The following is a 58,969-nucleotide window of genomic DNA, read 5'->3' as shown; positions in this document are numbered from 1 at the left end:
CGATTCATAAAAACACTGAAAGTATCTTATTAGAATGTACAAGACCGGGTATGGTGGAGGCTCCATCAAAGTCTGTTGAAGGGAGATTGATATTTTGAGTATTACTGAGGGGCCCACGTTATCTCCAGGGTAGGGGATTTTGCACAGATGGAGCTCAAAATGTCCCGAGAATTTGGGCTCAGCTCATTTGTTTCATTCCTGAGGTGGGTGAGACACAAAGACTTTGAATAGTCCGACCAACGTTATATTATCATATCAGGGTTGATTAAGTCTAAAGACATCTTAAATATCACAATTTTCATAGTTATATTATCCATTACCAACTGCACCCACACCCTAGTACTGTGGGAAAAGTGATGTCTGTTACCTCAGAATCATCTAGAAAAATCAAAATTGTGAAGATTGCCAGGTGCACCTGGATATTCAGGTTGACTGTTTTGTGTTGGGTGCTTTTTATGTTCAGCCACGAGAATGGGCTCGGGGACACAGCCTGGAGCAGAGGAAAGGACCAGCTTTGGAGAGGTCACCTCTCCACATTGAGCTCAGGATAGTTTTTTCTTTTCTTTTCTTCCTTTTTTTTTTTTTTTTTTTAATGTTTATTTATTTTTTGAGAGCGAGAGAGACAGTGTGAGCGAGGGAAGGGCAGAGAAAGAGAGAGGGAGACACAGAATCTGAAGCAGGCTCCAGGCTCTGAGCTGTCAGCACAGAGCCCGATGTGGGGCTCGAACCCACGAGCTGTGAGATCATGCCCTGTTCTCACCCTCATCAACCAGAGAACCTCAGGAGATTCTCCAGGCTAAGAAGTACAAGCCCTTAGATCTGCGGCCCAAGAAGACACGTGCCATGCTCCGCCTGCTGAACAAGTACAAGGAAAACCTGAGGCTCAAGCAGCAGCAGCGAAGGAGCCAGCTGTACCCCCTGTGGGAGTCCCCGGTCAAGGCCTAGCACAGACATCAATTAAACAAAAAGAGAGAGAGACATTCACTTAGGTGTTTTTTGTTTTTGTTTTTGTTTTCTTGCTTGCTTGTTTTCCAAAGTTTATTTATTTACTTTGAAGGAGAAAGAGTGCATGCATAAGCAAGGGAGGGAAGATCGAGAGAAAGAGAGAGAGAGAATCCAAGCAGGCTCCGCCCTCAGCGTAGAGCCAGCAGTGGGGCTCGATCCCATAGCTGTGAGACCATGACCTGAACCGAAACCAAGAGTTCACGGCTTAACAGACTCAACAGCCCAGGGAACCCGCAGGTAGTTTTAATATTAAAATCTCTGCATATTACTGAGCACTTAGACACAGCAGGTGAAATGTGATGGTTAGAAAGACCTGTAACTGGCTCTGTCTTGATCACGTTTCTCCCCTCTTCTCAAACAACCTTTGCTTCTTTCACTAAAAAATCTTATTTTCTTTCCTGATTCCCATGGACTCCAAGTCAGAGACAAGGGTCATGCTTGGAGAGCTCAGAGTAGGTGCTTGGGCTGAGTGTGTCTTTTCCCCTGAGTAGGACAGTACCAAGTACTACGGAGAGTGGCACAAATACTCAGTCTTCTTAGTAACACTGTGCGGTAACTTCCTTGTTTTCTCTATGTATCTTTTTCCCACATGCAGATGCAGGAATGAGATGGTCTCCAGCAGAATCGCACACAACCATAGTTTCCATCAAGTCGATTGGTACTTTTATTGTGTGAAAACGTAGTCTTCTAGCTTTCATGGAAGGTTGCTGGAAGTCAACCTCATGTATCTTCACCTGGTGACAGAGAAGATAGACTTTCAATTAGGACTCTGTGTGTCCCCTTCTTTGGGGGAACCCATTTCTCTCCTGGTCAAAGGACAAGTGTGGATGCTGAGGGCCATAAAGGTGGATTCTCCAAAATCTTCTGTTTCATCCCCAGGATTGATGCTCCCCATCCTGCTCTGGGACCCCTGAGACTAACCCCTGTGGATTCCACTAATGGACATCTTTGCTCCGATTTCTATCCAATGTTGGCCAATAGAAACTGAAGTCCAAAGAACCATCACCATGTTACCTGACAAAAGCATTTCTTTCTGGGCACAAGATTTCCAATCCTGTGGATCCAGGCACTGAAAGAAAAGAAACAAATTCCTCCAGTGGGTTAATCGGAATAAAAGGGAATGGCCACTCCCACCTACACCTCTTGGGTCCTGAGCATAACTTCTGTCCTGGGGTAGAGGGCCCTGTATGTTGGCTCCAGGGGAGGATGCAGCCAACCCAAGGCCACCTGTCAGGGAGGAAGCACTGAGCTCACTCTGCTCCCACTTTCCAGCCTCCTCCTGATGCTTCCATTGACTGCTTCCAAGCAGCAACCAGAGAATAACGAAAACCATCCATGTAGTCCATTAGGGTCTGCCTCGTAATGCCCAGGACAAGGTAAAGAGAGGTAGACCATTCATCTGGAGGAGCAAAAGGAAGAAATAAAGCAGATGGTCAAATAAGTGGGTTATGTTTCCCACTAAATAACTAAAACGGGAGCAGGGGGACCATTTTATCTAGTTTGTTTCATTTCAGTTCCCACAAAGCCACCAAGGACCTGTATCTAACAGAACAGGATGTGCCCTGTTCCTGCAGTAACAAAACAGGAAACTGGACAAGTTTGCGAGATTATCATTAAATTCTGTGCTCTTCTGGTTGATGAACTAAGAAAGTAGCATGCAGATTATTTGTAATGCTTTTGTTCTTCGGTTACATAATGGATTCTGTGGTATTTGTTGACATATTGAGTAAGTCATCATCATGTAAGTAGAATAAAATGAGTAACCTAAAAGAAGTCCATGTGTAGACAAATGATTATAGGGCTTTATTCACCAATGTTATGAGGAATCCAATTCTGTGTTCCTGATGTTCTTTAATATAATACGCAAGTAGGGTAGTGAAACAACACCAGCTCTTATTAAATATCTGGGGCTAGAGAAACGCCTGCTACTTTCATAATGTCGACTAAAATATAGCCTCTCTTGCTTCATAATTGATCCGTTCTCCTGTCCTTCCTTTATCTACTTGCCTACCATCTATGAGTCAACAGTTAACTTTTCAATCACAAGCTGGTCATTCCTATGTACTGTGGTTCGGTTGCCTTTATTTTTTTAACTTCTAAGTGGAAGTTACAGAGTAATTAGCAAAAATCTGCAGTTACATTTTGGACGTGGTGGAATTAGCATTTGTATGGCTATCTTATGCTTTATTTGTATCGCACATCTGTGAGTCACCAGATTTCTTTGACTCTGCTTCTTTTCTTTGCTCAGCCAAACCAAAACGAAGAATTAACTAGTTTATGTGTACAGAGTTGAATGTGTACTCATTCTCTCAAGGCGCTCGGTTCCATATAAAAATTAATAAATATAATGTAATATTCTGATAAGAATATACAAATAGCTAGTGTTAACTGAATATTCCTTATGTACTAGGCACTGTGTTAAATACTTCACATACTTTTTGTTATGTAATTCTAATAACAATATTGTGAGATAACTATTAATTATTATCATCGTCTCAATTTCATAGATATTTTAGAAATTTGATGCCTCGATAAATTAAGTGCCTTGATAATAAGGAGCAAGTGGGACTCTGAGGCCAGATCTGTCTGATTACAAAATCTGAGCTCTTGATCCAGACTGGTGAGCAAAGCAAAGCGAAACAAAGAAAACATTTGAAGCAGGCATGTTGGACAGAAATAGAGAATTTATTTAACCATCCTTTTTATGATTATGTTCTTTTTTTCTGTAAATATAAGGTATATTCCAGCCCTGGGAGCCACACAGAGCTATTTAAATTGATCTCTGTGGTGTATATTTAGAGACAATCAGCAGAGAATTTTTTGCAGAGAATTTTATCATGCAGTCAATTTTTTTCTGACGTCTGGGTCCCCAGAATTTTTCTACGAGGAAAGATAGGCATAACAAGAACTCTTTATTGAGCAAAGAAGCATCAAGATGGAACACAAGGATGTGCTCCTTGATTTCTGCCCTTGGTGCTCCACTCCCCCACTCTCAGCCCACTGGAGAGTGCGGACATATTCCTCATGGGTGCATGGACAAGAGAGTAAAGGACCTCCAGGTCAATCACGGTGACTGAAGTTGCTTTGACCACTTTGTTTGCTGTATTTGAAATGCTCTTGGACACACTCCCAGCCCCACTGGTAACAGCCTGATTGTTGCTCAGAAACGGGATAACACTGGTGATGAGAACATGAGCATTAGACCCTATGGTGAATAGTAGGTCATTGTGCCCAAATTTGGAGAGAAGAGGTTCGTGAAGGAGGGAGGCACCATGGTAAAAATTCAAGAATGTTTGGAGACCTCTATACAGAGCGTTAATAACTTTAATCTGTAGAGTTCAGACATTCATGATGGAGTGTGCCCCTCTCTACCTTTGATGACCCTGTTCTCTAGTATGTATAGGTGCCCACACAGAACATACAGCTACCACCCAGCTCAACATTCTGAGATCCAGTCCCCCAAGGCATTTAAAGAGGTATAAGTGTTCCTACCTCAAAGGGTTGCTGGGAGGTATACTGAGTTTATATATGCAAAGAATTTAGACCCATGCCTGTCACATAGTAAGAGTTCAACAAAACTATATCACTTGTCATTATTATTTGTGGCCCTGATTAAAGAGGGTGCAGATAAGACACAACAGGAGTCCACTATGGTGAGTGTTCCTCCCAGGAGCCTCTTGGAGCTCAGATGTTTGAAAACAAAACAGCAGCCTTGACTCAAATGGCCAAGATATGCTCACTTCCTCTATGGCTGCCAGGGAGGGCCTGGCATGAAATGAGGGACAAGTAGATGTCAGGTCCTGAACTCTTTATTGCATTTACGTAGTTAAGGACACTGTTAGACCCCCAATAAGTCATGCTGATAACATGCAGAATGGGATTTAGAAGCAGTGGGGATGTCTTTGGGCTCTCTTCTACACTGCGCACTTGGCATTAGAGAAAGAAGTGTGATTTTCGGTTCCACCATGTACGATCCAAGAAGCCTTACATTACATCCTCATCGCTCTGGGAATCACTTCTTGCCTCAAGATAACATCATTTAGAGAAAACGAGCTGAAGGATGTAAGCATCTTGGAAATTGTAAATACTGTACTAAAGACTTAGCCTTTTATTTTAACAACTGTCATTTGTGTCAATTAACTGTAGAATATGAATGATCATTTAATGATAATGAATATTTAAGGAGCTCTCACTAAAGGGAAGGCACCATGCTAGATGCAGTAGGGAAATTGAACAATGACTAAAACACATGGCCGACGTAGCAAAAGTGAAACTTAGCACAGGATATATGAAAGTAACAGGTAACAGCCAGTTGAGCAAGGCAGGACCTGTATGTTAACAAAGTGATAGAGTCGTTTCCTGTTACACTCACCCAGATGAGGGAGCGAAATCCCCAAGGAAAGCACATTAATGGTGTTGTTCGTTGAGCGAATGGAACTTTTGTGGGCTGGATGTTAATGGGAGTATGATTTTGTCCCAGTCTTTGCTGGCTGAGGCCCACACTCAAAACCATAGAAATAAGGTGTGCCTGTATCCTACAAGAGGGGCCTAAACCTTGATTCTCAACCGGAGGCAATCTCCCTTCCAGAGGATATTGGCAATGTCTGAAGACGTTTCTGGTTGTCACAACAGGTTGGGGGTGCTATAGGCATCTCATGAGTAGAGGCCAGGAATGATGTTAAACATTCTACTGTGCCCAGGACATCCCACCCCCATGTCAAACAAATACTGAGCCCCCAATGGTAGCAATTTTCAGGCCGAGAAATCCTGGCCTAGCTACCTTTCCCAAACACTTATTGGGAGGTGGACAGAATTCATAATTCCAACCTTTGGCTCTTGCACTACATCCAGCCCAGCTATAAGAGGAGCCTAAATCCTTGGGGACATTGATTCTATGGAGTCTTTCTCTAAAGATACAGTTGGGAGTATCCTGGCTTCTTCCAATGAGGACATGAAGAGACAGCCCTCCCACCTTCACACAAACAAAAGGACTCCCCAGGCCCTGGGGCCACCAGAGATTCAGAGCCGAGATCTGTATAAAGGGTCATAGAAGCGTTTGACCTGAGTCCCTAGGGGCAGATGGGCAGAGGGACCAGTGATGACTGTCACCTAAAAAGTCAAAAGGGGATTTCAGGTCATCGCAGACTTGGTAACTGGGGCCAACTTTCCTACTGAAATCAGCAAAATCCTCTTGATGAAATAATAATCTTGCTAATAATCATCCTAGGGGAAACTTCCACCTTCGTAAATGGATTGCTTATTTTGGCATCATATACATATGGATAAAATTCCCATATATTGCTAGCCATTTAGAGCAATGTCAGAAATGTCCAATCTGGCATCGGGCTCCGAGTCACCCCTCTCCTGTGCTCACACTCCTGGAGGCTCCCTCTCCTCTTCCTGTTCCGGCGTCCCTGGCTCCTCCTTAGCCTTCTTTGTGGGCAGACAGCCTGAGCAGGCAGTATTCACCTGCGAATGTGAATTTGTTTCCCTACTTTTCAGATTGGTTGAGTGATACTTTTAAATTTTTAAATTTCATGTTTTATTTCTTGATAACCTTGGCTTTTCTTGAAATGCTGTTCTTTTGTTTAGATTTGCAAGTGGATATACATAATGGAAGCAACAGAAATATTTGTTTCAATAATGGAAATGATATTTTCACTACAGGGTATCCAGATTTCACTTTTCATGCACACAGGTACCGACAACACCAAATCAGGATTTATGGATCGAAAACCCTTGTTCAAGACCAATTACAAACAAAGAACCACAACCACGAGGTGCATAAAATTCTGTCCGTTCTGCTTTGGTCCTTAATATAAGACGTGCAGAAGTAGAAGAGGACACGATGACCTAGTAGAAAGGCCCCCAGAAACCTACATTACCATTACACCAAGTTAATAATCACACACACCCCTAATCATGACTGTGACCGCATCCCTCCCAACAACTCTGGCCCCAAGCCCAGACCTCAGCCCTGACTAGGCCTCAGCCTCAGCCTGCACTATGTCCTGTGACCTTCCTCGGGTCAATGCCTCAGTCTCAGAGGAAAGAGAAAAGACAGCCTGATGGTTGTCGATTGTACCCCCACAGATGCTACCAACTGTACCCCAGATGTCTGGTTTCACTTAACTTCCTATTGGGCTGGATTCCTATTTGGAGACTCGGTATGTTGAAATGGTCTGATTATCTCAGAGAGAAGCAAGGTGCAGTGTTTCATTCCCCAGAGATTTTCAGAAGTGTCAAAAGCTCAGGCTGGCAAAGAACTGCATGGAATTCATATCCATTCACTCCGCTGGCTGCCACATAATGAGCCAGATGTTGTGTGCATCCAGGAGCTCATGTGATCGTCATAAAAATCCTGCAAATGAACCTAATTCATGGAAGAAAGAATTGTTGCTTAGAGAGGAACAGAAGTGTTTCCAAATGCATAGTCCATGCTGTTTCAATTGCGACATTGGGCCACTTTGAATTCCCTTAGTGTTTGTTAACTTCACAAGAACATACTCTGGCATTTGTGGGCGATCATGGGTTGTCCCAGACCTGCCGCCACACCCAGCCGAGCCTGGGCAGGACAGTATGAGTGTCACTCATGAAACCATGGCTGGGGCGCCCGGGTGGCTCAGTCGGTTAAGCAGAAACTCTTGATTTGGCTTGGGTCACAATCTCATGGTTCGTTAGTTGGAGCCCTGGTTGGGCTCTACGCTGACAGTGGGGAGCCTGTTTGGGATTCTGTCTCCCTCTCTCTCTGCTCCTACCCTGTGCAGTCTCTCTATCTCTCTCTCTCAAAAATAAATTAATAAACAAAAAAAAAGAAGTCACGTGTAAAGGAATACAGCAGGCACACATCTGGAAGATTTCCCTTTCAGGACAGTCTGCCACAGGACCCTACCTGCTAATTTCCTCATCTGTGACATGGAGATTAATCACAACAGCCATCTCCTGGGACAGGGGAGAGGATTACATAAATTATACAAGAAAGCTGTCAGAAATATGCCTAACAAAAGCAAGTCCACAATGGACATTGGATGTACATTAATTTTAGCACTTACCATTACGTTTGAAACACAACATTGCTTTGAAAATGATCCCACATGTGACATCATGCTCATGAGACAGTGGCAAGGCCCAGGGCAAGTAGAAGCTGGTTCGAGAGACTGCTCTGACTCACGACCCCCAGCAATTGCAGCTTACTCCCTTCCTGGAGGCACCCAGATTGTAAATGAAATTTGATTTCTCTGAGTCCTCATCTGCCTGGTGACATCACAATTAACTTACAAGACCCAAAGATACTCTGGTGCTTGTTCACATGGCGTATTCAAATCATCGATGACATATTTCAGTCTCTGATTGTTGTGTTGTTGTGGTTGTTACAGAAGAGTAAAGGTCAGGTTTCCCATCCGAGTCGCGAGTCAACAGCAAATCAGAGGTAGATACACACGGGGGCTGAACCCAGCAGGCATGGCCCCATGTCTCTGGGCAATGTCTCTGGGGTTTGGGATCCCAGGGGGAATGGCTGAGGGGGTGTGAGAACCATCCTGCCCCACCCCAGACAGACACATTGGTACCAGGATCTCTTTCCAGATTGGGGGCCCTCTTACCCCATCTGCCCAGCACTCACGGGACTCAGGAAGCCGCAGAACTGCTCATACCTGTGGTTGGTCAGGAAACTCTCTAAGCCACCACTTCTTCTAAATCCTGAACCAGCTCCGCCCTCCTATCACTGTCCTGCCCAGTCCTGCTCACGGGGACCTCACTTCTCACCTTGTCCCTGGGGAGCCAGCCTGGCCCGCAGGATGTCACTGCTTGTGGCCATCACCTTCTCATCTCTCTGGGCCTGTGAGTGTCCCCCAGTCACTTCAGTCTACAGGAGAACTTGAGAAATTCTTTATTGTTGCCCTTTTCCATATCATTTGCTCATGGGGATTTCTCTTCTTGGCTTGCAGTTGGCCTTGGGCAGGGGAAACTGGAACAACCTGAAATATCAATTTCCAGAGCAAGGGGGAAGAGTGCACACATATCGTGCAAGATGTCCACTGAGGTCATCAATAGAGCCATACACTGGTACCAGCAGAAGCCAGATCAGGAGATAGAACATCTAACACTCGTCTCAACACACCCCGTTCGAGTTTCTTTAGGAGGGAAGAGTGACAAACTTGAGGCAAGTAAAAACGCTCACGCTTCCACTGCAACCTTGAAAATAAATTTCTTAGAGCAAGAAGATGAGGCTGTATACTTCTGTGCCTTCTGGGACTGGAGCCACAGCACCAGAGTTGCCAGGAGAAGCTGCACAAGAACCGTGCTCGGGTCTGGGTCCACCCACATCCTTCTCCACATGGGCAACCACAGAGGCCGCACGGCCCGGTGCCCAGCCGGAGCCTCTCCCTCTGCAGTAGTGCCTGACCTTTGCAGGAAGACATTATAGATTCTGCTCACACAGCGAGCCCACGTGATACCAGCGATGACGGTCCGCGTGAAAGCAGTTTGACACTGGTTCCCGCTGGATTCAGCTGTCTGGGAACTCTGAAAACATAGGGTGGATGGATCAGGGAAAAATCCATGTGTCTGTTAATTCACTGTGGAGACAGAGGTTTCTAGCACCCGGGTGGCTCAGAATGAAGAGAGGAAAGGACATAAATATTTCCTGTCATTTTTACTTTCTGATTTAATTCACGGGCATTACAGTTCTTCACAGGTAGAATGATCTGTCAGACATAATAACTGAGGCCATCCTGAAGGAATCTAGTGACCGTGAAACCCTGAAGTAAGCAACCAGCTCTTTGGGGAATATGAGACACCAAAGTATAAATTCTGTATCCTGGAGAGATAGACAGTGCCTCACTCCACATCCAGGGATCGATACGGGGACGAAAACAGAGATGTACTTTTAAACAGCCCCTGAGCACTTCACATGCTTCCAACATGGCAGATATGCCTCCAAGACTTAGTTCTCCAGGGTTCTACAAAGAGAAAGAAAGATCCTGAATAAGAATCAGATTGGTAACAAGAAAGATAATACACAGTCTCTACATCTATAAAGAAGAGAAAGGCATGTCCTTCACACATCAATAAAACACAAAATAATTATTGAGAATTGAAATCTGTGATTAGTAACTGGATGGCTATGAGTTTTCAAAAATAAGGAAACACACTGTGTTATGTGTGAAGCTATAAAACTCCCTCTCTTGGGGCGCCCCGGTTGGCTCAGTCGGTTGAGCATCAGACTCTTGATTTCAGCTCAGGTCATGATCAAAGGTCGTGAGATGGAACCCCGAGTTAAGCTCCACCCTGGACATGAGCCTGCTTAGGATTCTCTCTCTCCCTCTCTCTCTGACCCTCCCTCACTTGAGCTCTCTCTCTCTCTCTCTCTCAAGAAAAACAAAAACAAAAAAACTCCAACTCCTCTCCCACTTCTTTAGAGTTCACTGTCAAAGATGAGAAAAAAACCTTTACTTGGCAAAAATTTTGGTACCTTTGGTAAATGTGAACATCTGACCACATAATTGCCATGCACTTTATCCCTCCTTCCTGAGATAATGACAACACATTCATTCTGTTTCTCATTCTACGGATCAGGTGCTTCTATCACGTGCAGAGAGGCCACGGAAACTGAACGTCTTCCTTCCCAGGGGCAAACTCTGGATCTTGTGTCCCACTTTCTGTCCAGCATGATTCCTGACAGTGGTGGGTCCCCAGCTGGAGGACCCGGAGGGCCTGGGTCTCAAAGGGCCTCACCTGTCCCCTAACACATCTACAGAAGCAACGGTAGGAAGATCCCTGAGGGGAATATAGAGTCAGAGAATGTGAACCGTTTCTAGAAAGAAGGGAATGAAAAGAAGTACTTAGCTTCTTATCGTATCTGTATCAAATGCTTTACACAGATTATATCACTTAATAATGAGAAGAGCAGGGCAGAATTCACCTGAAGTGGCCCCACGGAGACTGATCTCAGGAGGGAGAGCCACCCTGACTTTTCAACACAAAAGGACCAGGAACCCCTACAGTGGTGACGGGAGGGAAAGGGGCCATCATCTATGAGACTTTGAAGTGACAAAATATTATGGAGCCATTAAAAACATGTTTTTTGGATCAACTATAAGAACCTGGAACATATTCACCACATATTCAAGGAAAAGGTTAAACACAGAACTGGTTTATGTAATACGCTTTCAAATACATAAAAAGAACTAACGCAAAGGAATTCTTCAAAGTTTAAAGAGTGGATGTCTCTGGAAAGATAGGTGCTTTTAATTCTTCTTGGTACATTTAAAGATTTTGTAAAATTTAATAAAAATCTATTATGTATGCATAATCCTCAATATTTTATTGATCTATACATTTAATAATGAGATTGTGTATATAATAATATAGAATATAGCTATATATACATATGACACACTTAAAATTGCTATATATTTTTAATTTTCTGTGTAATAATATTACTACTCTGTATCTTCCATAAAAAATACAAACTAAGACACTACAATTAGCCATAATGGTTGCCATGGAACAGGAAGTCAGCAAACTATATTCATACCCAGCAGCCCCTAGTTTTGTAATAAAGTTTTACTGAACCACCACCTTGCCCATATGTTCATAAATTGTCTATAGTGGCTTTTGCACTAAATGCCAGAGTTGAATGGTTGCAACAGAGACCCCAAAACCCTAAAATGTTATCGTGTGGCCCTACACAGAAGTAGTTCGTCAATCACCTCCATAGAATGATACACTGAGAGTGACATTTATTGTTACTATAGGTTTCCCTATTTCTTAGCGTTTCTTCAATGTCCCTTCATTACATAGCCACTCTCCCCATTTATGAACTTATTCTGAATAAATTGTATAACATATCTCTGACTCATTTTCCTTATTTTAAAATGGAAACATATTAACCTGAAGGAGGTCCTGAGAGAAGTAACGTCAATAATACCTATAAAGTTCTCACGACGCTTGGGGCATGCCTCATGCTCAATATATTGGGGCATTGCAGCGATTATATGGGTCATTATTGCCTATTTGAAAATGAAATCATTTGGATGTGTATTCTAACTTTTTGGTGCCCAACATTTGATTCGTGGACCAGCAGCCTCCACTCACCTAGGAGCTTGTTACAAATGCAGAAAATCAAACCTCAGCCAGGCCTCCTGAATGCCAATCTCGTTTCACAAGGTTCCTGCAGGATCCCTGTGTACTTCACTCACAGTCGGAGAAGTCAGGATCTAAATGTAAGGGTCACTTATGAGTAATACAAAAGGGTTGAGGCTGTATCAGCTTCTCATTACCTTCCCAGGGGTGTCCATGGTGGGAAAACGGTGAAGTTAATTAATGTTGCACCAAAATATGAAACACTAGGTGTCTACCAAAAATAGGGACTTTAAGGAATAAGGCTGAAAATACTAGCTTGAGGGGCGCCTGGGTGGCTCAATCAGTTACGCATCTGACTTCGGCTCAGGTCATGATCTCATGGTTGGTGGGTTCGAGCCCTGAGTCAGGCTCTGTGCTAACAGCTCAGAGCCTGGAGCTGCTGTGGATTCTGTGTATGTTTGTCTCTCTCTCTGCCCCTCCCCCCCACTTGTGTTCTGTCTCTTTCTCTCTCTCTCTCTAAAAAATAAATAAACCTTAAAAATATTAAAAAAAAGAAAATACTAACTTGAAAATATTGAGAAAAATAAAAGAATAAAGAACTGCATATGTGACCAGCTCACAGATATGTGAATGGATATATTAATAAAATCAAGGTAAATTTAAGAGTTTTAAGAGTGGTAAAGCCTGTTGTGGATAATATTTATTTTTATTTTTTGTACTTCTTCTGATTTTTAAAAGGTTTACAATGATTTTATATAAATTTCTTATGAAACATATACACTGTAAGATGTGTACAAGTGTATACTTGATTATTTATAAATTTCAGCTATAAAAATAATCATAAGTTCATAAATAAAGCTAAATCGTATAAAGTCTAAGTAAATGACCACTTAAATTATATATATGTATGTGTATGTATAATTTAAATTTATATAGGTGTATAATTAGTTTTTTGCATATAATCATATAATTTTATGTGTGTCTGTATATGTATATGTTGTGGAAGAAAAACCATAAATAAATGTACCGCACTGAAAATGGTGTTTGCCCTACAGTGGTATAGTCATGGGAGACCTATGTTGTTATCATTGTGTTTTCCCTTTTCCACAGGAGTTTTTCACTGAGTTCCCAGGGTCCCGCAGATACAAGCTTTGTGACTCTGGATACATGAGTTAATATCTGTTTAATTACATAGAGTAATTTCACATCACTCTGCCCTGAAACCAGAAGGTGAAAGGTTTCATACTGAACATGAAAGGCGTCTTTTCCTATGTACTGTATGCAACCCTGGGAGGGGCACAGGGTGTGTGAAGGAAATAAGGCAATCTCATCATCCCCAAACCAGCACACAATCAAGGCTGTCTCCCTTGATTTTCCGCGCACCCCTGGGGTGTCCTATCTGGTATGCAGCCAGCACGGGATGGCCTGTAGAGACCATGTGACCCACCTGGGTCAGATCACACCCTTCCCCCCCTGACTGAACCATCTGGTCATCAAACTCTTGTTTTCCTGCCTCCTCAGCAAGATGTCAGTGTTGGAAGTACTGACGTTCTCCTTCGTCTGAGCTCAGACCGGCTCCTCACTTGTTTCAACTTTTGGTGGGAGAGCAAAGACATGATTTAATGGTGCATCTTTATAAAGCTGGTGTTCAGAACTCCTCTTTGTTGAGCCCAGTTTGTGTTTGACAGTTTAAGTTGGAGCGATCTGAAATGCTAATCTTTCTGAGAAATATAGAAAAAGTCCAAACACTGCCTAAGATGATATTCAGCCACTCATACTGGTTGAAGCATAGCCTGACAGATTTTTATCAACCATGAGGCTCTGTCGCCAAAAACAGTGTTCCTGGGTCCATTTTGACCTTGAGAATAAATCTGCAAGAAAAGGAAATGTGGGTATTTACTACTGTGTCAGCTGGACACATAGGTCAAGAGGTGCCCGGACAACCCACACGGAACCTCTTCTCAGGTCTGTGTCTACCCACATTCTTCCCTACGTGAGCACCGTGGCCAGCTTCTTGGCTTGTGCTCAGAGCTGGCCTCCACTTCCCAGGACGTCTTCCTCAACCTCTGAAAACTCAGACTATGTTCAACATCTGGACCAAGTCAGGTAACTGTCTGGAGATTACCCGAAAGTTTATGTTGCTCAAATCCAAAGAAGAAATCACTGAGTGCCAGGAAACATGTTGCCGATATCACATATATATTATATTAGGTATATTATGTATACATATTACATATATATATATATATATATATATATATATATAATGATCACAACATTTTTGCAATGTAATATTCATTTCATCCACTTTATTTTTTAATTTTTTGTTTATTTAGTTTTTAGACAGAGAGACAGAGCATGAGCAGGGGAGGGGAGGGGCGGGCCAGAGAAAGAGAGACAGAAACATAGAATCGGAAGCAGGCTCCAGGCTCTGAGCTGTCAGCACAGAGCCAGATGCAGGACCCAAACCCACGAACCGTGAGATCATGACCTGAGCCTAAGTTGGACGCTTAACCGACTGAGCCACCCAGGCACCCCAAGGCGTGTTCGTTTTCAAGCACAAAACATATTTATCTCAGTATCTACTCTACCACACAACGTGGCCAGCTTCCAGCCAGACACCCAGAGGCGTAGAGCAAGTCAAGAGGAAACACAGTGTGAGGACCCAGACCAGTCACCAGAACCAGACTGAGACATGACAGAGATGTTGGAACCATCAGGGAACTTAAAATAATTTTGATGAACGCTTTAAAGGATCTAATCTAATAGGAAAAGTAAACAAGATGCAAGATCAGGCAAATCATTTCATTAGAGAGATGGAAAGAATCAAAGGAAATGCAAGAAATAAAAAACACAGTGACAGATATGAAGAATGCCCTGAAAGGCTCATCTGTGGATTTAAGATAAATGAGGAAAGACTATGGGCCACTAGATATTACCCAAATGACAATGGAAAGATATGAGAGAGAAAGAGAGAATGACAGAGAGAGAGAGAGAGAAAGAGAGAGAGAGAGAATGACAGACATAGAGACAGAGAGAGGAAGCAGATAATTCATAACTCATAGAAGAACTGTAAGAATTACCCCCCCACCTCCCACTCTCTGATTTGAACTGGTGAAGGACAATAGTCCTTTACCAGGAAAATGGCTTCTTTACATTAATATCATTGGATAACAAATGCACAGTAATGAGAGAAATCTGCTGATAAAGCAGGTTAGTAGCCTTATTTGCAGGATGATTTGGGGTAAATTCTGTGGGTCTCTTCCTCTGGTTCTTAGCTGTGTGCTCAGAGCACCACTTCCTCTTACGGCAACAGCCACCAGATCTGCGCTGTGATCAGCCCTGTATTCAACCACCTCTCCTGACAAGTGCTGGCAGAATGTGGCTCCTGTCCCAGCTGGTCCTGGTGGCCTCCCTTTGCAGCTGTGAGTGGCTCTACCCACAGGGCATTTCATTCAGTGAAGAAAGGTGATATTAAGCATCGACAATCTAGTGGCCCATGTGGGCAGAAGGCCACCCACAAGGTCATTCAAAGTAAACTACAAATTTCACCATGACCTTGAATTCTTCCGGAAGAAAATGTTGACCCCCTGACCCCAAGCTTTTCATTAATGGGGAAGAAAGGTGTATTATTTCAATGAATGTCTAAATTTTGCTAATTGTTGCTTTTGTTTTTCTTTCAGATACAAATGGAGGCATTTTCATAACACAATTCATACCATCCATTACCAAGAAAAAAGGAAACACAGCATTTTTAGAATGCCAAGTAAAAACAGGTGTCTTAAAGAAAAACGTAAATATACACTGGTATCGACAGAGGCCAGACCAGCCTCTAAAACGCATTCTGTATATTTCCTCAAATGAAAATGTGGTCCACGAACAAGGTGTTAGTGAGGAAAAATATGAAGCCAGAAAACGACAGAGGGATTTGCCAGCGAGCCTGAGGATACACAAAATTAGTGAGGATGATGCTGGGCTGTATTACTGCGCCTGCTGGGATCCACTGTATGGAAATGCGCCAGTAACACTGAACAAAAACCCTCCCATGACCCCACACCCCTGCAAACACATACACACGCCTTTCTGCCTCCCACAGGGACCTGGCCACTGTCTCTACAGGACTTGTCTCCTGCATCTGTGTCCTCAGCAAGGTCTGTGCTAGGAGCCCAAGGATGTAATCTGATGTTTCTTCTAGTTAGGTCACTTTATCGTCTATTCTTATCCCTCTTGGGGACTGGATGGCTTTTGTAAGTGTCCTGAATTTTCCACTTCTCCGTCTATGAGAAGCTTCCTGGGAAGGAAGCCATATCCAATGTGCAAAATGGTTTGCTGGTTTTGAATGAATAATGAATGAATGAATGAATGAATGAATAGGAGAATGATGAAAACCACAAGGCCTTTGTTGTTTTTGTTTGTTTGTTTGAGAGAGACAGAGAGAGAGAGAGATAGCATGAGCAGGGGAAGGACAGAGAGAGAAGGAGACACAGGACCCAAAGCACACTCCAGGCTCCTAGCTGTCAGCACAGAGCCTGATGTGGGGCTCGAACTCATGAACCTCGAGATCATGACCTGAGCTGAAGTCAGATGCTTAACCAACTGAGCCACCCAGGGGCCCCCATAAAGCCTTTGGAGTGATAAAAACCTGGATTTGAATTCCTGCTCAGCCACTTAACTGACAGCACGATCCTGGAACGTTACCAGATCTTTCTCATAGGGTTGCTGAGGACTGAAGGAGGTTCCACACAGGACAGTTCGAGCACAGGGTCAGCACATCACAGTGTCAGTTCCCATTACAACCGAGCTTCTTCCCTGAGCCATCTCAGCTAACACAGGAGCTCAGGGGCTCTTTAAAAGTCACATCTTACATCGTCCTCCAAACAACAGTAAAGTCTGCTTTATTTTGAAGAGTTAAGAATTGTGAATTCTTCCTCCAAGATTTTTCTTCATTCACAGCAGAGTATAGAAACGTCATATAATCTAAAGCAATAACTACATTAATTATTAAATTTCAACAAGCTTTGGGAACTTTCTACAAACTAATGATCTATAAGATGTCCATGTAAATGTACATACTTCTGCATAATGTTTTGAGGTTATTATCTCATTTCTTATTATACAGTGGTAAGAGTTTTCTTCCAATTCTCATGATAGCCATATAGCTGCCACACTCATGAAATTGGTGAAAAATCTATAACTCAGGGATGAAAAAGAGCTCAAGGGTACGTGTGTTTGAAGCAAAACCTAAAGGAAAATTATGGAGGTATTGCCCCCAAAAGGAAGATAACATTGAATTATTATTACATAGGTGTCTTGGTGAGGTGCTGGGATCTGTTGGTTCTTTATACCAGGGACATAATAAAATAACATTGAGACAGGTCTTACAGAGAAGCTTTTTCATTGGTTCTAAAACAAACTTTCCTTTCACGTCCTGGCCTCTGAAGAATGAGGCCTGGCCCTGCCTTCCCAGTCCTGATTCATGCCCCCCTCTTAGAGTCCATTCTGACCAATCACTGGCAGTGCCAACCAAATGGATTTATGTGGGTCTTTGGCTTGGGCTTGTATGTTGACTATACCCCTTGCTTATCTTCTTACTGTTTTTACGTCCACTTTCAATTTATTCAAGCGCCTCTGATTTTACTCCTTTGGTTCTCAAATGGAGCCACCAAAATGAGAATCTCTCAGGATCAACTCTCCTCTCCCCAAACACCAGACAGAACAGTTGACATGTGTTGCATGTACTCTGGGGATTCCCTCAAGTAGACCCACTGGTAACAACGAAAAGAAGCAGGGCCCCTGAAACAAATCCTATATCCAATCCTATTAACCAATATTACCTGTAAGACTAGTCCAATTCTGGCTTGGACACAGATAAGAAAGAAAATGGAGGCTTTTACCTGATAATCAAAAATGTCCTGAAGTCCAGTAAGGCCACCTAATATGGTGCCCACTGGGATCTCACAATATCACAGAGTCAGAAGGACCTATAAGAAAACCTTCTCTATTACTAACTCTCAACTTCTTTCCCACTTGAGCAACCACAGCCCAACCTTTCCTGTCCTTAGTCACAGGTTATGAGCTGTTAGAACAACAAGGGCCCTTTGGACATACAGAGCCCAATGCCCACACAACCAATGGGGATGCAGAGACCCCGTGATGGCAAAAGCTCGGCCAGAGCTAGTTAACCACAGAGAGAGGACTACAAGTGCATTTCTGAAGATCACAGAATCACTTCTTTTTTTCAACATATCAGAGAACTGGATTTTGTTTTCAAATTATGGTTTAAATAGGAATCTAGTATTTCATGGAAGAAAGACTTCTACAGATTTCTTCTTTTATTTCGGTGGGGGGGGCGGGAATGTCATTACACAATTATTTTCTCATTTTTGCGCTGTGTGGTACAGAATCATGTTGTCAAATGGTAAAAGTAGCTGATTTAAAACTGGACAACACTGTTCACATTTCTTGAGTATATTTCTGTTGGCATTTTTGTATTTTTGGTTACTAAAGAATTTCCTCCTTTAGAAATACAATCCCAGATTGCTAACAGAGCAGGTCTGGTGTTTCTGAGAAGAGAAGGGCTTTTCCTTTGATGTGATCTCTGAGTAGTTTCACACACTTGAACACCTGGAAATCAAAACATTTTAATTGACTGAACACTTTTCCTGGTAATTTATTTTTTTTTAATGTTTATTTTTGTTTTTGAGAAAGAGAGAGGGAGAGACAGAATCTGAAACAGGCCCCAGACTCTGAGCCGTCAGCACAGAGCCCGACATGAGACTGGAACTTGGGAAAGGCAAGATCATGACCTAGGCCAAAGTCGGACACTCAACCGACTGAGCCACCCAGGTGCCCCTCCTGGTAATTTAAATGAGTAGTTGGATGACAAGTTACTCCCAATCTCTCTCTCTCTCTCTTCTTTTTACTTGTGCTCTAATTGTTTCCATTTTCTATCAGCACTTTCTGTAATTACTGACTCCTTGGAAAACACAGATTTTTATCAACCAATCTGAGGAAAATTTATAAAATGTCAGACGCCATGAAGCCTATATTCAAAGACTTCCAAGGGAGTCCAGAAGATCAAATTGCCAGGACAAGGTTTCTACTTGCTGGTCATGCCATGAGGCTCAGGACAAGGCTGACGTTTTTGTAGAAGCTCTAACCAGTGTGATGAATCAGGATGGATCAAGATATTTGCAGAAGGAACTAAGCTCATAGTAACTCCCCCAGGTAAGTAACGTTGTTCTACTTTGATTGTGTGAATAAAAAACCAAGAGATGCTTTTTAGAGAAAACAAATGATCTATATGATCAAGTCAGCATACAGAGAGCCATTTTGCAGCTACTGGAAACTCTGTATGTAAATGAATTACTTTGAAAATGGCTTATTTACTTACCTGCTTGCAAGTAAACTGAAATTCTATATTTTGACAATACGCACATGCACAAATAGACCAAGGCTTGAAATTAAAATTATTTTTAGGATGGTGTCTTTAAACCCTTGGTGTGAGTTACAGGTTCAAGATGCTCTTCTTATAGATGGTCTCTTTAAGAGAAACACTTTGATTAAGTACCTCTAGTATGAATTCTTAATGAGTAATGTTTCTTTCTCTAATAACCTGCAAAATCTGTGATTGCTTTGGATCTCACCCTTAATGCAGTGCAAAAATTTTTACTCTTACAGTAATTGACCATAAAACATCAACAACCCCTCTTATTTTATTACTCTGGCTTCTTAGAGGGCAGGGTAAGACTAGCAAAAATTCGTGCCATTGCGAGTCTTGTGATATTTCTTAAGAGATGGTCCAGTTGAATAGAACTATGAACTCAACAAATCATTTTAGCTCCACAGTCCGTGAAAAGAGTCTGTCTGCAGGGCTTTACATTTTCATTTGCTCATTTGTTGTCTCAGCAAACACTTATTGAACACAGTTTCTGTGCTGGATGCTAGAAAAGGGGTAAAGAAGACACAACCCCCAAACTCAAAAAACTTCTAGTCTACAGGACAACTATTCTAGGTTGTGGCATCATTGGGCCCTATGTGTTTTGGCGTGTGGCTGTAGGAGACACAAAATGTCTTGGAATTATGAGCTCTCTTGCTTTTTTTAATTTATAATACCTATTGCTTACAAAATCCATACATTTTGTTTTGTGGAATAATTTGATAAAATGGCCTGAAACCATCCCATTAAAGAGAATAATAATATTAGCTAAGATTCACTGAGGGCCAGATACCATGCTGACCAGTTTCAGTGCCTTATCTCATTCATTCCTCAACAGCCCTATACAGAAAATCCTCTTATTCCAAATTTGCAGATGGAGAAATTAAGGCTTGAAGAAGTTCAGTTATTTGCCTTAACTCACATGGCTTATTACTATGGCATAGAGGGGGATCCAATAGAGACTTGTCCATTCCAAAATGCATGGTCTGGACCATGATGTGATATTAGAAACATGAAGCCATGTTTTTATAATCTGATATTTACTCATCTGCAGCCTGACTTTTTAAATAGATTCTTTAGTTGAATGCTTAATTAGTAATAGCTCAATTTGTATTACTCCTCATGCAGAAAATGATGCTTTTGCTTCTAATCATGGCATTATAATTGCCTCTCTCCTCCACAAATGATCAAATAAGTCATGTTGAATACACGTTCAAAAATTGGATTTTCAAAATGTGATTCTTAGGGTATTGCTATAAAATGACAAGTCCTTTCCACACCATCACATTCAGTCTTCTTTCCACATCGGCATCAAGTGCGCCGGAAACACTGACTGGGGCAGGAGAGCTGGAGCAGGTGACCTACAAGCAGGACTCGGCCTCATGACCCACAGCTGTCTTTCCATTCAGGCCGGGACAGCGGCAGAAAGACCAGACCAGACAGGATCCTCTGATGAACAGCTCAGGATTTTAGATGAGTTCCCTAGAAACTCTTGGGGTAATTTCAAGTTCAAATAGGTAGTCTTTCAGGAATAAGTAAGTTTAGAGATCATTATTAATATTTCAGACTCTGTAACAACTCATCTGGTCTACTATCAGGGGCGACAGGATTCTGGAAAGAACTTTACAAACAAGATAACTACCCCCTCAATATGTAGAAATTAAAAAAAAAAAACTATAAAAATATTGAACACTCATTTATTAAATACTTTTTGGTTCCTCTTTGAAAACAAAAGAAATGATAACTGCAAGTCATACTCCGGTAAAAGAAGGGATATCATACAAGAAAACCTTTTAAGGGAAGAGATTTGAGCATCAATAAAATAGTAAGAAAAGGTAAAATCATACTTTCCAACTTGTGTGACTGAGATGGAAAGACAGAACCAAGCTGACCAGGCAGAGGTCAGTTCCTCAATTCTCGACTGTGTTCATATCTAATGTGATTTTGTTTGAGTTTCATGTTTGTTTAATGGTAGTGGGGCCCATTTTTATGTCTTTATATAAACCTTGAAAAAATATGGGCACAACCTTAAAACTGGCACAAAGGGAGATTGTGTAAAAGCTCTTCAGACAGTGTGATCGGTCTGGCTATTGCGAATACAAGTGTTCGGTCCTGGCACACTGCTCAGGGTTATAGGAACCTTTTCTTTCCATTCTTAAAGTGCGGGGAGGGGAGATGGTGATACCAGTGCTGGCTCAGAATTCTAGGATTTGGTCCCAGTATGTTCACAGATAACAGCAGGATCCTTGGAGAGTTTGGAGACTCTGCCCCGATCCTTGGGGGTAGTTGCCACCTGATCTAGCATGGAGGACATTCACAAGGAGCTAACTGGCTAGAGCAAATGGGGGTTTCTAAGGGCGGGGGAGATGTTAGAGCCATTTGGGATTTCGGTCTTGAACGTCTTGTAAAGTTTGTGTATCTTATTTATTTAATTCCAAAAATAATCAATGGAAAAGAAGGAATAAAATATTGCTGAACTTTCATTTTGTCAAAGGATGATTACTATCAAGTATCAAGATATTTAACTGCATAAACATATGCAAGAACGTTAAGCTAGGTTTTTCCCCTCTAAATGCAGTATACTGTATTTGTTCATTCCTCGTTAGACTTAGAGGTGAAATTTTGCCTGATGAGGGAGAACATCTCACACAGGTGTTTCCAGAGCACTAGGTCTCGTCAAATAAAAATTTTTCAAGAATTTTCACAAAGGTGGTAAAACACTGAAAAAAATGAAAGAAGTGATGTGGTTTTTTGCCACAATAGTTGTGATCGTAGGCACAAATGAATTCATAAACCGAAAAGCAAGTTTTTGGTCCTCTTTTTTCCAACTGACTACATACTCCATGTAAATTCTAGCAATCCAATTAAACAATGGTGACAGACGTATAATGCATGGAGTCCTGAAAAGTGTTTTAGAGGAGTGTGGTGCAGAGAAAAATCTGGACTATGACTCTGCATCTATCACTTTCTGTATAACCATTCCTTAGCGTTTAGATTTTGATTCAGTCACTATTGCTTTCTTAAAATTATAAAAATAATACATGTTCATTATGAAAATAAGAACAGAGAAAAAAATAATGAAAACATTAAAAAAGTTTAGTGACACTTATTACTGCTAATATTTGCTATATTTCCATCCATTGATTCTGTCCCTGTAACAACCATCTCAGGTGGATGTTACAGGGACTAAATGAAATTAAATATGTCAATAAGAACCATAAAGGTTGGGACATGGTCAGTGATAAAAAAAAAAATGTCATTTCAAATTACCATCCCTTGGAGTTCTTTATATTATCAGGAGTACAGAAAAATACGTTAATTACCATCTAGTCTATAGGTCACTTTCGAACAAACGGTTTAATTTGCAGTATGCTTTCAATTTCTATGGCTCATTGTCACCTGTTTCTAAAAATGATGATAATGGAATAAGCATTACCTCCACTATTGCCTGCCAGAACATAAGGTGATCTCTCATTTTTCAATGGAAAGATCCAGATATAAAATAAAAAGAGAAGAGATTGCGCAACCTGAATATATAAGCTTGCAGTGATACAGATAAAAAGCCAAGTATTCCCTTGTGTATTTAATATCTTAATTGAATTACACCTACAAAGTTAAAAAAGATATCAGTACAAAATAAGTTGAGAAATACAGCTTTTTGTGCCCTGACATTTCATCAAAAATTTTGTTCAAACTCTTCACATGCTTCTAAAATGTATACTTTCGAGCACATTTCTGAGCTATCTCAGGGTCCCAGTGTTTTGGGATCTCCTCATGATGATGTCACCGAATATTTTATCTGAAAAAAAGAAAAAATTACCCACTTACAAAATGTTTAAAAAGCATTGTTTTCATTTACTCTGTTACTCTATATTTGTGCAATGTAAATGTAAAGGGTAGAGACTTTGTTCCCAAGTACTGTTTACCAAATCCATGTTAAACTTCTTTATTGTCTTTTACCAGTGCTACCTCTAAAACGAGCATTGCGTTTATTTCAGGTTGACACCTTGTCTAAGGAGTATTGTCTGATCAAAGTAGAGCATTAGAAGAGCATCCTTTAAAACGAGAGGTTGCCCAGGACCGAAACATAAGACAACCCCTGTTTCATGAGGGATGATGTTGGGAATGAAAGCTTCACCTCATGTCCCAGCATTTCAGTGTGTTTGAATTCTGCATGTTTTGTGTTTGTATCGCAGAGCGGGATTTGCCAACATCTTCTCTCAGTTTTCATGTCACCTTCGAGTTAGATTTGCAAAACTATCAACCTCTGAAGCTGCAAATGAAACAAACCCGAACGCACAAATCATTTCTCATTTATTTCAACTGCCTATTTCCAAAACCTATTTGAGAAGGCCTAAAATAGAATACACAAGTACAGTGAGGCCATGGAATAAAAAGAGAGGATCAAAAGCACTATGGAGAGCAGATGAAAAAGGTCTGGGATTTCCTAACAGAAAGCACAGGGTAAAATTTAATGTTCAAAAGTAGGAAAAAATGTGGTGGAGTCCATACTTTATATTATCTAATAAAATGAAGATCTCCAAATTTTCGTATTTGTTATATGTTTCCCGCCATAAAATGAGAAAAGGACTTCAATGCGTGAGTCCTTTAGGAGGAATGTGAAGTGAAATAGCGGACATTACTTTCCAGATCCATCTTCTAAAATGAAGAAATGGTCTTTAAACAAAAGCATTTCATGCTACCGCTGCATCATTACTGTGGGCACCATGACATTGAATGTCATTCACAGATGGTGACCTTCAACAGACACACTCAGGCACCAACAAGTTTCGCCTTCATGCTCATATTTATCAGAAAAATGTTTAAACTTTTTAAATATAGCTAGACCTTTAAATAAAGTTAGAAATGTCATACATTTGAAATACATTTTTGTCATAGACTCTGAGTCTAAAGCTCTCTCTTGGCCAGCAAGAGAGCGGATGCAGGATTAAAATGCGAGAGATGGCTCATGTCCGGGAAAAGACAAGTGCCCCGAATAAGGATCCTTGCCCTGTATTTATTAAGATCAGAAGGCTTACAAACATGATGGAAGTGCACAAAGAGACAATGAAACTGCGAACATTAACTCGTGGCCATGAGGGAAAGGGGGGTTTGAAGATATATGGGGTTTGGGGTTTGGGTCAATATAAAGCAAAATCCTGGCGCTGGGCAGATGGGCAGATGGTTGTTAATGGCAGACAGGAGGCGCTATGTCTCCTTATCTTAGCTACAGAGCATGTAACCTCAGGGTTAACAAGGCACCTTTTCTTTTGCTAATCAGCTCTGCCCTGGGCAGCATCACCTGCAACACCCCGGGTCTATAGCCCTCTGTACCTCTTTACCTAATTCGGTCCTTCCCTCCTGTGAAAGCAGCTTTCTGCGATAGTACTAAATTGGGGGGCATTTTGGTCCTGAATACCTAATCTTGCTTACCTTATATACTTTTGTATTGGGGGCCTTTACCCCCCTCTCTATCCTGGGGGCCTTGGCCCCGCCCTACTTTATTCTGGGGGCCTAATCTTATCTACCCAAACTTGGGTGTGAGTAACCTAGGGCTTTGTAATTCTTTATGCCTTGTTAACCCATTGGTGCATGCCCAGGGAATTCCTAAACGTATTCCCCACACATTTTAAATATGAAATAGCTATAATTATTTGTTTAATAAAGGAAAAATTAAAAAAAGTAGAACAGAATTAAATCAACATCAATATGCAGGTTTGAAGTATCACCCTTGCAAATTGAAAATGTAGTTGACACTTGGTACATTTATTTAAAATTCATATGGATGCATCTTAAAATATAAATAGCTCAGGCAACTTAACTCAAATGTATTTTATGGTTATGAAAATAAATGTATATAAATATACCAGACAGGCTTATTTATTTTAGAATCTGGTTTCTATTTTTGCATCATAAAAATTATCTTCATCATAAAAATCACTGTTAACAGGTTTAAAAAAGAATGTTGAAGGAAAAACTATGTAAGATAATTACCCAAAATACAGGCATGAGCCATATATAATCAAATGGATGCTTTAATGCTCAGTTCATTATTCCATTGAGAAAATTGTGGAAGTTCAAGATTCATTTTATCTTGAAAACAGTAAAACATCAAGAATTTGGTTAAGGAAAAGGGACAGAGGGTAAAAACGGTATGCTACCGTCCAGAAATTTATCAAGTTCATCCTTTGATTTTTGAGTTCTTCACTATAATGAATCAGAAGCGGTCCAATAAAAAAACCCACAAATTTTCAAAAATGAAAATTAGTTTCTTTAATATATTGACTAGAGGCTAAAGTCATTTAAATATCATGTACAATTGAAAAATTAATCTTGTCTATCTAACATGCTTTTTACACTAAAAACAAAGTATGTGGTTGGCGAAATACACGATGTCTTACTGTTATAATCAATAAAATACATATGCACTACAAGCAAGATGTGTATACTTAAAAGAAGCACATTATAGGGGTGCCTGGGTGGCTCCGTCAGTTAAGCATCCGACTTCAGCTCAGGTCATGATCTTGCAGTCCATGAGCTCGAGCCCCATGCCGGGCTCTGTGCTGACAGCTCAGAGCCTGCAGCCTATGTCGGCTTCTGTGTCCTCTCTCTCTGCCCCCAACTCACTCGCATTCTGTCTCTGTCTCTCTCAAAACTAAATAAACATTAAAAAAAAAAAAGAGCACATTATGACCTAATTCTACCTACAGCTTAAATAAGAACTCATCGTTTGCTTACTGAGTTAGTATAAAAATTAGGAGCTTAGCTACACAGGCAGAAATTCTCAAGAATCTTTTTTTCTAAAAAAAAAAAAAAGAAAAAGAAAAAAATAAAGAAAAAAAAGAGAGTATATTAAGAGCCCCCCAAAAGAATTTTTTTTCTGTTCTTCTCAAATGAACTCTTTTCTTAAGAAATTGCCCTTTGAATTATTAAACTAATACCAAACTAGCCCAAAGAGAATATCAGTAAAGCACCTGCATTTCAGTTGGAAATCAATTTTAAAATGGTTCCAACATTTATAATTATAACCATTAAATCAGCAGTAAATGTATCAAGTAACATACCAACATTCAAATGACATGTCCCTGAAAACTATGATTTTTGTTATATGTTTTGACATTATGTCTGCAGGAAACTCTGGAATCATAACAGGTAACATTACACCAGTTACATATTATTCAGCCAGTGAAATCACCAAATATTGTGGGTTACAAGTTCAGCAGCTTTCTAGGGCAGATTCAACTTAGAGGGAGACTCTGAGAGTCAAAATATGGTGTTCTCTTGGTCACATATAAACTTCAGATGAAATGCTAATAGGAAATAAGCTTTCAGTGAACATTTTCCACAGCAAAACAAAAGTTCTGATAAGGGTGTTACTTGATAAGGCTTTAATATAAAAGCATTTCTGAAAATAATCAGTTTTGAAATAGCACTTTTGGATATATTGAGACTTTGTTTCTAAATTCAAGGTGTAAATAATTTGGAAGTGCAGCTTTAAACATTGCCCTACACGAAGTCCTGACATGATTCAGACGTGAAAGCGAGATGTTCTATAATTTTTTTTTTAATGTTTATTTATTTTTGAGAGAGAGACTGAGTGCAAGCAGGGAAGGGGCAGAGAGAGAGGGAGACACAGAATTCGGAATGGGCTCCAGGTTCTGCGCAGAGCCCCACGCTGGGCTTGAACTCAAGAACTGCGAGATCACGATCCAAGCTGAAGTCCGATGCTTAACTGACTGAGCCACCCAGGGTCAACTCGATAGGTTGTCAAGTACACCTGGAAATATTTCCCATTCAAACAAGCGATTGTGTATTGTTTAAAAAAATTCCATGTTTTAATCCCGACTCTGCCACTTAGTAGCTGTGACTTTGGGCATGTTATGTAACTTCTTGACCCTCTTTTTCCCATGGAAACTAAGAAGGTAAGCAACTCAGAACCATTGTGGAGGAAAGGCCACCATAAGCACTAATTCTATGGCAACTTTTCCTTCCTTTTACTATGTGCCAGGTGGTTCCAACCACACAATGTTTCCATTTTTCTAGCAATAGCTTTAATTGCTATTCCATTTTCTCCAACAGATAAAAGCCCTAATGAAGACACTTCCCCCAAGCCCACGATTTTTCTTCCTTCACCTGCTGAAAGAACACTCCATAAGACTGGAACATATCTTTGTCTTCTTGAGGATTTTTTCCCTGATGTTATCAAGGTAGATTGGAAAGAGAAAGATGGCAAAACAATTCTGAAATCCCAGCAGGGAAACACCATGAAGACTAAGGACACATACATGAAATACACCTGGCTGACTGTGACAGAAAAGTCAATGGATAAAGAACACAAATGTATTGTCAAACACGAGAAGAATAAAGGAGGGGTTGATCAAGAGATTCTGTTTCCTTCAATAAACACAGGTATGTGTGTATATACCAGTAACCCTTTTGTCAAAGGAAATATCCCACCTTTGCTGTCAAATATTAATGAAAAGAAACAAATAGAAATCTTTCTTAAATGTTGTTACTTTTAATGGTAGCATAAATGTCCTGCTATTTCCCCATAGAACTAAAATAGTATTGACTTTGTAACATACAAAGAAAAAAAACAAGAAAAATTCATTTAGCCTTTCTGACCTCAGTTTCATCAACCAAAATGTTAAGGTTACAGTGATATTTTTAGCGTCATTATATGAATTACATGAAACAGTACATGCAAAAGCACCTAGCATCCTCCCAAATCATAAACGCTCGAAAGAGAGTCCACTTTTAAGGATTGTACTTGATGAGGAAATTAGAACAATTATACATCTTTAGGAATGTTCTACTCAGCAAAGTCCCTCTCACTTTAATCTTGCTCTACTCAAAGTATAACCCATAAACAATGAGTCATAGGCGACAAAATGCTGTTCATTTGGTGGAGACAGATCGCGCTCAACAAAAATAGTAAATTGGTTGCTGAGGTTTTAGTATGGTCTTCTGTTTCTCATATTTGAATTTTACATACCACTCTAAGGTGAAATTTGGTAAGTAAAGACTGTGTGAGGCTAATGTATACAAATATTCTTCCATTCTACACAATGGATGTGTTTCTACCCCTGGGAAATGCTGCCCAGCAAACATTGCGGAACGAGTGTGTGCCAGGCCTGGAAAGGATGCAGGATGGACCACTGTCCCCAGGAGGATCACTACAGTAGAGTGAATACATGTTTCCTAATCACTCACGGTCACTTGTGATTCAGCCATGGTGTCCCGTAGGGTCACCATTGGTACAAATGCTGATCATTTTTCGATAGCGTGGGCACCCGGCTGTGATCCAATAACCTCTAGACTCAGAAGTCAAGTCCTGAGCCTTGACATAAGAGACCACGGCCCAAGAGGGCCCACTGGACAGGACTAGTTTGTACTTTTCTCTGTGGTTACCAAGCCCTTTGGAAGCAGGGGGAACACGCACGTAACTAAATGTGCAAAGACCTTTGCTGTATACCGCTTAAAATTGTTGAAATAAATCTTTATCTTCTTGGATCCTTAGTGTTTCCAATGATCAAATTAGGGTTGAACATTTATCTCTGCTTTCTCCCTGGCTGTGATGAAGAAGAAATACAATCATGTCAGTGAAAATGCTTGCTTTTCAAAATATAACATGAATGCATTTATTCATGTGCTTCTTGTATTTATGTGCATCCTCTCCTAAAACTAACTGAAGTAAGAGTGCAGACAGCCCTAATTTTTAAAAATTTCTACAGCTAAGAAACAGAGAGGAGGCAAATGAGCAAAGCACAAGTTTAATGTAACCACTGTAATCCTTTAGATGTTGGTTTTTATAGTGATCGAAGTAAAGTAGAGTAAGTTCCATGGTGATGATTATCGAAAAGGGAGAAGTTCCTATTTGTGAGATGTGTTTTACTTGGCACTTAATTTTGGAAACGCATGTCTCCCAAGGTCTTCTCAATGGAACAGAGCTAATGAGGGTATTTCTGTTAATGCCATTCTACAGCAAATTTTTAATGCTGATTCTAGTAAGGTTTTTTTGTTGTTTTTGTTTTTGATGAAAGCTAAAAATATATAGAACATGGAAACATGAATCCATGAAATGATTTGGAAGAGATAAAACTATATGGTCTAAGTTTTCAACCAACCTTGATTGAGAAAGTGAACCTAGGGTACACACACACAGATTTTAATTTGGAAAATTGTTACCTTAATATTTCTACCTCAATCAATTCATGGTGATAAGAGATGTTTCTTTTTCTTTTAATGAGTAGAGCTACTGTATGGAAAAGAAAGAGACTTTTAAGACACTTTAAAGTCCATTTTTGAGGGTATTTTAACATGTAAACATGATTATACAAACATTTTTATTCCTGTGATTTACCCCAAAGCCTATTAGAATTTAGAATGTAAGAGCGCCCAAAACAAGATGGTGTGGAGTGAATAATTTGCATACCAGAACCGTATCTGTATGGACAAGGACTCATCAAGCAGAAAAAGGATAAGCCAAAATATGTTGGGACTGTCTGTCCGTCCAGCCAACAGTCGATGATCTTTTTAAGGGATTTTGTCTTTCTATGTAACTTCAGCTTTTTGTTTGTTTGTTTGTTTGTTTTTTCGCATTAGAGAAATACAACCCTCCCCTCAGGTTTTATCTATTCAGAAAACTATGATTACTTGGCCAATCTTTCAGCGCGCACTGAAACACTGAGCTTTTGCTTTAGCTCATCTAACCCCCCACAACTGCCGTTTGAGTGCTGGCTCAGCCAGTTACTGGCATGGCTCTGGTCAAGTTACTTAGACTCTCTAAACCTTATTGCCTGTTGTGTAACATGTAGTCCTCCAAATTCAGCTCACATCAGTGTGACTGGGGGATCAGATGAGATAATGCACGTGAACCTTTCACACAGTGCCTGGCACAGTCGTAATCACTCGATAGGTACAGGCTTTCATTAGCATTGCTGTCACACCCACACACACCACGGGGGCGTGCATGGTTTGGAAAGGGAGGGCCTCTTGCCTTTACTTAGGTGAATTTACCTCAACCAGACTCCTTCCAACATGTAAAATTCTCCTGTGGAGTCTAGGGTTAGATGAATTCATTTTGTAGCAACTCCGCATGTCTGCGTGGGTGCTGAGGATTGCCCAGTATTCACTATTTCCGGTTATTTTTCCAGTCAACAAGTACTTATAGAACACCTACGTTGAGGCAGGCTCTGTGCTAGGAGCGGTGAGCGCAGAAGGAAAACAAGATAGTCTCAGACATTACCTTCTAGTTGTGAGAAAAAAAAATGCATCATTCGTGAACTTCAACATCTTCATGTGCGGAAATAGAATATGTGAATCGATCTACTGAATTACATAGTAACGGAGCAATCATTCCAGAAATTGTGAGGATCATATATGTCTAGGCTCTCTCCTCTTGGTTGCCAAATTGTATGTATGTATGTTTGTATGTGTGTATGTCTGGAAGTATCTATCTATCCATCCACCCACAACTCAGACACATTGCAAATCATGGATATGAACAATTGAATAATACCTTCTCTATTTTCTTTTAGAACTCCCTACTATTAATTCTACAGAAGCTTCGCTGAAAGATGAAAATGGTAAGTTTTTGTATGTGTGTGCCTTTATGTTATGCTATAGCATTTTTTCCTCCCAATCAACTTAACTGTTGAACTTCCCTGACTTCAGGTAGAAATCTCACAATGGCAGGATCTTGCAAAATAGACTGACTGATAATTTAAGTCAGTCCATCATTTCCCAGGAGCCATCTTCACATCTTTGTGGGTTTGGGATTGAGGGGACTATATAACTTAGGGGTGCAGTGAGGGGCTCCGAAGTCTTTCAGCAACAGATTTCACTCATTTCTGTGGTCCTTGTTTCTACTGTCTGAGGAAAACAGGATATTGAGTTGCTTTTTTTTTTTTAAGTCTTTGTTTTTGTTCATAGTTAATAACATGAACTGACATTAAGAGGTTCTTGTACAGAAGGCATTGTGTTACTGTGAGTGCATTTTGTTTAATTCTCCTAATACTCACTATGAAGGATTTCATTCACATTTTATGCATGAAGGCAATGAGCTAAAATGAACTAAGTCCCTTGCACCACACTGCACAGCGGGATCTGAGGCCTCAACATGGACCATCTGAGTCAACAATTGATACGCTTACTTGGTTTGCTATTCTACCTGTAAGATGTAGTCACAGAGCAAGAAATCCCAAAGCCAGGCACCCGTGGGGATGGGTGTGAGTGCAGGGCTTCAAGGGCCACAGACTGGACTTTAACCCCAGTCTTTTAATTATTTGCGCATGAGTATGGGTACATTACTTGCATTTTCTGAGCCAACCGGGAATAAAACGAACAACAGCTAACTCAGTTATGAAAGACATAGGGTCACACATGGCAAATGTCTAGCATAGGGTATCTCATTTACCTGATGCATGGTAAGTACTGGTTTCTGGCCCTTTCTCCCCACGTATGTATAAGAAAGTGACAAGAAGCATTGTCTCCAGCCCTGCCGATCTGCCTTCCATGTGCAATATCAAGGGGCCTCTGGACCTTAGGTAACATATTACCTGACCAAGGGCGTGGAGCTATGAACACATCATCTCTCAGGGTCCCTTTCCACACACCAAGGGCTAATGATTCTGGAGTTCTTACTCTTTGGAGACTACTTTTTTCCACTTTATTTCATTTTATTATTATTTTTTTTAATTTTATTTAAGTTCCAGTTAGTTGACATACAGGGTAAGAGTAGTTTCAGGTGCACAATATAGTGAGTGGTTCAACACGTCCATACATCACCCGGTGCTCATCACAGCCAACACCCTCCACTAAAACCTCCCTTCCAACCTGCTATGAGCACAACCAAATTTCCATGGACCATACCGTTAGTAGGAACTTCATTAACGAACAATGTGTGATGACTAAGGTGCTTCTAAATCAGCAATTTATCTTTACACATATTCTTAACTGTTTGTTGTTGGGGGTATTTGTAACCTGTGGAGGTGCAGAATCAGAGTACATAAGAATGTGTTCTCGAACATTATGTTGCTGGGATTAAAATCTGGCTTGTATTTACTAACTGTATGACATCAGACAAATTCCTTCTCTGTCCTCAATTTATCTGTCAAATGGGAATGAAAATAATAATCTCCTAGGTTATTGAAAACTTAAGTAAGATTAAAGCTTTGCCCTCAAAACTCTCAAATCAAATGTTTGATATTTAGTTAGTGGTTAATGCATATTAGCTATTATGGTAACTTATAGACAAGGTGGGGGTGAAGAAATGGCAAAAGCTACTTATCACCAATGCTTTTTGCAGGGTGACTCATTCATCTAAAACATAACCTTGCTTTTTAAGACTTTGGAATATACTAAGTGAATTTCACAGAAGTTGATTCACTTGACCCGCAAGCTGGATTCTGGGTTGTCTTGGTGGTGGTGGTAGGGGTGACAGTGGTATAGACGTTTACTGTTGGGTTGGGTTGGTGCAGGAAAGTCACTTCCACCCAGGTCATCAGAATTGCAAAATACGACCTACCTCCCATTAATAAGTCCTAGCCTTTCAAAACAACAGGTGAAACTAAAATAGCTTCTTTTAGACCCCCTACAGCTGCAGCTAGTGACCAGCTCTGCCTACTACACCTACATCATCCTCCTCGTCAAGAGCGTGGTCTACACCATCATCATCGCCTACCGTCTACTTGGGAGACCAGCACTCTGCCGCAATGAGAAGAGTTCCTAACCCATGGTGGCCCAAGGCTCCACTTTTCTTTACTGGCTACTGTCGCTAAAGGTGTCTGCTGAGGCTCTAGCGGGGCTTTCTTTCTGGGTTTGGGTTATTTCAGTTCACATGTCTTTTTCTATGTGTCATCATTGCAGAACAGGCTTACAAACCGCTGGGCAAACGGGAAATGTCACTCTGCACCAAGAATAGACTCTGCCATGAGTCAGGGGCGGGGCCGGGGGGCACTCACGGGGGCTTCAGTACCGCTCTCTCCTTCACGCCCACCAGCCCGTCAGCCACCCAGCACCCTCGCCTCTGAGTACAGCCGGCGTGCAGCTTCCATCGCGGCCCCTGAGGCTCTGTATCCAGATAACTGCCTGGAGGCCTTTTATTTTACATACATGGAAGCCTTCATCCTTGCTGCCCGAACTTTGTGCTGTTTTTCATAATAGGCACAATAAAAACAATCAAAAGCCTACATTTGCCTCTGTGTGTTTTCATTCGGTGAAATATTACTGAGAGTCCAAGGCCATGGACAGCATGGCAACTGAACCTCCACATTCAGCATTGATGTAATAATCATGGTCAATTCCACATTTCTAACTCTTTCCCTGAGAAAGTCCTTGTGATGCCTTCTTTGGGGGCACTGGCCCCAGGGGAGCCACAGCCAGCGAAGGTGCCAGGTTATTTCTCCTTCCAAGGGCAGCAGATTCAGACTCACTTGGTTTAAGACATTCTGGTGGTGACAGTATCACATGTCATGTGACTGGCGGGTGTGTCAGACCTGGACCCGTGTCACACGTGCACCATGTTTCCCGATGTCACAAGAACCCCATGAGAGCTGCACTAACACGGGAAGGGAGGGTGCTGGAGGGGTTAAGTGCTTGGACTCTGGACCCCAAGTGCCTGGGTTTAAATCTTGGGTCTATAGCTATTTGAATTCCCTGTGCCTAATTTTCTCATTTGTTAAATGGACTTACAGTGACACATCTCCTGGGGTTGTGTGGATGCGATGAGTTAATTGTGCTGGGCACACACAAGTCCTCAAAAGCATTAGAATCTACTGTTAGCAGCTCTAGTTTAGAAATAATAGAGAACACATCCTCACATACACACACACACACACACACGCAAATTATGTGCTGAGATTTACATGCAATACCGTAGTGCCATTTACAATCCCAAATTAACTCAAATGCCCAATAAGAAAGCAAAAAAATAAACTAAATGATGTTGTATGATGGATTATTATGCATTTACCAAAAAGTGTATATTGGTAAAGGAATGGAAAATTAATCAGAGACTGTCACCGAAGGGGCTGGCTGGCTCAGTCTTGATCTTGGGGTCATGAGCTGGAGCCCCACATTGGGTGTAGAGATTACTTAAATAAATAAAAACTTAAAAAAAAAAAAGAAAGTGCTGTTGAAGAAGTATTCATGGCAGGACCATACTAAAATTGTTAGATTATACCTTCACATGGTTCCAAAAACCAAAACACTTTAAACATCAAACTAGGAAATCTTGCTTCAACCACTGTCTCTACCTCCTCACCTCTTTCAGGGTCACAGTTTTGTTTCTTGGGGATCTTTCCAGTTTTAATGTATACAAATATGAATTTACATACAAAATTAATAAATGCATACAGATCTAATGTTCTTCCTTCTAACTCACAGGCAGAACACAATTTACATTATTCTGCACTTCTCACTTACACATCCTTGGGCCCTTTCTATGTCAGTATACAGGGACACTTAGCGGCACAGTATTTCGCTAGTGAATGTTTACCTTATAAAATACTTTCTAAGATCAGTACCCTGTGATCGACCAATGGATTATTTCCTACCATTTGCTATTTTAAAATATGCTAAATTGGGGCGCCTCAGTGGCTCAGTCCATTGAGGTCTGAATTCCGCCCAGGTCATGATCTCACGGTTCCTGGGTTCGAGCCCCATGTCGGGCTCTGTGCTTACAGCTCAGAGCCTGGGTCCTGCTTAGGATTCTGTATGTGTGTGTGTCTCAAAAATAAATAATAAAAAAATTAAAATATGCTGAAATTATAGTATTGTTTTATGTCACTTTGGACATGTGTACTGGTCATTTTGATAGTTATTGGTGTCTTACCATCATGTGAGTACCACAGTGTAGGTGAATGTCAGAACAGTACAGTCAAACATCAGGATTTTGCTAATCTGACAGGTGAAAAATAATATTGCGTCATGGTTTTAATTTGTTTTTCTCTCATAAGTATAGCCATCTTTTCATATATTGAGTTTATTTACATTTCTTTTTTTTGTGCAATATTTGCCCACTCCTTTGACTATGATTTTTACTGAGTAATAACACTAAGAAATATGACACTCACTTATATTTGTGTGTTTATTTCTACAAGCATGAGTGTAAAACAAAATGTTCAATATATGGTAGGTGGGTGAAGAAATAAGTGATTGGTCATTTTTTTCCTTTTCTAGTGAATCCTTTTAAAGTAAAAGTTTTGACATATTAGAATAAAACAATGCCTCATTTAAAATCGGGAAGGATTTTGTGTTTATTTACAATCAGCTTCAGTTTCTGTGAAACAGGTGCTTTTGGAGACTAAGTGGAGGTGGAAACAGCACAAGATCCACCAAATACAAAAAAGGAGAAAATTTAATTTTCATCCATTCCTTCATTTTCAGGGATTTCATTAGGCCTCTTTAGATCAAATACCTGGGCCTCTACTTAGAGATCTGGAACTGATCTGCAACTGTTTCTGTGTGTGGAAAGCACAGAGGCAAAGGGAAAACTAGCAAATGACCCAGAGCCGTGTGGGCTGATTTCAGGGCCGGGCACTCTTAGCCAGTGTCCCCTGTGGCTTCCAATCCCCTCCCTTCCCCAACCCGACCTGGACCTGGGCAGCCCTGGAGTGCAGACAGGGGGAGGGCCGTGGTGCAGGGGACAGTGTGGGGGGCAGGAGGGCACTGGTGCGGTGGTGGGGTTTTCTTTTCTCAGGCTTTTCTTGTCTATTTGCTCTGTCAAATGTGGTTGATTCGTGGAAAATGCTCGAAGTCAAACCGGCCCTTACTGGTTGGGGCTGTGCAAGGGGTAGTAGGTTTTGTCAGATAAAATAAGGGCAGTTAGACCACAGCCAAGTTTGCTCTTTTCCACAAGGCCACGGCTAATGAAAACAAAATATCCATCTGCACACGCGTAGGACTGCTGTCAAACATATTCCTAGGCTGTGGTTGAGGGGTTCCCCTGTTTTATATCAAGTTCATTCCAAGTAGCTGCTTCATGAGTCGGGAATTGTATGGCCAGGACTGTTGAGACGCTGCACCTTCAGTCCAGTCTGATGCCTCTGTTCTGCGGGGAACAGCCCGCAGACTTCTAGTATCCCGAGCTCCTGTTTTATATCAAGTTCATTCCAGGTATCTGCTTCCTGAGTCGGGAATTGTATGGCCAGGACTGTTGAGATGCTGTGCCTTCACTGGCGCAGTAGGTTAAACGACAGACTCTTGATCTTGCTCAGGTCATGATCTCAAGGTTTGTAAGTTCTAGCCCTGCACTGGGCTGGGCGCTAATGGTGTGGATCCTGTGTGGGATTCTGTCTCTCCTCCTCTCTGGCCCTCCCCATGTGCTTGTGCTCTCTCTCTCTCTCTCTCTGTCTCTCTGCCTCTCTCTCTTTCAAAATAAATAAATAGACTTAAAAATTTTTAAACCATTTTAAGACCTCCAGAGATACACGTCTTTAATTGCCAAGAGTTCAGGTTCACAAAACTGTAATTGTAAAGTACAGTTTTACTTTTGCTTCTTGTAGGAGGAAGACCTTTGGTTAACTCGTGGTAACCTATCAAAATGGATGTCCCTTCTGTACTACTGAAAAATTGTATACAGACTAAGAATTATTATCTACTGCTCCTCTTCCTCCACCTCTTTGCCAAGAAGTTGGCATGTATTTTTTTCAACCGCAAATAACTGTGAGCTTTGGCACAGTCTAATGTACCTAATTTTAAAAATCGCTGTACCCAGTGAATGAGACCGGTGGGGACTTCTTAATGTCAAAGATCCCAGATGGTTATTGTTGTGTGCACGGTGGCCAGAGAGTGCTGCTATAACCACTGTGGGTCATGCCTCATGAGTCTTATATTAATCATACATGTGACTCTGACATTTCACTCTAGAATGATTTCTTTATGAAATATCTCTGAGTAAATAATAAATAATACTTGCTTTCCATTATGTACCTTTCCCCCCTAAAAATAAGAGCAAAGTCTAAATGTCTGAGAGTAGAATAAAAAATTAAATAAGTGTTATATTTCCACAAAGTATGTTGCATCCACTAAAATTATATGTATATAGTTTAGAACAGCATGGGAAATGCAAATTTTATAGAGTAAAGGCAAATTTGTAATGAAAAAACGATATAGCATAGAATCATATTTATGATACTAAATACAGTAAACACATATGTGAAGATCAGAAAGATGAGAAGAAAATAATAACCAGATGACTTAAATCAGTTCTGGACATTCTAAAATATGTACAAAAAACCGACTTTATAATTTTTAAATTATAATTATTAAGACAGGTGGAAATAATATTGTATGGCCACAATGATGTGAAATTTCACACAGAAAACTAGCAGGAGACAAATTGAACTGTCAGTACTAATGTGGCTATGGAATTTGAAGGACAGGTTCTTTGCTGTTCTGTGTACAGTTATTTTTTTTAAATTTTTTAATGTTTATTCATTTTTGAGAGACAGGGGTGAGTGGAGGGTGGGGGGCAGAGGGAGAGGGAGACACAGAATCCCAAGCAGGGTCCAGGCTCTAAGCCATCAACACAGAGCCTGAGGCAGAGCTCAAACTCATGAACCACGAGATCATGACTGAGCCGAAGTCAGACACTTAACCGACTGAGCCACCCAGGCGCCCCTGTGTAGTTTTATATAAAGCATGCATTACTTTCACAATCAGGGAAGGGACAATGAAAGCGAGCAGTAGGAAGGGAAGGTAGCAGGTTAGGGATAGAACTTACTCACACACAAAAGAAACTGCTTGCCTCACTTTTGCTTTACTTTTTTCAGATAATACACCTCAAATAGGACATTTCTTCTCCTGAGAATGTCTGCCTGCATTGTAGCCAGGAGCAAATCTGATGCAGGAGCATGAATAGCAGACAAGATTATGTTCCACTTCTTAACCTCATAAATGTCACACATTTGAGGTTAAAGTTGTGGCAAAATAAATAGATCAAGGTATAGCCGTTGGAAGGTTTCAATTTCCAGCATATTAAACTGCTGTAAATCTTAGAGACACTGAGGCAGATTAAATGCCTTCTCAATTTGAAATGAGTCTCAGGAGGATGGTCATACCAAGTCTTCATGTTTCTGGGGTTCCTTTCCACATGTCAGGCTAATGGCATTTGAGCCACATGCCCTGTAATTATTTGGGCATCCTAATTGAAGACAAACTTTTATTTTTTTATTTTTAAATTTTTATTTGAGAGAGAGAGAAAAAGAGAGAACGTGAGGAGGGGAGAGGAGAAGAGGGAGGGAAAGAGAGAGAGAATCCTAAGCAGACTCCATGCTCAGCACAGAGCCTGACATGGGGCTCGATCCCACGACCCTGGGATCATGACCTGAGCTGAAATCAAGGGTCAGATGTTCAACCGGCTGAGCTGTCCAGGCGCCCTGAAGACAAACTTTTCATTAAAATATAATAATATGTATGCCTTGCATAATTTAAAAGTGAGATCTAGCAAGGGCTTCTGGCCCTGATCAAGTGAGGTTAACAAATCTTCTCCCTGAAAATCAATATAAAACTGTAGTAAACCAGTTAAACCAGCCCTTTCACCCTCAGGAAGTGTCCAAAGGCAGACAATAATCTGAGAAGTGCTTAGTTTTGAAAAGCTACAGAGTGCAGGGAACCACAGTCATGCTCTGGCCTGGAGTGGATCCCATTCTTCCCCCGCCTCCCAATACCCAGCTCTCTGAGCATGAAGATTCTTCCAGTTGGGACAGGCCATGAGGACTGGCAGCAAAATTACACAGTGTAAGGGAGCTCGGATAATCTGGGGTGGCGAGTGATTTGAGGGTGAACTGACAGACTCAGTGGTGTGCAAGGAGGAAGGGCTAGAGGCTCTCCTGGTTTGAGATTATGGTCATGGCTGAGGCAATCACGTGCTTGGTTGAAGCTGTGTGCGCGCTTAGTGGAGACTCAAAGCCAGCCCAATACTCCTGGTTGACCCTGAGGCCATAGGCATATGCCGAGGCAATGTGAAGAGACTCAGCAAAGTGTATAAGCTGGGTAAGACTCAAAATTGCCTAAAGTATGAAGGGGCTACCCAATACGTACAACATAAAGATTTGGCAGGGGATGGAAGTCTTCTTCAAAGTGCTTGACCACAACCCCTACCTGATCTTGGTTACCACTAGGCTATGTAGACACAGGGGTGATCTCCAGGAAGCTAAGCTTAGAAAGAAAATAACTTACAAAAGGAAACTGAGGAGAGTCATGAGCAGACACATGCCAGTTTGAGGGAGAAAGGATCAAGGTGCTGCAGAAGGGAGGGAGCCCCGGTTGTGGGGGAAGGTGAGAGAGAGCGGAACACACAGGGGAATGCCCAGGAGAACACTTCCCCAAAGCCATTGGCTGGGAAAATGAGAAGAAGTGATTTTCATGAATTTTTGCAATCAGTGGGGTTTAAAGACTGGAGGTTTACAGGTCCCTGGGCTTGGCTGGGATAGAACCCTGAGGGCATTGCCCTGCTCTTGGAGAGAAGGCAGGCAAACAATTCTGGGGCAGATGGTGCAATTCAAAGATCACCTAAGGCACATGGGGAGAGACTGTTGCTCTTCTTGGAGCACATCTGTGAGAGGTGGCATTTGCAGAGACACCTCTCTGGGGACAAAATAGCCCGCGGGCACCATTTCCCTCTCCTGCCTCTTGGCATAGGTGCAGAGACACCTGCTGGACACTGGCTGTTTAGCTTGCCCTGCTCCAAATCTTACCCCTCTGCAACTGCCCTCATGAATCAACCCTAAATCAGGCCCAGCCAACACGGTGAGACTGTTGCCTAAGAACCAGTGCAAGCCCCCCCCACACCAGGTTTCCTAAGTTTGGAGTCTTAAATGTCAGCAGGATTGGGTGGGATAGAGCCCAAAGTGCACTGCACTGCTCCAAGCAGGCAAGCAAACTGGAGGCAGACATCATTAAAAAAAAAGCAATCTGAAAACCACCCGGGATGCAGGAAGGGAAATTATTTGCTCTTCTGGGAGTATTTCTCTAAGAGCAAGCAAGCACGGAGACCCTTCTCTGAGGAAAATGGAGCTGGCTGCCACAATTTTCCTCCCCCACCCCTCAGCATAAACCAACTTCAGTAAAGAGCACAGCCCCAAAACTGGCACATGGAACATTATCCAGAATAGATCACATACTAAGTCACAAATCAGGCCTAAACAACTACAAAAAGATTGAGATCATGCCATGCATATTTTTCTGACCACAACACTGTGAAATTGAAGTCAACCACAAGACAAAATTTGGAAAGACCACAAATGCATGAAGGTTTAGCAACATACTACTAAAGGATGAATGGGTCAACCAGAAAATCAAAGAAGAAATAAAAAATATGTGGAAACAAATGAAAATGAAAACACAATGGTCTGAACCTTTGGGATGCAGTAAAAGCAGTTCTAAGGGGGAAGTTTATAGCAATACAGGCCTACCTCAAGAAGCAAGAACAATCTCAAATAAACAACCTAAACTTTCTAAAGGAGCTCTAAAAAGAACAACAAATGAAACCTAAAGCCAACACAAGAAGGGGGAATAATAATGATTAGAGCAGAAATATATGATATAGCAACTAAACAAAACCAGTAGAATAGGTCAATGAAACCAAGAGCTGGTTCTTTGAAAAACTTAATAAAATTGATAAAGCCCTAGTCACATTTGTCAAAAAGTAAAAAGAAAGCACCCAAATAAATAAAAATCACAAAGAGAGAGAAGAAAAAACAACCGCCACCACAAAAATACAAATTTTAAGAAGATATTATGAGCAATTATATGCCAACAAACTGGGCAACTGGGAAGAAATGGATAAATTCCTAGAAACATATAAACTACCAAAGCTGAAACAGAAAGATATAGAAAACTTGAACAGACTGACAACCAAAAAAGAAATTGAATCAGTAGTCAGAAAACTCCTACCAAACAAAAGTCCAGGACCAGGCAAATTCTACCAAACATTTAAAGAAGAGTTCATACCTATTCTTCTCAAATATTCCAAAAAATAGAAATGGAAGGAAAACTTCCAAATTCATTTTACAAGGCCATTATTACCCTGATTCCAAAACCAGACAAAGACTCCACTAAAAAAAGAAAACTACAGGTTTTCTTTCTACACCTGCTGAACATGGATGAAAAATTCTCAACAAAACTATCAAATTGAATCCAACAGTACGTCAAAAGAATCATTCACCACAACCAAGTGGGATTTATTCCTGGGCTACAAGGGTGGTTCAATATTTATAAATAAATTAACGTGATACACCACTTTAATAAAAGAAAGGATCATAACCAAAGGATCATTTCAGTAGATGCGGTAAAAGCATTTGACAAAGTACAACACCCATTCATTATTAAACCCTCAACAAAGTAGGGATAGAGGGAACATATCCAACATTATAAAGGCTGCATATGAAAAACCCGTAGCTAATATCATCCTGAATGGGGACAAACTGAGAGATTCATGTATGGTCAGGAAGAGAGGGATGTCCACCCTTACCACTGTTATTTAACATAGTATTGGAAATCCTGGCCTCAGCAATCAGACAACAAAAAGAAATAAAAGGCATCCAAATCAGCCAAAAACAAGTCAAACTTTCACTGTTTGCAGACTACATGATACTCTATATAGAAAACCCAAAGACTCCACCAAAAAGTTGCTAGAACTGTTACACAAATTCAGCAAAGTTGCAGGATACAAAATTAATCTACAGAAATCTGTTACATTTTTATATATCAATAATGAAGCAGAAAAAAGTGAAATAAAAGAAGCAATCCCATTTATAAATGCACCAAAACCATAAGATAGCTAGGAGTAACCTAAACAAAGAAGTCAAGGAACTGTACTCTGAAAAGTATAAAACACCGATGAAAGAAATTGAATAGGATGCAAAGAAATGGAAAAACATTCCATGCTTACAGATTGGAAGAACAAATATTGTTAAAATGTCTATACTACCCACAGCAATCTATACATTTAATACAATCCTATCAAAATATCACCAGTGTTTTTCACAGAGCTAGAACAAAGAATCCTAAATTGTATGGAACCACAAAAGGCCCCAAATTGCCAAAGCCATCTTGAAAAAGAAAAGCAAAGCTGGAGGCATCACGATTCTGGACTTCAATATTACAAAATTATAATCATCAAGACAGTATGGTACTGGCACAAAAACAGACACTTAAGTCACTAGAACAGAATAGAGAACCCAGAAACTGACCCACAATTGTATGGTCAACTAATCTTCAACAATGCAGGAGAGAACATCCAATGGAAAACAGAAATTCTCTTCAACAAATGGTGTTCAGAAAACTGGACAGCACCATGCTAATAAATGAACCTGGACCACTTTCTTACACCATACACAATAATAAAATCAAAATGGATGAAAGACCTAAATGTGAGACAGGAAACCATCAAAATCTGAGAGGAGAACACAAGCAGTAACCTCTTTGACATCAGACATTGCTTTGAGATAGCAACTTCTTATTAGATATGTCTTCTGAGGCAAGAGAAACAAAGCAAAAAATAAATTATTGGGACTTCCTCAAAATAAAAGACTTCTGCAGAGCGAAGGAAACAATCAACAAAACTAAAAGGCAGCCTTTGGCATGGGAGAAGTTATATGCAAATGACGTATCTGATAAAGGATTAGTATTCAAAATACATAAAGAGCTTATAAAATTGAACACCCCCAAAAATGTTCCAGTTAAAAATTGGGTAGAAAACATGAATAGACATTTTTTCCAAAGAAGACATCCAGATGTCTAACAGACACATGAAACGATGTTCCACATCACTCATCATCAGGGAAATACAAATCAAAACCACACTGAGATACCACCTCACACCTGTCAGAGTGGCTAAAATTAACAACACAGGAAACAACAGGTGTTGGTGAGGATGTGGAGAAAGAGAAACCCTCTTACACTGTTGGTGGGAATGCAAACTGATGCAGCCGCTCTCAAGAACAGTGTGGATATTCCTCACAAAATTAAAAATAGAACTACCCTACAACCCAGCTATTGTATTACTAAGCATTTACCAAAAGGATACGAAAATACTGATTTGAAGGGACACGTGCACCCTGATGTTTATAGCAGCAGTATCAACAATAGCCAAATTATATAAAGAGCCCAAAAGTCCATCGATTGATGAATGGATGAAGAAGATGTGGTATATATAAACAGTGGAATACTACTTAGCTATAAAAAATAATGAAATCTTGTCATTTGCAAGGACCTGGATGGGGCTGGAGAGTATTATGCTGAGTAAAATAAGTCAGTCAGAGAAAAACAAATACCATATGATTTCACTCATATGTGGAATTTAAGAAACAAAACTGAGGAACATAGGTGGAAAAAAAAGAAGACAGAGGAGCAAACTGGAAAACAGACTCCTAACTATAGAGAGAAAACTAAGGGTTACTGGAGGGGAGGTAGACAGGGGGATGGGTTAAATAGGTGATGGGGACTAAGGAAGGCACTTGTTGTGAGCACTGAATGTTGTACGTAAGTGATGAAAACACCTAATATTACACCTGAAACTAATATTACACTGCCTGTTAAGTAACTGGAATTTAAATAAAAATTTGGAGAAAGAAAAAAGTAAAGTATGACAACAATAAATTAACAAATAGCGATCTAAAAAAGGAGACAGAAATTACAAAAAAAGAACAGATATTTTTAAAAATCTGAAATGGAAAAGCATTATAGCCAAAGTGAAATATTCACTAGGGGGCTTTAAAAGAATAATGCAGTCAGCAGAAGAAACAATCTTAATATCAGGGAACTTCCTCAACCTGATAAAGGGCATCTGTGAAAACCCATAGCTAACATCATACGTAATGTGGAAAGACTGAACACTTTTCCCTAAAGACCAGAAACAAGACAAAGATGTCTACTCTTGACACTTCTATTCAACACGGTATTAAAGGTAGACAGTGCACATAGGAAAAGGTAAACATATCTAACAGATTGCAAAGGAGAAGTTAAAATGTCTTTATCCACAGATAACATGCTTCTGTACATGGATAATCCCCCTAGAATCTACATGCACGCGCACACACACACACACACACACCCCAAAAGTAGAACTAATCAGCAAGGTTAGCATTGTCACATGGTACACATTCAATTTAAAAACATCAGTTGTATTTATATATACCAGCATGAAAAACTTGAAAATGAAATTAAGGAAACAGTTCCATTTACAATAGAACCGAAAAGAATAAGACATTTAGGAATTATTTCAACACAAGAAGAACAACACTCCTAGGCTAACAAGTTACAAAACAATGCAGGTAACAATGAAAGAATATCTAAGTAAATGCAGAGAAGGCCCATGTTCATGGATTAGGAGATTTAATATTGTCATGATGGCAATTCTTTCCAAGTTCATTAAAGCTTTGTGGGCACAAATTAACAGGCTCACCCTAAAATTACATCACACCCAATGGACTTTGGATACCCAAAATCATTTTGGAAAAAAAAAAACACAGTTGCAGGACAGTTATATGGTCACCCTGCAGAAGCAGTGGGAGGGAGGGGTGCACCCAAAATTTGACTTGCATGTTGAGAATGATGAAGCCACACACACACACACACACACACACACACACACACGGTGTGAAAAGGTTTATTACTGTTGGTCCTTGGGACAGCAGCATGGACCTTTCAGGCAAGGCCTTATAGCACCTGATTTCAGAGCTCACAGAAGAATTAAGTTACCTACTTAAGCCAGCGTGGTCCTGGTGCAGGGAGAGCATACAGGTCACTAGAAGAGAATGGAGAGTCCAGAAATAAACCCTTAAAATGGTACAGCAACTTTGGGGAACTCTTCGGCAATAACTTAAAAAGTCAAACAGAACCTTGCCAAAACACCCAGCGAATCCTCTCTGAGGAATCTATCTAAGGAAAACAACCCATTTGTTCCCACAAGGACATGTATGTAAGTGTTCACATCAGGATTATTCATAATAGCCAATAATTGGCAACAATCCAAACATCCATCCACTGAGGAATAAACAAAACAATATATATGCATAAAATGGAATAGTATTGAGCCATATAAAGGAAGAGACGATTTATGCATATTAGAACATGATTGATGGTCAAGAACACCACACTAAGTAAAAGAAGCCACATGCAAAAAATTACATATTCTGTGATATTTATATTAATTGTCTAAAAAGAGCAAATTTTCAAGACAGAAAGAAGAACAGTGGTTTATCTAGGACGAGAAGTAGGAGGAAAGAGTAGCTGCATATAAAGAAATATTTTTGAATGATAAAAGTGCTCTACAATTATATTGTGATGTTGGTTTAAAAAGCATAAAGTTACTAAATATCATGCAGTTGCACATGTACAAAAGAATTCATTTTATGCTATGTAAATTATACCTCACTAAAACCGTTTGCTTGTTTGTTTTCTTTTTTAATCAAGGTTAGGTAATATCCTGCACTATGATGCTTTAATACTTTTCAAAATTTTTATTAAAAAGAGGAAAAATTGTGTTTCAAGTCTATGGACCATACATAGACTCACTATATAATTGATCATCTAAGCAGGAACACTTCTGAGACATGAGAGGTGCCTGGGTGGCTCAGTCGGTTAAGCATCTGACTCTCGATTTCTGTTCAAGTTATCATCTCAGGGTTTGTGGGATCAAGCCCAGCGTCAGGCTCTGCACTGAAAGTGTGGTACGTGATTTGAGATTCTCTCTCTCTCAGCTATATTCATATTTATATTTAGTATATTGACACTAAAATTCAAGCCATTCCATTAAAAAGAAAAATACTAACATTTTAATTTTTGGTGACTCTGATTTCTTTCTCCCTTCTCATTCCTCCCTTCCACAGTTACAAATCTACTAAGTACCGGCACTGCCCTAGGTGCTGGGGAAGGAAAGTCAAGAGCAGGCAAGCAGCCCCAGATGCCCTCTTGTCCCCCAGGCGCCAATCAGCCCTGTGTCAGTCCCAGGGCAGCAGAAGCACAGACTCCTGTGTAGTTTTTAGCCATCGGCCTAATGAGTGAGCCATGCTTTAGAGGAGAATCTTCTTTTCTAGACATGTTCATTCCAACAATAAGTTTAATTTTAATTCTTTCCTAACTTGCATATTCAGACAATGAAAATATAATACAATAGAGTAAGTCACATTGAACCCTCCTTCTCTCCCAACTATTTACCTGCATTTTGTCTTGAACAAAGCAGCTACCTGAACACCCGGACCATGTTCCAGGCCCGCTCCATAATCCAATGAACTGGTCATGCTCCCAACCACCACTAGGTGGGGGTAAAAGTCACAGGCAGGAAGCCAATGGATTCAGGACTGGAAAGTTTGATGAAGAGTGTCTAAGGTGTAACTCCTCCCATTATCATTATCCGGCTGTTCTGAACTTCTAATTGGGTAAAGATATCAGCACCAAGAACTTTTATGAGTCCTAGAAAAATAAAAGCTAGATAAAAGCATGAACAACAATGCGAACTCCCTTTTTTCAGAAGAATGACTCCTATGACATAAAAAAAACCTCAGTGAAATAACCCTCATAGCGAGGTAATGAAAAATTGAATACTTATATTGAGTATCTGCCACCTGAAAAAGAGATTGGCTCCTAGTTCATATCTGTATTTTGTCTGACCCCATGCTTAGATCCAACATAGTCCAGAGAATATCAAGTTAGGGTTTCTAATTAAGTAAATACATTAGTGCTGAGAACTTTTACTAGTGTTAGAAAAATAACAGCTGTGCAAAAGCACGGACAAAATTTGAACTGCCTTTATGCCAAAAGAATAAGTCCTATGACATACCAAAATATCTCCCCGAAGTAACCCTCATACTGAGATAACGAGAGTTTGATATTTCTTTGACCTTCTGCTAAGAAGAGAAATTCTGCCAATTCACATCTGTAGTTCATCTGACCCTATGCTTCCTGATTTAACCTGCTTTAATATCAAATACGAATAGCCCAGGATATCAAGGTACTTCGAGTTCCAATGATTCACTATGTCACATTGCTGGGCCTTTGATCTTTCACATGCCTCTTTCTGCCTGGAATCTGCTTTACTATCCTGTGTGTGTGTGTGTTTCAAATAGTTACTAAGCTCAATGCGGGGAATGAAATAACGCAGTCTCTCTAACTCAAGTTTCCACCCCAGTGATACAACGAGGCCAGGTCAAGGCTGAAGGCAGTGCAGCCCGCACAGGTGGGAGAAATGTCCTAGGAAATGCAGAGAATGTTCTCCCAGGAGCCAGAGGGTGGGGGTGCGGTGGGACAGCCTTCTCTCCCGTGCGTGGAGAGCAGGCCTGCAGAGGGACAGTGTGACAAACAGAAAAAGCAAGCTGCCCGATGGCTTGATGGCTTGGGCTCACAACGTTTTCAGCAAAGCTAAGAAGAGAACACACGGAGACGGTACCAGGAGGTCGGACAACTGGGTAATGAGGTCAAAATGGTGCTTTCTGCCAGGCTCAGGACCCAGGACTTCCTTCATCCTTTCTGCCACTGAAGGCTTCTGGGCAGGGGAAGAGGTGGTCAATGCTTCATTTCCATTAATACTGAGAGGGCCAACATGGATCAGCTGTGAGCGCAGATTCCAGCACTGAGCTGGGGTTCAGATCCCACCACCTCCTACTCCTCCAGAGACCTTGCACAAATGATTCCCCTCTCTGTGCCTCAATCTGATGGTCTCTGAAATAGGGATAATGAGACTCCTACCTCATCGAGTGGTTTGAGGAAGCCATATGACAATGCAATTGTTATATTTGACATGGCGCTCTGGCGGGGCAGGGAGAGGGTGACCGAGGCAGCAAATGGCTGCAGAAACCAAAGGAGGAAATGCTGAAGGAAAGGTGGAGAAGACAGGAAGTGGTGCAATGAATGAGATAAAGGAGGCAGAAATACAGAGGGTGGAAATGGCCTGGAGAAGGCAGGGATGTGAGGCCTAAGAAAGGGCCGAGTCCCCAGGGAGGCTCTGCTTTCTTCATGGGCAACAGCTCAGCTCAGAGAGAGCTGCACCCTCAGACACGGGGACCCGGGAGGAAGGTCGGGCTAGGGGATGACGGGTAAGAAGAGGAGCGGACCCTTCCCCTCGTCTGCCTGTCTTCTGAGATGCACATGGCCGGTCACATGGGGTCTGTGTCCCTGGGTTACATGTATTCTACACTCTGTGTCTCCCCACTGCTCCCACATCAAGACCACGTCTCGGTTGTTTCTGTCTCCTACGTGCCTGCACTGTGAGATGTCTGCTCAGCAGCGTTCTGACAGGAGAGGGAGGGAGGGCTGAGCTTTTGAATGATGGATGAAAACACAAATGATAATCACATTTTTGTTACCTGCTTCAGATTCAGGAGGAGAATAAAACTGACCATCAGAAAGACCTCCAGGTATGAGTGCCGCCCTCTCTGAAGCATCCTGAACTATCAGGAGTCCTGGAAGGGAAGAAATTCAGAGGCTGAGAGTGACGTCACGGTTCTGGTAGCTTCTCGGTGAGGTTAGGCACGATAAAATGGTGTCGTTGCTACGCTAAAAAAGAGAAAAACCCTTGCCAGAAAGAAAATCTTTCAAACAAAAAATAGGTTTTGTTATTACGCTATGAACCAGTGCTGTGAGGGCACATGGCAGCGGACTTAAAAACCTGCCTGTGACTCAGGGGATTCTTTGATTCAGTATTTAGGGCCTCTTTCCCTGGAGAACACTTTCCTCCCTGCAGAAATCACCATAATCAAAACCAAAGCACAAAGGAAAACAACCTGGTAAGTCATACAAATGGCCTCCAGTATTCACTTCGTTAGGGAAATAGCAAATGTAAGGCACAATAAGTGGAGAGACTTGTATAAATGTGGAAAGCGTCAGTAAGACGGGGAAGAAAGATTTATTATTTAAAAAGGTCCCCCCAGAAAAGGGAATTGAACAAACACAGAAAAGGGGAGGAACTGATGTGGAAGCTCAGGATGGGCGCCGGTGAGCACAGGGAGCATCGGCGGCGAGTCTCGTCCGGAGCTGAGCGAACACGAGAGAAGCTGGAGGAAGCCGCGGCCGAATCGCAGGTGCAGGTGTGAGCTCACTGCCTGCTTGTGACCGTGAGCGTACCCGCTGCTCCACGTTTTCATCGACGCCAGTTCTGCCCTGTTAGTGCCTTTGAACATGGTGGCATCACTCTTGCATTCAAGCCCCAGTGTATTAACAGCTGATATGCTTTCACCCAAACTCGATTTGATGTTTATACACAAGTCCAAAAGCGACTTCCATTAGCTGTACCTGCCCTGCTCCACAACAGGTTTTCATACAAGCACAGAGGACACAGGACAGAAGACTTATCTAGGTCTGATTCAGGTGTTTAAAATGCACTCTTGAATAATAATTCTGTTCTTATAGATTTCTACTCTGTAAATGAGATTACTCAAAATAAATCCATTTCCATGTTTACTCATTCTCCGTTATCCCTTGAGGTTACAATCATACTTCACTTTCTCTAGGACATAGGATCTTATTTTTCCTATTTTGCAGGGCAATCTGAGCCAGACGCATGAAGGACATAACCACGGCACGTGGTAAAAGGCCTGGGTCTCTGTACTGAGTTTCAAACATGTCACCACCAGAGGGCAGATGTGGCCCGTGGGCTTCCACTCAGGCCATCATGCAGAGAGGAATTCTAGCCCCATACTGAATCATGCAGCTCAGTCCATCACTGGGCCTTCCTGGTCAGTATCCACATGAGTCCACGCAGGAGATGACGGCCGCCCCGCAGGGCTCATGGTCACAGATCGCTAGGAGTCCCTCTGCTACTCACAGGGGGAGGTGGACCCTGAGCTGAGCACTCGTGTCTGGATGCTGTCTTCCCCCTCCCGCCCTCTGGGTTCCTCACTCACCCAGCACTCTCCCCCACCAGGCACCCCCTGTGCTAATTGGGGCCCCTTCCAGGCCACCGCCTGCTGTAAGGTAGCAACGTGAGACTTGGCAGGATCGCGGACTCTGAGACTTACTGTCTCAGCTCAGCCTATCGTGTCTGCCATCCCTGTGTCCCTAAGGAACAGTCCTCTTCGGATGCACAAAGTGCTTGGTGTCCTGGGACCGCGATCACTGGGGATAAGGAGGTGCTGGCTGTTTCTGCTGTCTGACTGTCCCTCTCACCAGGGCTCACACTTTCTTCCAGAGAAGTCTGGCCTCACAGCTCCAGAGAGGAGCCACGTGCTCTCACTGTCCTGTCCTCTGCCCTGTTCTGGATTTCTGCTGGGTCCTCTGCATGGTGGAGACCCGAGATCCGCCTACCCCACCCAGTGTGGCTCCCTTCAAATCTGACTTCCAGGCTCTTCCTTCTGGCTCGGTCCCCAGCCCATCTGAGGAGCCTAACCTGGGAGACACTTACTGTTTTCCTCTTCCGCCTCTTGAGGTAACACTTTGAAATCCAGGAACCACGTCTCAATCCAGGCAAGGAGGAACGAAATGATGGGTAGCACGTAGCCGAAAGCCCCTTGAGAGAAAAGCTGGAAGGACAGACGTGACCAGGAGAGGGAAATGCAGTTACCAGGAGCTCACACTGGAACATGAGCCTTCGCCAGTATAGACAGTAATTGTACAGAAAACGTGGGACGCTGTACCTTTGAGAGGATCACTTTTGCAAGTAAAAAGGCACTGGTCACTGCTGTCGTCAGCTGAAAGACACATAACCCAGCACCATTCGAGTTAGACATTTTACGCTGGGAAGCCCCCTCCTCACAAAGAGACCTGTCGGCGCCAGAAGCACCTAAGGCCTGGAGCAGCTCTGCCAGCCCGGGCCCTCCCACATCACCCTGTCCCCAGCCCCTAAACGCAGACGGGGCCACAGTGGGCTTCTTCGTGGTGCCCGATCCCTGACTGGCTGCTCATGCTACCCCTCCTCCCTCGGTCTAGCAGGTCAGCGACCCACCTCCCTCAGTCCAGCAGGCTGGTGTGCTGGGACACTCAGGTTTGTCCCCCACAAGGTCCAACCTGCAAAGACCTCGCCCCACAGGAGGGACCCCTGGAATACAGAGCCAGGGCTCCCCCTGGTGGTTGGGGAGCCCAGAGACAATCCCACGGGACCTGGGCCTTGTCCTTCCTTCCCCCAACTAGGATCCTAGCAATGTGACAGCTGACCAGTGTGATGCCCACAGTAGCCTTGACTGACAGAATGGAGGTCAGGGGACATGGGTGTCAAGCTCAGGAAGTATTAACCAAGTGCGGGGTCAGCATTGTTAGCAAACTGCCACACACACACACACACACACACACACCCCAACCAGGTGAGCTACCTGGAGGAGGAGGCATTTTAATTCTGACACTAATGAAATTTACAGTCTGACATTAAATGCAATGTAGTACTAACGTCCGTGTGTCATCAAACATCTGACAACCTTCACAATCAGCAATGTCTTCTTACACGAGCCGCATTTTGTTACTTTTCTTACTGACATGTTTATAGTTATAGGTACATAAAATTAATAGATCATATAGAACAGAAAAGTCCAGTCATTGGTCTAATGTCTATAAAAGAGAATTCTCAGTATGTTTCATTTTATTAACTTTTTTCCCTACATAAGTCAGTACTCAACATCAGCTCATCAGGAGTGAACATCATGACTTTTCTCTCCACCAGTGCCCATTCAGTTTTCTTATTGTATTCAATGTAGAAACAGTACAACTTAGTTTGTCATTTTTGCAGTAACTGAAAACTTCTCTACCGACTTATTTCTGAATATGGTGCAGGGATCTTCTACGGAAATGCCAGGAGACGCCGAGTGATTGACGAGTTCACAGAGGTCTAGAAACACTAATGCCAGGATCAGCGTGGGTGAAAATCTCAAACTGAATATAACAAGAAATGGTACAGGGCTTTTATAATATTGGAGAAGACAAGTTTTTTTTTAAATTTTTTAAAAATTTATTCAGTTTTCAGAGACAGAGTGTGAGTATGGGAGGGGCAGAGAGAGAGACACACACACTCAGAATCCAAAGCAGGCTCTGAGCTGTTAGCACAGAGCCGACGTGGGGCTTGAACCCACGAACCATGAGATCATGACCTGAGCTGAAGTCAGACACTTAACTGACTGAGCCACCCAGGCACCCCAGAAAGATAAGTTTTCTTAAACAGGACTCCAAATATGCAATGTATGTGGTAAAAAAAAAATCTGGCTACAAAATTGAGAATCTCTATTAATGAAAGTGCTTTAGACAAAGTTTAGACCATTGATAGATTAGCTGAGGATAGTTGTGAAAGTTAAAACTCGTAAAAGATAAATATCTAAGAGATAAATTCATTCAAATCAACAAGTAATTAATAAAGATTCCTAAAATCTTAATTAATTTTAATAATTTAACGTATATAACATTTTATCTTTATTCGTATGGATGACATAGTTGTACTAACATATTATAGTAATATTTGCTTCATGTATATTTGTTTTTATAAGAATAATATATTACTGTTAATAGGAAATATAATTATAACTAACATCTTTATTTGTCTGACACTTTCCTAAGTGTTCTACCTGTATTAAATTATTTAAATTTTAGGGGCGCCTGAGGGGCTCAGTTGGTTAAGCGACCAACCCTTGATTTTGGCTCAGGTCACGATTCAGGAGATTAAGCTCTGCATCAGGCTCTGCTTGGAGCCTGTTTGGGATTCTCTCTCTCCCTCTCTCTCTGCCCTGCCCCCGCTTGCTCTCTGGCTCTGTCTCAAAATAAATGAATAAATGTAAAATCAAAACCACAAAATTACTTAAATTTTATAAGCCAATAAAGTATTTGCTGATTTCCCTTTTTGCAGACGAGGAAGCTGAGATTCAGCACATTGAGAACCGGGTCCGGTCACATGGCCAGGAAAAGTGGGCCCGGCCGTGGGCAGCCTGGCTCCTCTGGGTGCTGTAGCCTCTGCCACCGGCCTCCTTTCTGCTGCGCCCAAAGGACACGGACGGCAAAGTGTCCGAGGGACAGACTTCAGTGGGTGCCAGGTATAAACAGAGACCCTCAGCTTCCTCATCAGCGGCCCAGGGCAATAACCTGATGAAACAATGTGATCCTGTTTGGTGGCCATCAGGTTGGTAAAAACTATGATGTCAGATAATAAGCACAGTATTTAGAGACAAGGTGTATGTGTATTTCCTGGCAGCCGCAACCCCGGGATGACGTTCCCAGGGAAACGCGACTCCCAGCATGCAGAGACCCTGAGGTGTGGGTGCCAGCCTCGCTGGTGACAGCCAGTATGAGCAACAGGACAAGTGCCTGTCACTGGCGGTGGAGGGATTCATGCAGTGGCTGCAACCAGCAGCAGAAGGAGCAGCACAGAGGAGCAGTGAGCCTAGTGGATGGACAGATGGACAGATGGATTGACAAGAATGCGATTCCATTTATATAGATGTAAAGACGCATTATTCACTAGCAATTCTCTGTAGTTTTCACAGCTACATAAGACCCCAAATATACCAGTCAATCCTCTCATTCAAGGCTGGGGAAACGGGGGGCTTGCACAGAGGAGATGCTGACCTAAAACTCCCAAGCACACCTGAGTACACAATTGAAAAGCAGGTTTCCTGCCTAGGTTTTCTGGGCTCTTCCACTCACTAAGCTGAGTTATTTGCTGTAGTAGACTTCACTTACCTGGGCTCCAATGCAGAGCATAAGGTGTAGGACATACCTGCAATGGGCAGCAGGGAGTGCTAGAAGGCAACATAGATAACATGAACTACTGTAGTGTGTAACCTCGGGAAGCACATTATAGAAAAGGAATGCGAAGTATGACAAGATGACCCTTTGCATTCACAGCAACAGCAAAATGAGGACAGAAATGAATCCCTGAAATACAAACATCCGAGTGGGTTACTTAGGTTACTTAGGGCACAGGCTTTGAGAGCCTTGCAGAACTGAAGTTCTTGCTGTGCTCTCTCTTAGCCAGGCAATCTCCAGGAAGTTACTTAACTTCCCTGATCCTCTGTTTCATCTGTAGCATGGGATGAATAACACCTACGTTACGCTTGCAACGACGGAATCAATATGTACAATGTTTGATGTGCAATAAAGTGTATTTGTTATTATTTAACAGGCCAATGATTTCTGTTATGATCTTTTAAAACAGTCTCTCACAGAAGGCAATCAACTGTTAATTCACAAGTGCTAGAGGAAATTTCTACAGGTTCTGAGGTCCAGCACTGTTAACTGAATGATTGCGCTTCAAGAACAGCTCACGCTCCTTGCTTATTCCAGAGTTCTGCAATCTTCCTGAAATTTTCCTCATGACCCCTACTCTTTAGAGCTTAAAAGAAATGCTCTCTCTCTCTTTTGCTCCCTCAGCCCCTCTTAAGGTAAGTTTTGCTGACTGAATACAATCTAGTACTAATACTATGTTCTTTTCAGGGCTGTAGCTCCATGGTTTTTCTTGAACATTCTGGTGGAGGAATTTCTCTTGTTGCATTTTGTTTTCAGAATTCTCTTTCTGCTCTTGTGTGCTGGCAGATGCATACATTCTTGATTTTGAAACCATGCCCCATCTGGCCCAGCAGGGATTTTCCGGGACCGCAGACATGTGTTCTTGCCTGGGACGGTCTGCTCTCGGAGCTGCTCCTGTGACAGCCTCATGTCCCCTGCACGTGGTCTCTGAGCAGAGGATTGTCAGCCAGAGTCCCTGCCCTTCCTCCCTTCCTGGCTTCGGTGATGACACCTGTTACTATACTCTTTTTTTGCTAATTGTCATTATTACCGGTGGGAGATGATGGCTCATTGTGGATTTGCTCGCATTTGCCTGAATTTCAGATAAACAAGAAATAATTATGTAGCTTAAAAATAATTATGTGGTTTATGTCCAAATATTGCGTAGCACTTCACACTTTTTTTTTCCATTAAATCTGATGAATCTATGCGAGGCTACTTTTTCACTTGAGGAGCCACAAAAATCTTCTCTCAAATTAATTTGCTACACACACACACACACACACACACACACACACACACACACGCACACACACATCCATTTACCTTGGAGGAGAGAGAGTCAAATGCAGACCAACCTAACTGATCCTAATGTTTTTCTAATAAGGTCGGTTAATGATTAGCACGTTTGCTCAGCTATTTAAAGGAATTCAATGTGAGGAATGTCCAAGGAGCCTGATGGGCATCATTTGTAGACTGAGAATACTAATATGTGCTGCATAGAACTGTATTATTTCCAAGGATGCCGAAACCGAGGTTAACGTTTCTAAGGGGCCTGGTCCCGTGCCTCACACGTAGTGGGTGCTCTGATGCAGTTATTGGTTTTGATATGACAAATGATAGGTCCACTCAATGAGAAGTGCCCACCGTAGAGAGGAGGGAGGGGGTGTCTGAATCCTGCCTCAGCTGCTCATGGTCCCGTGATATTGAATGGGCCACCTGCACCGGGGAGCTATTTTCTCATCTTTAATGACGAGGAACAATGAAACCTCAGGAACGAATGCTTTCTTTGGCCAGGAAGGAAGACCTTCCTCTGCCTGTTGGTCCTTCTAGCAGGACTTGGAATCAAAGTGATGAGACAGATTGATAGGAGAAAATCAAATTTAGTAGGCATAAGCATAGGGAAATTCCAAAGACAATGAGGCAACAAGAAGCTTAGGGGAGCTAAGGAGAGCAGAGGACACAAAGGGGCCAGGAGCGGGAAGGTGAGAGGAGCTGTTTGGAAGAAAAAGCTTGCCCAATCATGCAGGTAAGTTCCTTAGGTAAAGGGGAATCTCTGTTAATAGCTCTCTTGCTGGCACAGGCTCCCCTTTCCAGTGTAATTTGCTGTAGTTGAGGGCGAGGCACAGAGATTTTCCTGCATCTGGTGGGTTTTATTACCTTTAATTCAAAATCATCTTTATGGCAAAATAATATTTATGCCGTCAGGGGAAGCTTGCCTTGGGCCCCTACACTATTCATTGTTAAGTGTCTAAGCTTCTGGGGTTTCATAGCAAAGTGGACTCTCCAGCATGCTGCTCAGGACTTGGTTTTTAAAGAGAAGTTACTCATCTTGGGGCGCCCGGGTGGCTCAGTCGGTTAAGCGTCCGACTTCAGCTCAGGTCATGATCTCACAGTCCGTGAGTTTGAGCCCCATGTCAGGCTCTGTGCTGAGCTCAGAGCCTGGAGCCTGCTTCGGATTCTGTGTCTCCCTCTCTCTCTGCCCCTCCCCTGTGCATGCTCTGTCTCTCTCTGTCTCAAAAATAAATAAAAACATTAAAAAAAAAATAAAAAGAGGTTACTCATCTAAGAAAAGACGTGATTTTTTAAAAAAAATTTTATTCAACACAGTGTTATAAAGGTATAAGTGGAAGATTGAAGAAAATATTTTATCCACAGTCCACTCATCAAAATATATCAATGTCTTTCCTCTTTTGGGCTTTCAGGTTTGTCCCGTTCACCGAAGGTTGACGTCATGTCTGCATCCATTTATTCCACGTGACCAAGGGAAGCGGTCACACTGGACAAGATCTCAGACTCTCTGCTGGGCGGAGGGGAGCTGCCCCAGGTGAGGCGAGCACACCAGCCTCTCAGAGGTTAACCGAGCAGGTCCAAGCTTCATCACCTGGCCCTCTGCACAGGGTCTGCCTGAGTCCACACCTGCTGTGACCCAGCTGCCTCTCCCCTGGGGCTGAGGTCTGGGGCCATCAGAGCATCATGCAGCAGCGGGATGACCTGGGGGGACAGGATGTCCTGCTCCCTCAAGTGCTGCCCAGTTTCTCTCTTCCTGGCGACAGCAGGGTCCTGATCAGAACCCTCCACTCTCCTCATGAGGGTTGGGTGAAAGCTTTGACTACTCTTTCTGCCCTGCTCAAGAGTTTCCCTCTATTATTTTTTAAACATGTGTCACTGTTGGAGAAATGTGATCCTTTAGTGCCACTTACAGAAGAACACAGATGCACCACAGCAAGAAGAGAGGTAGAGGAAACGAAAGCCATTGCCACTTGTTGACGTACATTTTTGAGCCCAAGATGGAGCCCCTCCAGCACAGGGTACCATGTAGTCAAACCTAGACTTAGGTACCTTTCCTGTCCCAGTAAATGCTACCCTTGACCAGAAACACCATTTATTCCATCCCAGCCAGTGCCCAAACACCAAGAATCGAAAATCTAAGGTTCATAAAACTCCCTCTTGCCCATAATCCCTGGGGAAGCGTGCTCTGCTGTGTGTGAGGCACTGAAAGCCCCAATCCATGGATTATTCCTTGGAATAAAAGACATCACACTGTACAAGATAAATTGTTTTACTTTTGTCATTTGACACATTCAGAGGAGTCCTTGTCTGGAGATTTGGGACAGGCTTTATTAAAGAGTCTTGGCCAACAGTTTTGAACCTTCAATCTGAGCAGTATTTGAATAACACTGATAACCGTAATGACAGAAACAGAGTTTTAAATGCGGACCATGTGAAATAAAATTTATTTTCATAAATCAATAGACGGTTGTGGATTTTCTCCTCCAAAGTAAGATTTCCTTATTGGTGACCATGTAAAAAATAGAGAAAGTAGGAAGAAAAGAGTTCACCTGATTTCTCCCCACCTACATTGCTTACCTAATATGGAGACTCTTTCCACCTGCCATTTTGCTGTGTACGTGTTTCCCCCACTGTCACTCTCTTTTCCACTTAACATTTTTAGCACAGCTGCACAAACACCTGCTTGAGGGTCTGAATGATGGCCCTGAAATATTCTTTTAGCAGAGTATTCTACTCAACTCTTCACCAGCTCAGCACAACATTAGAGCCTGCACTTGGGGACACTTGAGACTTGAATCTTGATTATAGTTCAGTATGTCTCCCTTTCAGTTTTTACCAAATGGAGTTGCTCAGGAGCTGGGTCTGGTCATGGGTGCTGAAGGACCCAACCCTCTGGCCCAGCCAAGTCCCCTTTCTGGCCGTCTCCCTCTCCCTCCAGGCTGTCAGCCTATAATTAGCATAACTAATTACCATAAATATATCCAGGGGGCCCTGATACACTTGGCATAACTGAAAAGGAACCTGCATTTCAGTCGGAAGTCAATGCTCCCTTTATTTCTTTAAATTTCATTTCAGATGCATTCCTCAGCTGACCCTTCACAAGGCCCCGCCTTTAACATTTCTGAGGATCTGACCCTGGAACCGCAGGACCTGGTCCCGCCCCCTGGTCTGCACCACCCCTGCTCTCTTCCCCCTCCCTCCCACTCTCCCTCCTTTCTCTCACCAGTATCTGCTGGCACCACCTGGAAGCAGCAGCTCAGACCCTCTCCTGACCTCTGCCACTCACCCAGGTGGTCTCCTCCCAGCAGGTGCAGCCACTATGTCACCCTGGGCTTCTGTCCACCTGCCAGGACTTGGAGCCAAGCTGGGTCTCCTTGCAATCCTGTGCGCCCTCCTGTTTCCCGGTAAGTCTGGACTCCCTCCCCTGTACCCAGTGTGGGGGATGGCCGGGAGCCTCAGGGGTTTCCTCCAAGCAGCCTTGTGGAGGTCAGACTGGAGCAGCCAACCTTGATC

The 58,969-nt window shown here is 42.0% G+C and overlaps 2 long non-coding RNA genes and 1 gene segment (V, D, J or C); 2 read left to right on the top strand and 1 right to left on the bottom strand.

Annotated features, from left to right (window-relative positions):
* Positions 1 to 265: 265 nt before the first annotated feature.
* LOC144615652 (uncharacterized) lies at positions 266 to 8,958 on the bottom strand. The gene is made up of 3 exons (XR_013554039.2): positions 8,770 to 8,958; positions 1,927 to 2,074; positions 266 to 1,739 (listed from the first exon to the last, which is right to left on the bottom strand). It is a non-coding gene; the product is annotated as an uncharacterized LOC144615652 (long non-coding RNA).
* Positions 8,959 to 18,313: 9,355 nt separating this feature from the next.
* On the top strand, positions 18,314 to 33,714 carry LOC132679059 (T-cell receptor gamma chain C region DFL12-like). The segment is given in 5 exon segments: positions 18,314 to 18,755; positions 19,045 to 19,317; positions 27,608 to 27,937; positions 31,069 to 31,116; positions 33,118 to 33,714. Coding segments are annotated over 3 exon segments (336 nt in total).
* Positions 33,715 to 58,658: 24,944 nt separating this feature from the next.
* Positions 58,659 to 58,969, top strand: part of LOC144615654 (uncharacterized) — a 6,144-nt gene continuing 5,833 nt past the window's right edge. The window contains exon 1 of the long non-coding RNA XR_013554040.2: positions 58,659 to 58,860. This is a non-coding gene — a long non-coding RNA (uncharacterized LOC144615654). The remainder of the gene's footprint in view (positions 58,861 to 58,969) is intronic.

This window comes from Panthera onca, chromosome A2, assembly GCF_046562875.1.
Source record: "Panthera onca isolate mPanOnc1 chromosome A2, mPanOnc1 haplotype 2, whole genome shotgun sequence".
In the NCBI taxonomy this organism is placed as follows: Eukaryota; Metazoa; Chordata; class Mammalia; order Carnivora; family Felidae; genus Panthera; species Panthera onca.
Note: the sequence above shows the minus strand (reverse complement) of the source record. Positions and strands in the feature narration are given on the sequence as shown.